Source organism: Perca fluviatilis, chromosome 19, assembly GCF_010015445.1.
Source record: "Perca fluviatilis chromosome 19, GENO_Pfluv_1.0, whole genome shotgun sequence".
Classification (NCBI taxonomy): domain Eukaryota; kingdom Metazoa; phylum Chordata; class Actinopteri; order Perciformes; family Percidae; genus Perca; species Perca fluviatilis.
In genome coordinates, this window is record NC_053130.1 from 26,724,874 (window position 1) to 26,796,962 (window position 72,089).

The 72,089-nt window shown below is 40.6% G+C and overlaps 4 protein-coding genes across 4 annotated transcripts in view; 2 read left to right on the top strand and 2 right to left on the bottom strand.

The window, feature by feature from the left end:
• Window positions 1-842: 842 nt before the first annotated feature.
• tmem254 (transmembrane protein 254) lies at window positions 843-10,901 on the top strand. Its single transcript, XM_039784776.1, has 4 exons — window positions 843-1,019; window positions 6,586-6,689; window positions 8,156-8,215; window positions 10,072-10,901. Exons 1-4 carry the CDS (start codon window positions 933-935, stop codon window positions 10,190-10,192), a joined length of 372 nt encoding a protein of 123 aa, XP_039640710.1. The 5' UTR covers window positions 843-932; the 3' UTR covers window positions 10,193-10,901.
• Window positions 10,902-14,678: 3,777 nt separating this feature from the next.
• LOC120547698 (L-threo-3-hydroxyaspartate ammonia-lyase) lies at window positions 14,679-28,496 on the bottom strand. Its single transcript, XM_039783256.1, has 11 exons — window positions 28,237-28,496; window positions 24,536-24,863; window positions 24,134-24,250; window positions 22,803-23,044; window positions 21,079-21,244; window positions 19,218-19,317; window positions 18,981-19,056; window positions 18,604-18,729; window positions 18,023-18,190; window positions 17,861-17,918; window positions 14,679-15,642 (listed from the first exon to the last, which is right to left on the bottom strand). The coding sequence occupies exons 1-11, from the start codon at window positions 28,350-28,352 to the stop codon at window positions 15,544-15,546; spliced, it is 1,596 nt and encodes a 531-aa protein (XP_039639190.1). The 5' UTR covers window positions 28,353-28,496; the 3' UTR covers window positions 14,679-15,543.
• A 4,963-nt stretch (window positions 28,497-33,459) lies between these two features.
• LOC120547700 (placenta-specific protein 9-like) lies at window positions 33,460-42,465 on the top strand. Its single transcript, XM_039783258.1, has 3 exons — window positions 33,460-33,771; window positions 40,997-41,094; window positions 41,528-42,465. Exons 1-3 carry the CDS (start codon window positions 33,708-33,710, stop codon window positions 41,711-41,713), a joined length of 348 nt encoding a protein of 115 aa, XP_039639192.1. The 5' UTR covers window positions 33,460-33,707; the 3' UTR covers window positions 41,714-42,465.
• LOC120547699 (serine/threonine-protein kinase 32C-like) overlaps window positions 42,086-72,089 on the bottom strand; it is a 98,021-nt gene continuing 68,017 nt past the window's right edge. Inside the window, exons 4-12 of the mRNA XM_039783257.1 lie at window positions 64,369-64,542; window positions 60,371-60,408; window positions 59,034-59,123; window positions 58,282-58,385; window positions 58,039-58,155; window positions 54,324-54,449; window positions 53,896-54,024; window positions 50,990-51,057; window positions 42,086-46,755 (exon numbers count right to left, since the gene is read on the bottom strand). Of these exons, the coding sequence (XP_039639191.1) occupies window positions 46,542-46,755; window positions 50,990-51,057; window positions 53,896-54,024; window positions 54,324-54,449; window positions 58,039-58,155; window positions 58,282-58,385; window positions 59,034-59,123; window positions 60,371-60,408; window positions 64,369-64,542 (1,060 nt within the window). The 3' untranslated portion in view covers window positions 42,086-46,541. The remainder of the gene's footprint in view (window positions 46,756-50,989; window positions 51,058-53,895; window positions 54,025-54,323; window positions 54,450-58,038; window positions 58,156-58,281; window positions 58,386-59,033; window positions 59,124-60,370; window positions 60,409-64,368; window positions 64,543-72,089) is intronic.

Below are 72,089 nucleotides of genomic sequence, written 5' to 3' on the forward strand. Positions count from 1 at the left end.
ATATAGTTATTAGAAATGTTAAGGTATAGTATAGTTTGTCATGTGGTAATATGTAGGCTACAGACTGTAGCTTACAGTATTCTGCATTATATAGTGGGCTACTAAGACAAAAAAAGTACAAGAATGTTTGGTTACACTTTACTTGAAGGTATCTACATAAGAGTGACATGACACTGTCACGAACGTGTCATAAACATTATAAACAAGTCATAAACATTTATGACATAACGCTTCTTTTAGTAAGTGTCATTTGGTTTTGTCATAACAAGTTAGGGTTAGGGTTAGGGTTAGGGTCCATGTGTCATGACTGTGTCATATGTTCATGACAGTGTCATGTCACTCGTATGTAGAGTAGATACCTTTAAGTAAAGTGTTAGCGAATGTTCACTAAAACCACTGCTCTATTAAATTTTTGAAAATGTACTGGTAATTAAAAAAATATTAATAATTGAATAATAATTGAATAGTCTACTTGAAATCTGATCTGTCACAGTATTAGCAATTTTTCGAATATCTTAACATCTCTTATATGTTTTATCTTTTTTCGTTCTTGTCTCAAAAGGACACTTTTACAAATTAGTCTGTGGTACAAATACAGATAACGTTACATCATAAACGATCGTCAAAGAAGCCACGAGGGGGAAACATTGCAGTAAAATATTGTTATTAATCTCTTACACGTGGCTTATAAGTTTTAAATTGATATAGCAATAAGAAAAATCCATAATGAGAATACCTTAAAACTTCAAATTAAAAAGTAAGTTTTTTTCTTTTTTTCATTATATATTTCCATTCATGTAACAACCACCACATAAAAAGAAATACGAGCACCCGGCCTGCCCTGCCTCCTGTCAGTTGTCTTCTCACCGCTGTTACCACACGGTCGTATTTGACGGCGGGACCAACGCAGAACAGCAGCAGCAGCAGCAGCTATGGCTAAAAGTGATGGATGCGATTACTTTAGAAGAACCAGCCTCTTTTGGATTGTCTCCGTGACACTGGGGGTTGGATATTTCACTGTAAGTTCATTACGCTATCAGCAATAACCTAAGTAAAACAGAATACAAGTGTTTGACATAATTTCTCTGTTCACAATGCCACCGTGTTGTGTTGCGTAAAATGTCCTCCGGGTCGTGTATTCTTCTGGAAATAAAAAAAGAAAAGAAAAGAAAAACACTAAAGTTACTGTCGTGAACACCGGGGAATTTCTGTTTAAAATATTTTTTCTTATACAGCCTATTAACACTTGCTATTTTGTAAAGATGTTATGTTGGCAAAAGTAGCCTTCGAGGTCATTGCCAAGTCAGTGTGTAATTGATAGTTAGCTAGCTATCGGGATTCATTCAGTCCTCTGTAAGAGCCACAGGTCAAACTTTTGTCCAAAGTCCGTTGGACAAGTTAGCTGTCCAACGTAACAGCTAACGGTAACTCGAGCTGATGTTTGCCCCGATACCATCCGTCGGTTGTCCTTTTTAAAGCAAGCAGTACGTGCCAAACTCCATTCAAAATGTGATAACGTTAGTTCAATGCTCCCTTATTCTCTGGCAAATGGGACAGTAAAGCTAACGGCTAGTTGATAGATATTGGGGTTTCTTTGTAGGCAGCTAATGTAGTAGTTCTTGGTCAATATGTTTGCCGAATTGACCAATAGACACAAAATATTAGTAAAATGTAAATTGTAAAAAGAGTTGTTCTCCGCTGTGCGTGGCAGAAATGTGGTATCATGCACCGACACGTAACCTTTTAAAAATGACTTCGATGTAACTTTCCATACAAATGGTCACATATCGCCGACATACTTTTACTACCACTTGCCACGTACACAGTAATGTAGACCGGGACCTTACTGTGTTAAGACAATGATAAATGTACAAGTAGGTTAGGTCGGTCTTTAGGTGTGTGTCTGATATAAAAACCACAACTGAACTGCAGCCTCTGGGCAGAGGGGCCCTTCCAACAATGTCCCTTTGTGTTTTCCATGCAGCAGTCATAGTCCATATGGACACATACGTGACATGTCACAGGTGGACAGAGGAGGACAAAACAGCATCCCACAATGCATAATGATGTCATTTAGATTTCACTGGGATTTGTAGTGAGTCTACGAGTTGGTTTTTTTGTACTATATTCATTTGGTATGCTCTGTTATTTCTTTTTCATGTTTGTTTTTCTTTTCTTTGTGATATAGACGTGTAATTTGGCAAAAATGAAGCTTAAGTGTGGCTATAAAACTCATGTCACACTTTTGGTATGATACACAAATAAATGCATATAATGGGAGAAAATGTTTAATAACAAGGTGCATTAAAGTTGTTTTTACTTAGTATCAAATATCCTATATTCAGTGATATAATTGGGATACATTATTATGATTGTGTAAATTGAGGAAAAAGTGATTGCTTTTGAAATCAATAACTGATCGAATGTTTGAACGGCAAAAAATGGGATGTAGTGTAAAAAAAGTAATTTCTTCCTAAACCCTATTCAAAATGTAATTTCTAAATGTAGAGGTTAACTGTTTTTAATCATATTTTTTAATATAAAAACCTGATTCTGACAGTAACAGAAAGAAGATATGGAGCCCCAATCAGAGCCTAAGACAAAACTAGAGGTTATACCATCACACTAACAAAAACATGGTGCAGAACGGATTTCCCTCCAGAACTGTGTCAAATTTAATTTCAGTGTCCCATCTCTCAACACAGCTGCACTTTGTTTACAGCTGTTACAGTAATGATTGCTGTAAAGAGCCATTCATGATGCCATTCTATAAATAGGAAACCTAATATCATACAGTTCAATAGTGTCAATGTATATCTGAAACCGCAACTCACTGCCTAACCCATGATAGTTAGTGTCAGCCAGCGCTGGACTTTCCAGTAAATGGACCAGAACACTAAGGGACCACAGCGTAAACTTTCTAAGGGATGCTTCTTTTGGTTAGCTGTATGCCAGATTATTGTACAGTCCTTACCGACACAACACAAACAGTCCTTTTGACTTAAATGGCATGTTTAAGGATCCCTTTCATTCTGAGTAATGTGTTTTGGGCTAAAGAAGTTATGAAAAGGTCATGTGTCAGATTATTAAATAAGTTAAAGTTGGGTCATTCCGTCTTAAATCAGATAATCTTCTTTTACTAATAACTTAATGTTCTACGAAACCAAAAAATAAATTCTGCAAAATACTTTTGCTGAATTGTGAGGATTGTGAGGAGTTTTTTTTGCCACTGGGAATTCTGTTATTGTCAACCCTAACGTCTTAGTAGTGACACAGACATGTTTGGAACAGATCCAAATGATTGAAAGGCACGCAGATGTTATATTTTTCATTACTGCCTATTGAAAATGGGGGGGGGAAAAGGGCAAAATGGATGGTTTTGGGGCCCCAGGCAGTCCCCAAAAGTACATACAAATGGACAGTATGCCTGATGTTGTGCTAAATTTCAAGGGTTCTAACATGAACAGAATCCAATACAAGGCAAGTATGGCAAGCCAAGGTTGAAATTTGCGGCCATTTTGAGATGCCAAAATTAATCTGTTGATTAGTAGGGGTCGAAACTAGGGATGGGCATGATTATTCGACAATCGATAATGATTATTAAGAATTTCGTCTAACGTTAATTTGTTATCGATTAAACTAATGCTGGTTGAGTTGCGTAGTGTGAGTCTTGAAGCGATTAAATGAATTTCACAGTGTGGCAGCAATTAAACATTTCACCACCTGGGGGCAATATTTGACTCCATACTCGGTTACCTGGCTGCGAGTTTCCGTTTTGATTTCAAAAGTAACCGTGAAGAGGATAAGTACAACACGGCCACGACTCAAATGATGTAGCCTACCGCTAAACAAAGTGCACTCGACCCTGGTTAATGTTGGTGGCGGCCGCGGTGCATCCCGCTCTCAGTCTCAACCTAGCATAAACTCGGCGTTAGCATGGAGGAGCTGGGATGCACAACAAGCAGCGAAAATTACCCAAGAGACCTGTAAGTTCATTGAGATGGATAATGGAACCAGCATATCACATTTCGTCACGACGTACCATCACCAGACTGGTAGAGACTCACTACGAAGAACGGAATAAGGTTTCCCGGGCGGGCCAAGTTAGCGCGGAGGTACCTGTGCAACGCGGCTGTTTTCGGCGGCTGGACTGACGGTCACCAGGTAGCGGTCACGTCTCACCCCAGATCATGTCAACATGCTTATCTTTCAGTAGACTGGTGCAGAAGTTGTATGTGAGTTAGCCTACTGGTTACGGTTTTATTAGGCTTTGTCCGTGCCTTGGATAGTTTTGAGTTACATTTTGACAAAACCTGTCAGATCTAATTATTATTATGTTTTTGGTTAAGTTATTATTTAACATGATTCTTTTTATTTATTATTTTGGAACAAACGAGGGTCTCCGTTTAAGAACGCCGGCTCGCAGCTGCACGTTCTGCTGCTTCAGACCACCGCAGTGCATTTATATCTATAATCTATATCTATAATCTATATCTATAACCTCCAGTTTAACTGCCACAAGTTGTTCTTCTTGTAATTAAGATCTCATGGAGGATAAACATGCCGTATTTTCATTGCATTTTTAATTTATAAAAAGTTAAATAAATAATGAATTTTAATATAACATTTTTTATGATTAATCGATAGTCGATCGTGAATTCTCCCGACGATCGACTAAGAAAATGTAATCGAATGCCCATCCCTAGTCGAAACTGACAAATTTCCCAGTGGCAAACTATGCTATTCCAAAATATATTTACAGATCTTTATTTTTTGGTGTCAGACAGCGTAAACATAGTTTAAACTAAATCTAAATTGTAAACAAAAACTTCTGATTTGACACGGAATGAACCAGCATGCTTTGAAAAGAAAAATTTTTCAGTTACTCTCAAAATATACAGTGCCTTGCGAAAGTATTCGGCCCCCTTGAACGTTTCGACCTTTTGCCACATTTCAGGCCTCAAACATAAAGATATAAAACTGTAATTTTTTGTGAAGAATCAACAACAAGTGGGTCCCAATTATGAAGTGGAACGAAATTCATTGGCTATTTCAAACTTTTTTAACAAATAAAAAACTGAAAAAGTGGGCGTGCAAAATTATTCAGCCCCTTTGCTTTCAGTGCAGCAAACTCTCTCCAGAAGTTCAGTGAGGATCTCTGAATGATCCAATGTTGACCTAAATGACTAATGATGATAAATAGAATCCAGCTGTGTGTAATCAAGTCTCCGTATAAATGCACCTGCTCTGTGATAGTCTCAGAGGTCCGTGTAAAGCGCAGAGAGAATCATGAAGAACAAGGAACACACCAGGCAGGTCCGAGATACTGTTGTGGAGAAGTTTAAAGCCGGATTTGGATACAAAAAGATTTCCCAAGCTTTAAACATCCCAAGGAGCACTGTGACAGCGATAATATTGAAATGGAAGGAGTATCAGACCACTACAAATCTGAAGACCGCGGCCGTCCCTCTAAACTTTCAGCTCATACAAGGAGAAGACTGATCAGAGATGCAGCCAAGAGGCCCATGATCACTCTGGATGAACTGCAGAGATCTACAGCTGAGGTGGGAGACTCTGTCCATAGGACAACAATCAGTCGTATACTGCGCAAATCTGGCCTTTATGGAAGAGTCAAGTAGAAAGCCGTAAAAGCCATCTTTAAAGATATCCATAAAAGGTGTCGTTTAAAGTTTGCCAAAAGCCACCTGGGAGACACACCAAACATGTGGAAGAAGGTGCTGTGGTCAGATGAAACCAAAATCGAACTTTTTGGCAACAATGCAAAAACGTTATGTTTGGCGTAAAAGCAACACAGCTCATCACCCTAAACACACCATCCCCACTGTCAAACATGGTGGTGGCAGCATCATGGTTTGGGCCTGCTTTTCTTCAGCGAGGACAGGGAAGATGGTTAAAATTGATGGGAAGATGGATGGAGCCAAATACAGGACCATTCTGAAAGAAAACCTGATGGAGTCTGCAAAGACCTGAGACTGGGGCGGAGATTTGTCTTCCAACAAGACAATGATCCAAAACCTAAAGCAAAATCTACAATGGAATGGTTCACAAATAAACATATCCAGGTGTTAGAATGGCCAAGTCAAAGTCCAGACCTGAATCCAATCGAGAATCTGTGGAAAGAACTGAAAACTGCTGTTCACAAACGCTCCATCCAACCTCACTGAGCTCGAGCTGTTTTGCAAGGAGGAATGGGCAAAAATGTCAGTCTCCGATGTGCAAAATGATAGAGACATACCCCAAGCGACTTACAGCTGTAATCCGCAAAAGGTGGCGCTACCAAAGTATTAACTTAAGGGGGCTGAATAATTTTGCACGCCCAATATTTCAGTTTTTTATTTGTTTAAAAGGTTTGAAATATCCAATAAATTTCGTTCCACTTCATGATTGTGTCCCACTTGTTGTTGATTCTTCACAAAAAATTACAGTTTTATATCTTTATGTTTGAGGCCTGAAATGTGGCAAAAGGTCGAAAAGTTCAAGGGGGCCGAATACTTTCGCAAGGCACTGTACAGCATGTGTACTTTGTATGGGATAATGTGGAACTACTCTATCTGTGTTTTTCAGTGCATCGTGTTTGCGCCAGAAAAAATCCCATTTGAGTCCTTTGGTCTGTTTGGCAGCTTCTGCAGACACCTTGTGGATAACTATGCTGGCATTATGTACACGGGGTAAGTGATTAGAAGGGAACACTGTGTCCCTGCGAGCATGACAAATATTCTTGTTGATTTCTTCCTTAAGCCGCCCACACATGATAGGCGGCAAAACCGCTTTGCGCCGGCCGTTCCATTGATTTCCTACGGCGAGGGCGTTGGCGCCCAACTAGTCGCTGCGCTACCCCTGTGCGTCGCACACCCCTCGGATTTGCCACTTTGCGCTGCGCTCAAAGTTCAAATTATTTCAGCTTTGACCTAGTTGCCGCTGACCCTTCAAGAGTGCAACCAATGAGATGACAGCATGTCGTTACCTAGCAACGGCAACTGGCTTCCTTTCCACCCTTGATGTCGAATACCTGCGCTGCGCCCTGCTCTCTGCGCTTTGCTCTGCGCCCTACCTAGCGGTGCGCAGAGAGCAAGTCTCTTATGTGTAGGCAGCTTTTAGAGTAGAGCTGTAATCGGGCCTTAAAAGTTAGGCCAGACAAGGCCCGAGCCCGACAGAATTCGGCCTGACAAGTACATTTTGCTTTTTAAAAAGCCCGAACCAATTTACAGCCGACATTATCCAAATGTGAGCACGCACACAGCTCTTTTGCCTTTTGTCAAGAATGAGTCATTTATACATTTTTTTACATCATTTATTCATGACTAACTATGGCTATCGGCCACTTGGAAGTTGGAACTAAGAAATAAAATAAGTCCTCCAGAGGCCAGCCTCCGTTTCACCTCCTCAGCATCCATTTTCACGCCAATCAAAACGCATCACCTGACCGCTCATTTACCGCGCAACCTGGAGCACAAGCCCGGCTCGAGCCCGTGTAAAATGCTAGAAATTAAGGCAAAGATCTTCAGCTCTGCTTTAGAGGAAACAGGACATACACTGAAATTGAATGACACCTTCAGCTTTGACAGTTCTCACATGCTCCAATAAATGTGCTGAGATTTTGCCTCATTAGAATGAAAGGAAAGCACCAGAGCTGCATCATTGCCAATCAAATGATGTGCAAAGTACCCTCACAGGGCTGAAATAAACTGTTTAATCAACTTAGTGTCCCCCCCTCCCCCCCTTTTATTTACAGATCGTTCCCACCCCTTCCACTGGTAGAGCACTCTGCTAATTAGTTGTTTAAGTCCCATGACTGCTGTAGCACCAGCAGAGTATTAAGACCGCATTTAAAAGATCATGTTTTGTTGTTGTTTCAGTCATGGGACCTACAAGACAGCCGTTAAGCCTGAGTGCACCATTTAGTGTTTGCTGGTTTGATATTTGTGAAGTGGTTAATCTGTTTCTTCAGCTCTCAGTGATGCAGTGGCAGCTGGGTGTTAACTCAACTTTGCATTAGGAAAAAACGTACACAAAAACATGAATTATATTTATTATATTATAATTCTCAGACACTGAATTTAGAAGGCTGTAATTATTTATCGAGAAAAGAGTATTTTACGTTTTATTAAGTATTAGACATTTCTTTCTGTTACAGGTGGTGGGCTGCCTTCGCTATCCATGTTTTTGAGGCTCTTGTTGCATTGAGGGTATGCGGGTAAGAATGACAAGAAACTGATTGTCCACTAGATGGTGATGTTATCCCATTTTTACAAACTTGTTTTCCCTCAACTTCTGTTTTGATTGACTTTATTGTCCATCTCCAGTGGAAACTTGTCTTTGGCTTCTCCCAAGTACATCAAAGGTTCATACAATGCACCATAAAAATGGCAATTCACATCCTCTCCAAATGTGTTTAAGAGCAATTTACCAAACAACCGTTGAACAAGCAGAACATAAACTTGAATATGAGAGCTAATCTCAGTTTTATCTCCAGAGTCGGGCTGTACCAGACTCTCCCGGTGATTTATTTAAATATTAATATCACTTTTTTTTAAACCAGTTTTGTTAATTGGGGTTTTTATTTGCTCAAGCATAATATCCATTTTGGTTAATCAAATTGTCAGAAATAACATGAAAATGCATAGATTTCTGTCAAATAAGGTAACAGACTCATTGCCATTACACGCGGACCCTCATGCTTACTCCCCTAATATTTTTATTTGTAATCTTTTGCATGTTTGTGTGTGGGAGTGCGTGTGTGTGTGTGTGTGTGTTATGTGTTTGTGTGTGTGTGTGTGTGTGTGTGTGTGTGTGTGTGTGTGTGTGTGCGTGTGTGTGTGTGTGTGTGTGTACGAGTAAAATGTTACGCACGGCGCTGTGCATAAACCTAGGCACATTTTACTAATGCGCTGTTAAATTAACAATGAAATGCTGCGTTATTGACTTTAGACCAGGTTTTTGTTGGTCAATGGCGCGATCACTTCCCGCTGCCTCAAGATAGCAATACGCCCGGAATGCACCTGAACACCCCTCCCTGTAAGACCAGCACGCCCATGGCCGCGCAGATGGGCGCAGGTGCATTTGCTATTTAAACGACGTGGTCGCTGGACGGTCTTAAAATAGCTAAGACACTTGTGTCAGGCTTTGCGCTGCGCCGGGTGTAACATAGGGCCCTATATGTCACTTATGGTGCTCACGGGTCCTTGAAATCCCTCAAAGTTTGTGAATATGAGGGAAAGAATCAAGGCCTTAAAATGAAAATAGACAAATAGACATGGGTCATTGAAAGTGCTTGAATTTATTTATTTTGTGTTTTTATTTTTTTTAATTAAGGTATTAGTAAATAGGCTATATACTGTTTTGCTGTGCTGTGTTAGAGAAGGCAAGAGACCACACAGTCGGCCATCACTGTAACAGTGTTCACACATTCCGGCCTCTCATTCCTTTTTAATTGTGTGTGAGCTCGTGTAAAGCCTGCTTATTCTCATTATGAAGATTCTCAGTAATTAACCATGATCCATGTCTCAAACTATGCCGCGTTGGGGCTTTTAAATTTGAGGGTAATGGGCCTGGAAAGTAATTGATAAGGCCTTGAATGTGATGTTTAAGAAGGTGTGGGAATCCGGGTCAATACAAATAAAAATAAAAAATCCAAAAGCTACCTTTTCTTACTTCATGCTTCATTTTGTCATCAGGGACATTATTATTTTTAACAATAGCCGTTTTTTTGAATGACATTTGCCCAATTTTCATTGTGTATTGTTATCATATACTGTAGAGAGGAAATATAACCCAACACTTACCATAAGACTCTTTTGAAACCAAACGTATATTATAAACACCTCAGATAAGCATAAATGACCAGTGTTCCTCACATTTTATTTAAGTAATGCTATTATTTTTTTTTTTCACTTATTGACCAATTTGTCTATTTGAGGTTTTTAAGGTTTTAGTGGCCACTGATTCTAAATGAAGGGCCTTGGGGATGAGCAACCACGGCTAGAATTTGGACACAATGAAACCGGTCCTAGCTGGATTTGAGTTCATCGTTTGTTCCCTGTGCCCCTGCAGCAACAAAGGCATCACCAGCCCGGCTGCTCGCTGCCTGTGGTTCGTCCAGACCTTTCTGTTTGGCTTCGCCTCCCTCGGCATGCTCCTCAAGTACGACCCCGAGCGTCCCAAACAGCACTGACGAAGCGCACAACAACAACACTGCATAAGCTGAATCCAGAAAAATCAATCGCTTCCTTTGTGCCTCTTCTTCTTTTTCTTCTTCTTCTTCTTCCACTGTCTTTGACTTTGATATGGAATCCTGCTGAGGGGCAAGTGGAGGAAGACATCTGAGCCTTTTCTGTTCTACTGGTTCTTTTAACATTAAAGTTTGGATGTGAAGACATATCTTTTATAGACGCACTTTTTTTTCTTACTTAGTTTACACTACTTTCTGTTTCCTATGATGGACATACATTTCCATTTCATTCTATAGATTTTCTATTCATAAACCATAGACGTTTTTATTGATAATGATATTAACACGTTAATAATTAACATGAATTAATTTTTTAAAGGACCAGAGTTCTCAGTATCAGTCTGCCTCGGTGCTGAATATTTAGTGCAATACAAGGGGACTCTTTTTAAATGAAATGATTTTGTACTCTAATGATGTTTACATTCAGCCTGGGTGGTGACTGTCGGATGGATATTTTCTCAGCTGCTGTGATGAAGACAGGTTGGCTGCAGATGGTACGCTGCCGTCGGCCCCAAAAGTTCCCCAGGATAAACATAAAGAGAGATTCTGTATGCTTTTCAAATTCACATTTGCCTTTCATATTCAAGTAAACTACAGACTGGAAGTTCTTAATGTTGATGCTGCAAAAATAAAGAGTGACTTACAAACTGCATTAAATGTGTTCCGATGCGTCATTTTTACTCCTCTTAAAATCTATATATTTCTATCTATATATTTGAATGAATTTTACTGAAGAATTCACTCAAAACACATGTAAAAAAACAAAATGAAGTCAAAAGCTAAACGCTAACGTCAGAATGCAAACAGTTCGTATGCTAACATGCTGATGTTCAGCAGGTATAATGTAGATACATAGATACTTTATTGATCCCCAAGGGGAAATTCAAGGTCCCAGTAGCTTAAAGACCCCACACACAACATACATCATAAACAGGATGATAAAATGACAAATCCAAATGAATAATATGGACAATAAAAGAAAAGATACTACATAAAAAAATCCACACGAATGTACTAAGGGATGTATAAGCATGAGACGCTTGCAGTGACAGGGCAGGGACCGACCCTCTGATTCAGTATGCATGGTAAGGTGCTCTATGAGAGTGGGTGTCATGGTGGTAGTGCAAATAAGTCCAATAGTGCATGGATAAAGTCTAGAGACCAGCATTAAAAATAGAAAATATAAGAGAATAATGTAGACATAGTAATATAAAAACTATAGCAGTGAAAGGATACAGTTTAAAAAACACAGCATTAAATATGGGCATTATAAGGGAATAAAGTAGACAGTAGAATAGACACAAATCATGTTTTCCATGTTCACTTCAATGTTTTAGTTTAGCATATTCGTATGCTAACGTTTGCAACTTAGCTCTGGAAACAAAGTACAGCTGAGGCAGTTTGTTATGTCATTAGTCTTGCAGGTATTTGGTTTAAATTAAAGAATTTGGTGGTGCCAGATTAAAAGTTAAGGCATCACCAAGGTGATTACAATTCACCCCGAGGGGAACATGAATAGGCTATGTGTACCTGATTCCATAGCAATCCATCCAGTAGTTAAAATACTTCAATCCAAACCACAAATGTCAACCACATGGTGGCACCGGCAGCATAGTCAGAGGATCACCTAAAGCACTGGTTCCTAACCTTTTCTCACACCCTTATCAAATGAACTCAGGTATACCTTCATGTGTTCCAATTTATCATATTCAACACCATTTTTACAATATTTGTTGATAGTAGGGCTGTGTATTGGCAAGAATCTGGTGATACAATGCATATCACGATACATGGGTCACGATTCAATATATTGCAATATATGTCGATTCTGTGCGTAAGGCGATATATTGGGATTTAAAAGAAATTTAAAATTTTAAGATCAATTATTTTATAATTTTTTCGTTTTAAACATTCAGAACAGACTAACACACTTGAACAAGAACAATCACCCACTCCAACCCCCCATTGGGATTTTTTTTTAAGTATAATTTTAGAAAAACTAATCTAAATATTTAAAAAAAAGACACGATGTTCATAAAAGTCAAAGAAGTTTACTTTAGGTAAACAATTGAGTACACAGAAAACAAACTGCCAGTTTGGGATTGTGTTTTTTTTTTTTCGATATCGATATTGCCTTTTTGAAAATTGATACAGTATTGCTAAATAAAAAATCGCGATACTCAAGTGTATCGATTTTTTCTTACACCCCTTGATACAATTTTATATTTTTGTTATACAATTAAACTTTCAATGTTTATGGTCAAGTCTGCATTTGTACTACTTGTGGCAATTTGCTAGGCATTTAGCTATTTAAACGATCAGTTACTTTTAGTTAGCTAACTATTTGAACTGTATATTATTTTTTACCTACTTTTAAGCATTTACAAATTAATTTTAGCTAACTGTTAAGACTTCTCTGCTGGTGATTCTTAGTTCCAGGTGATTATATACTAATGAAAACATGAATTGTGAATATTATATTAAATTTCTGCCAAATCCCTAAATCCTACACACTGGTCCTTTTAAAACCCTGAGTTCGACGATGTCAACGGTGACAACAAATGACACGTTTTACGTCACATTCGATATCTCCAGATAAATACAGTGCAGACATTTCCTTTTTTGTTTAGAAGAGATATGTGCCGTTTCAGCCGGGTCTTGCATGCAATCGTAGGCCTTTTAGAAATGTCTTCATCCAGCATGGAATTACAGTGTCTTTGTACAATAAATCCATAATGATAAATCCATAAATCACAGAAAGGTAATCTCCGATATCTCTACATCACTTCAAGGTAGCATCATTCTGTTTGTTTAGCATGAAGGCTAACATCTGAGCCTTTCCAAAGAGAGCTTTTGTGTGATTGTAAGGAATTCCGGCTTGGAACTTTGCACAATAATTCCAGAACGATAAATCCACAACTGAACGGTTATTTAGTCCTCTTTTTGTATGAAAAGGTATCAATTTACTGATGGCACAATTGGATGTAAGTTAGCACCTGACATAGTTACTTCCTGAATTCAGCAGAGTGTGTCGACCAATCAGATGCTGTCTTTCTGACTATCTTCTTCTTCTTTGGTGTTTTAAGGCAGCGGCAACTGCAATAGGGCATACGCTGCCACTTCCCTTACTGCTACCATAGATGGCTGCTACATGTACCTAAAATGAAACAATGAACCAAAAAAAGATACGAAATGATGTCAGGCGAAAGGCTCGCTCACAAAATAGATATCCCAAACCTTATACAAGCAGGAGGGCCTTGTATGTAGTGTAGTGTGTGTATTGCAGGCAGAACTGCAAGTCATTCAGGCAGCCCTGGATGTCTAAATGAGTATGATTGTGGCCTCCTAATGTCTCATACAGTAGCAGAAAGAAAATGCCTTGGAGATGGCACAGCTATGGCACAGGATAAAAGCGTATGGACTTTTATGGGAAGAAAAACCTACATTGTTTTATGTTTGTGTTAGGTGCAGTGTGTCCTCTGATTGCCAAGACGCAGAGAACAATTTTCAAAAGCCAAAGATCTTCCTCATTATTGTTATCTATGTGATTTCAATACGTTTCTGTGAGATTCAATTTCTGTTTAGTTTTTTTTATTTCTAGTCATATAACAATTTATACATTCATGTGACATCCCTGCAGCATACATATCCCGATAGCCCAGGTTGTTCTTGTTGCAACCGCATAACATAACCAATAACATTGGTGATTTTAGACCCTTTTTAGGGGGGCTCAAACTAAAAACTAAACAAAAATCAATTTTAGTGCTTCAAGTGAGAGTTTGCGAACTTGTCTGTTAGTGACAGAGGACAAACAATTACAGGTTCAAATGGTTTGAAACAGGTTTAATATCCTGTGTCGCTGTCGCAGATGCTACGCACCTGTAACCCAGTCAAGGAAAGGGTTAACAGAAACGTAGCGATGGCCATTTGGAGGTTATGGTGCCAGACTCCCGCCTTTGGCTGAGTCTCTATCTAATCTGTCAGAGGGAGAGCAGGAGTGCGGTTGTGAAGTTTAACGTCGGTAGTCCCCAGAGAAGAAGTTGGTAATTTCATGGCGCAGATTAGAACCCACATTGAAACGTAAGCAACTAAAATTGCTGAATGTTAGAACATTGTGTCAAATTTGTCGTTATTATTGTGACTTATAAAGTGTCAGGTTTAGTTCCATCATAGTGTCAAAAAACGTTATCCGACGTTGTTGTTCAGTAGCTAGTTTAGAGATTATCGGCTAATGAAATTACTGATTTAGCTTTTTTTTTTTTGCATGGCGCTGTATCCGTGTCACATTCTCATTAGGGACTGAGCCCCCCTAAAGGTCTGATCCTAGAATCGCCCCTGTTACACAAGGAATCCAGGCAAACCAAAGATTGGAAAAGAATGGCTTAGCCCTCAGAGCGTTAATGATATTAACACATCCAGCAGACACAAAGTAACATTAGCGTTTATTTGAAGTTGTGTTCAAGCAGACTGACAAACCTGTTGTCCGAATGAGGCTGAACCAGTAGCACAGGGTCATGATGTCCTCTGCTTACGGACATAAGAGCATTAGCCCGTCTTAAACAGCCCAGTCTCCACTAGAGCTGTCTCTAGCCATTAATCTGGCCATTGGGCAGCATAAAAACAATTTACTTCCACATCCTTCCTCACTTTTACACCAACCAATAAGAGAAAGAAGTAGAGAAGATTTGAAAATATGTGTACATTTTGTTTCTCCCAAACATCAGAAAACCATCAGAACAAGTCATAGAATTAGTCCATTTTTATTTGGAGATCACTTACTTGGATTTAACTCTAGCATCTCAGACAGTATAAATACAGAAATATATACAACAGTTTAAAAACAACTTGGATTGAAAAATACATATATTTTATGCTGGTGGTTTAGGGAGCTGTATAGTGTGTACTTACTTTAGAAAGAGAGCACTATAAGCCTGTACTGTATCTACAGTGCATGATTCCTTGTCTGTGATTAAACTATTAGAACTATATTAATCTTCTGAATGCAGTCTAACCACTTTACCGTAATGACGGGGTGCCATGATTAAAGAACAATAGCAGCATAAGTAATAGAAGTAATACATAATCATAACATAAGCTACATAATCTCAAGGCTTTTCTGTATACACTTAGGTTAGCTTGTCTTAATGAGATTCCTATAACATAGTTCATACCGTGTATATCATAGTAGTGTATGTTACAGGATGTGTGTGCACGTCATCTCACATTTTATGAATGTGTCATTTCGTCTTTTCTTTTCTAGTGTTAATTTAGTTTAGTTCATGTTGTTGTTGTGATCACCGGTCCAGCCAGCATATAGACGGGTAGCGCTCAGTCAGCGTCTTGCGCAGATGATTGCTCTGTGTCTTATCCCTGGTTTCCACCACACACTCCACCTGTCGAAACACACACACACACACACACACACACACACACACACAGTTAGCCCTTTGACATAACACACACTAGAATAAAAGAAGTGAGCGCGTCGCCGGTTAATTATGCAACACCTTTTGACACGGCTGGTGAATAAACAGTACGGTGTCAATTTGTCAGTGCGACTGCAGAGGCTATCCTGAAGAACCAGGACACAACGAGACAAGATACTCTTGTATCAAGACGGAACAATTTCTTCAAGAAGATTATTGAATTATGTTTCTTTTGCAGCGGAGTTCATCCATGTCCAGTGACAGCTTTTTTTTTCATTTGTTTATAAATACAATTTTACTATTTTACCTTATTTAAACGGTAAAATCGTTTAAATACGATTAAACCGTAATCGGTTTAAGATAGGAAAGAGGAGAGCGAAGGGGGCCGACACGCAGCAAAGGGCCACAGGTCAGATTCAAACCTGGGCCGCTGCCAAGGACTCAGCCTACATGGGGCGCACACTCTAATGGGTGAGCTAGAGGTCGCCCTGAGGTAAATACGATAGTGAGACTATGCAACTTTTGCTAAACAGCAGCCAATGCTAAAATGCTAATGCTAAAACTTCATGCGGCGGTCATATGGTGTCAAAATAATCAGAAAAATTAGTTTCCAACAGCACGTAAAGTCGGCGAGGATTTTGGTAAAAACGACTCGTCGAGTTGGCGTCATAACTGTCACATGGCGGGCGAAAGTAAATGTTGGGTTGATAGTCTTTTCTTTTTTTTTTATTAAATCACGTATTGAATATTAATCACAATTTGTATTATGGTATTAGGTTGAAACCATTAGTTGCTATCCACGTAGAGTGAACTACATTAGAAAAGTTATTTATTAGCATTAACCCCGATAACAGGTCAGTTAAGGCAATATTTTTGTGGTTTTAGGGGAATGTACTGGGACAAAATCACTAATATAAAGCTTCAAACTGGAAATAAATACTGGAAACAGCTGTCAACTTGTTGTTTAAATGCTCTGAGCTAGGGCTGCACGATATGACCTAAAATCAAAATCACGATTAATTGCACATTCTACCTCAATAACAAGAAATGAACGATAATTAATCACGTTCTAAATGTTTCCAGACGACGGACACTGCGTTTTTTTTGTTGCTCAGTTGACTTGGACTCGGTGTTTGAGTTATCCTCTATTATGCTTTCCATTTGGCTGACTGGTCCGGGCGAAGTCACGTGACTACACATGCGGTGGAATGTTTTTAAGGAGAAAGTAGGCCTATGAACAGGGATCAATTATCAAAATTATCGTCATGGGATAAATACGTCGATAACAGCTTCAGAATTTTGATGTCAATACATTTTCGATTAATCGTCCAGCCCTACTCTGAGCAATACAATACAACACTTGTTCTTTGAAGCGTCCATGTTTTTTCCACATTATGGGCCCTATTTTAACGATCTGAAACGCCAGTATCAAACGCAAGTAGCTTTGTGGGCGGATCTCGGGCGCTGTTGCTATTATACCGGCGGGATAAATGATTCTTGCTCCCAACGCAAATCTAAAATGGGTTGGTCTGAAGTAGCTACATTACTCATAGGTGTGGTTTGGGCGTAACGTGCAATAAACCAATCAGATCGTTTTCTCACATTCCCTTTAAAAGCAGGCACGCTTATTCCATGGCGGATTGCTATTATAATGGAGGATTTGCTAGGTGCACGTTCTTAATACCTCCATGGGTGCGCACGCCAGGAGCGGTTCACAGCCGAAGAGACCGACGTTTGCTATTGATTTTTCTATTTGACAAAATGTAAATAAAGAAATGTCACAAAAACATACTTTCCGATGTTTTGGGCTCACTCTCACTGAATCACGAGGTTATGAATGCATGGTGATATTTTTGCAATGTAGTCTCACATTAGACCGAGATGACCTCACTATAGGCAATGCAGCTCTTCTACCTCTCCTCTCAATTGTGATTTCCATTTGCTTGGCTGCCTGTTCTGCCAATTATCCCAGCCCTGGAATCGCCCCTGCCGCATACATATTCTACAAAAAACAGCATAGATATCTTTATATTTCACTTGATTTGTATTTTTGGCCCTCTGAGTCACACAATTTTGTCCTGCCAACTCAAAGCCATAAGTTCCAATGGAAATGACAGAAAAAGAAGAGTGGATTGAAGAGGAGGAGGGAAAAGAATGAGGTGAAGAAGAGAGATTAGTCGCCTACCTTTGCCTTGAAGAGGTCTGACTTGTCACTTTGTCTCCGATGGCAGACGTCCAACAACCTGGGAGGACAAAAAACAAAGAGAAAGCAAAGAATTAAGGGTAACATCAAGGGGACATTAAACATTAAAACAGAATGGACCTTAGCATGAAGTGTTGACCCTACCTGACGTCCTCTCTGGACAGGACGTCCAGCAGCTTAGCCATGTCTCCTGGCCATTCTCCCAGCTTCACAGAGAACTTACTGACCCGATCGTCCAGCACCAGGGCCCGGTCCACACACTGCCTCATCAGCTCCAGCTCCATGTTAGCGCTGCTCACCACTACAGCGACCCTACAGCAGACACACACATACACACACACACGCACACAGACACACACACACACACACACACACACAACCACACACAGAGGAAGTCTTGTTTAATCTGCAGCCAAAGGGATTAGCTCTGCTGACATTGCTGTATTGCCAACATGTCGGCTTCTCAGGCATGAAGAAAAATGTCTCAGCCCTCACAGTTAGGACTATATTTAATATGATACAAAGGCTTTTACATAATAAAAAAAAAGAAAAAAAACTACACACATGGTCCTTCTACTGTATAAACATGAAGAGGAGTGCTTTAGTTATGAGATATTCACCTATTAAAAGCAATACATGAATGCTGCTGTCTGTTCCTGACTTCTGTCACAGCATTTCCCAAAAGGGCTCAGTCAGGTTCAATAATACTAACAAGTCTGACCCACTTTTTGCCTTTCAGTTCCGGTAGCTGTCCAGCCAAGATGGCAGCCAGTCCCATGGCTCCCTCTGTGTCAACAGTGGAGCGTTCAAACTCCTGAAACCGCAGCATCGCCACCAGAGAGTTCTCCTCACTGTGTTAGCAGAGGCAAAGAAAGCAAAAAAAAAAGGGACAGCAGCCTTTCACATATCACAATTAGTAAACAAGAGAGCATTCCCACAGTCCGTTACTTTTTAAAATGAGGTTTGATGTGAGAAGATTTAGTCAAAATTTCAGCAGTCAAAAGATGGCTTATAACAGTGAAGCATAATCAGCATTTTATCAGGCCATATTTTTTACACACTAGATAGTAAAACCTTTCAAAGTGCTGTGGAGATGCGGTACCTGACAGTGATGACTTTATCTACAAATTTCTTTGCCAGCTGGAAGGTGTCAGCACCCAGGGAGCGCTCCATAAGATCTGAGAAGAGACAGAAGATCAACATACGATCAGTTACTGCTGGAGAGAAATCACGAAGCCATATGTGCAGATACTAATGACGTTCATGCAACGTTCATGTGACAGTTCTGTACTACATGTCTGGAACCAGAACCGACTAATAACTTTTGAACTGAGCTTACCTCCATAGAGTTTCTTATTGGGGTTGCTGTGCAGGTCTTTGATTGGACTGTCAGTTTTCAGAGATTGTAGCAGCAGAGGGAAACCTTCTGGTTCAACTCCCTGTTGGAGAAAGTCCATGTAGTTTCACCATACTACCACATTTATAAACAAGAGTCTACAGCCTCTGTGAGGCTTGTTTAGACACAACGGTGCTTTGAGCTAAATGCTAACAATTTCAATGCCAACACACTGATGTTTAGCAGGCACAGTATGTTTACCACGGTCACCATTTTGGTGTAACATGTTAGCATGCTAACATTTGCTAATAAGCACCAAACACCAAGTACAGCTGAGGCTTTTAGATTTGCAGGTATTTTGTCATAAACCAAAGTATTGGACAAAATTACATTTTGACCTGATGGTGGCACTAGATGAAAAAGTAAAGGATCACCAAAGTTATAAAAAATTATCCTGAGAGGGACATGAATGTCTGTACCTAATTTCATAGCAATCCATCAAACGGTTGTTAAAAGTCCAACGTGTGGGAATTTCTCCCAATCTAGCGTTGAGATCATATATCGCAATCAACTCTCTCGCACCACGCAGTTCAAAGTACGTATTACAGCTACGGTAGCCTTCACGCTTCAAAAAGCCGGTCTTTTGCTCTTTTCAATATCCTTTTTCTTTTTCGGGGCGAAGAAGAAGACTCCTGTTCCTGAAATTTGGATTTTGAATACGTGTGGTCCTCCATGTTTCCTTCTTCAAACTTGCCGGGGCCAGGAAGCTACGATACCCATTAGCAGCATTAGCAGCACCTGTGAGTTTATCATGGCGCGAAAGGCGGAGCAGCATGTCCTGTATGTCCCTTACCGGCTAACGTATTTCAAGATGGTGCATGAATATGGAGCGTCTGGCCCAGTTCATGCGAATGCAAATGTAAAATTTCAAGCCAAAAGGAATACTTGGAATTGATGGTGGAAGTTTGTGAACGGGCAACACAGATTTTGATAATGAACAACTAAACATGTTACACACTGGACCTTTAAGATATTTAAGTCCGGACCAAAGTGGTGAATCTACCGACCAACCAACAACAAAATGCCATCTATAGAGGCGCTAGTGTGGTTAAAAATTACGCCTATTCTCCCTAATCTACATGTTCTCTTTTATGATACAAGCAGAATCCAGGACATTAAATGCAAGACCTTTTTTCTTCATATTCACCTAGAACATGTAATGCAGACACGTTGCTACTCAGGCAGACTTCATTTCAAAATAAAATTGCTCATGCAAGCATTCTGCCCACTGTAATTACATGCGCTACATCTTCGATCACAGATGTAATATAAGACCGTCTTCAATACTATACATTAATAAAATGTGAAGAAATTGTATGATTACTGTATGAAAACAGGACCATCTCGGCAGGTAGCCTAATCAGCCTCTGTGTTGCATTTTATAATGTTCACAACTGGGATAAACATGACAGTGAACTTGACTGATTGCTTCCTCATACATAATAGGGCCATTTCTGTATGATTTCAAAAAAGCCTGTTGTGTTCCTCCAGTATAAACAGAGCTAAAGCTGCCAGAGTTTCAGCTGTGGGCAGATAGTGGAACAATGGAAACACTTTAAATACATTTATCTAGTTAGGACGGAAATCCAAATGGAATGGAAAAAAACAAAACACTAGAGAGATGTAGGAGGAGACTCATCTTTGCAATAAGAAGTAGCCTGAGGCTGTATGGGAAATGTGACCTCATTTTAAGAAACAGCACTAAACACCACTGGTGTGAGATAGAGGCAACTCATCCTATACGTTATAGGTGCTATGGTTAAACAGATATTTATAGAAATCTCATTTCTGAGCGATTACTTACTATGACGAGAACTCGTGAGTTGAGGTGTTTGATGGCTGCAGCTGTGCCAGCCAGTAGACCATACTGTCCAGCTGCAGGAACAACCACTGCATCCAGTTTGGACACTTGCTCATAGATCTCCATGCCAACTGTGCCCATACCTGCCAGATACGCTGCACTTTCATCTCTGAACATCAGAAAACAGAGAGAGAAGGAAAAAGAATGAATCAGGTGAAAATGATCAGCTGACTTCATAGGTGTCCTTTGTTATACCCTTCTCATCTTCACCTCTCCAGTTGATCTGCACTGTGCACAAAAATAGCAGACTTTGTTTCATCAGATAAAAGAAAATGTTTTCTTTATGTCAAAACCTGGCTCCTACATTACCCACAATGCAACTCAACTGCAGACAGTTCAGCCAGAGATTAGGGTGTGTTAGGGTAGGCTGCTCCTGCTAGCCACAAGCAGAGATGAAGAGCGGGCTGCACTTCTTTCTAACTCCAGCCTGCAAGATTTCTTTTCATTTTCAAACGCTGACTCGCGTGACATCATTTGAGGCTATGTATCTAATTTTGCCCAGCTCCCTCTGGAGACACAAAATGCTTGATACAACTTTGTTTTCCACATATGCTCTGGTACTCTCCAAGACCAGTTAACCAACTTGAATGTGTAATATGGGTGGAGTTCCCCTTCCCAAACACACAAAATGCCTTCCACTGACCACGGCCTGCAGTTTGCAGTAACTCTCCAGCTGTAACAACAGAACAGATATTCATCGCAGGAATTTTGATATGCGAGAAAAGGTCTAAACCTTGTGTGACCAACTTGTTTCAGGTCGTGGCCAGTGTGTCGGTCTCACAATAAAGTGTGTCTTTAATACTGCAAGTGTTGCTGGAGTTTTGACTCTACTTCCGCCACGCATCTCAAGGAAGTGTAACCTGACTCCGCCAGATGGATTTGCTCGGCATATCCATCTGGGAACTTTCCGTTGGAGAACTTTTGGGAAGGGGCAAAAATACTGCTTAGCTGATTGGATAAACCATCTGTCTATCAGCACCTATGTTGATGATAGACGGGCCAAATCAACCAATCAGATCAAACTCTTGCCGAAACCAGTCGGGAGAAGAGCAAAAACATCTTTTCCTCCGAGAAAAGCCTCCAGTGCCGTTTTTTTGCTCTTCTTTCAATGAAGGAATACTTCCTAATTCGGATAAAACTTGCGCGATCGCTACGCTCATCTCATCCGTGGAAGCTGCCATGTTGTCTAGACTAACAGTCGCTTCTCGTTGCGTCACACCTAAACCCGCCTCAAAACCAACTGGTTGGTCGGTCGTTTGGCGAACGGCTCCAAATCTTCTCCATCTCAAGATGCCAGACTGATCTGCGAGTGGAAAACTGGAGCTCGCGAGATCAGGACGGTCTCACGAGGCTAAAGGAAGTGAGCCTAGTCCAGAAACCCCCACTGCGATAAATCAACCAATGTGTTCCTGAGCAAGACACTTAACCTCTAGTTGCTCCAGAGGCGTGTGACCTCTGATATATAGCCATTGTAAGTCGCTTTGGATAAAAGCGTCAGCTAAATGACGTGTAATGTATGAAAATCACAGGTGTAATTAATAACATTAACAGCTATATATAGAGTCTGGTGCATACTGGCTCACTGGATTGGCTGGGAGCAGAGCCGTCGTTAGTTGAGAATGTCAACGCTACAGTGAAATGTTAGAGTAAGTGTGAGTGGGACTGACTCTTCCAGGTAGAGGTATCCGTTCTCTGTGGCCAGATGGCAGGCGTGGTCCTGGGAGTCGCGGCTGGTGCTGCCGTAGGAGATGACCATAGCGCCGTAGTCTCTGTAGATCCGGAGGCGAGGCGAGGAGCAGCATGACGGCATGATGACGAACACCGGGATCTTCAGCTCCACTGCATGGTGAGCCACGGCCATGGAGAAGTTACAGTCAGTAGCCACGATCACTCCCTTCCTCTGCTGCGCCTGGAGGGACGAAAACACACGCTGAGCATATATTCACATAATGAATATGTACACACAGCCAACACCAATAGATTTGGTGGAAGTCAATGAAGAATCCTCTACAGTGTATACTGAAATGTCAAAATCAGTCAAAATGCTCTTTTACTGGGGGTAATATGCGGGATTATTTCTTAGCAAATTGTCGTTTTTTTATATTTTTGGATTACAAAAACAAAGATATAACGTAAATTAGTGATCTTTAGAGGTACTGGTAGGTGGATTTTGGTACCTTTGATCAGAGCTAGGCTAGCTATTTTCCCCTGATTCAAGTCTTTATGCTAAATTACGCTAACCTTATATTTAATCAACAGATATGAGAATTGTATCAATATTCTCATCTAAGTCTCCACCAGAAAGGGAATGCGCATATTTCCAAAAATGGCAAACTATTTCTTTTAAAAGGCTGAAATATTTTGTATTATGCTGAAGCATAATACAAAATATTTCAGTGTGTAGGTTGATTTCTGGTTTTAAATGTGCTACATAAAGCATATATACTGTATACTGTACACAACAAAACCATCATCAACTTGAAAACTTGCAACCAAATGAGGTCTTCCATGTCGTATTGCCTCTTTCCTAAGCCAGCGTTTCTCAAAACCTAGAACACAATACCCATAATCCCTGATGCTTCCTGTCACAAAGAAGATCTCTGTCTTCTCAATCCATCACCCCTTGTCCTTGCCAGAAACTTAAAATAGCCTACACCTAAGAAACCCAGAAGCAAAGCTCCAAGTCATACTGCTGACAATGATTGAAATTCAAAAGGGAAATCAGACTCAAATTGCTCATAGACGTACAGTATACGCCTGAAAAGGAACACATTGCCAAGCCCCTGCCAATTAAAGCTGCACTCAGACTATTTTTAACCCTACATTTCAGTAATGGTCAGTTAACACGTGTTTCTGCACGAACACACACATACCGTAGTGAATCACCCTAGCTGTGACCTCACACACAGGAAGGGATCATCCTCTCTCTCTCTCTCTCTCTCTCTCTCTCTCTCTCTCTCTCTCTCTCTCTCTCTCTCTCTCTCTGTCTCTCTCTCACCTGTGTGAGGGAGGTGAGCAGGTACAGGACTCCTCTCTCCTTCACAGAGCCTGTGTAGTGCAGGTGTTCCTTCTTCAGGTAGATCTCCATCCCGTACTGTTTGGACAGTCTGGAGTACTGCACACACACAAAAGAAGCAGCATGTTACTGTAAGAGCAGCTCTATGTTTATCTTTATAAGTGATCTGATCTTTACAGTCGGTCAAAAACTATCACTTCAATTATTCTACCCTGTGGCCAAGGAAATGGCGAAATGAATTTAGCCTTGTTTGTTCATTCCTTTTAGTCCTTACTTTTACACTGTTTCTGGGTTGCTGAGACATTCAAACATTTTTGGACCCGTCACTTTCTTTCCCACCACATAGCTTCAAACTACGTAAGGTCATGCTCTGCTAGCGTATACCGTGCAGGGTGTCTTCTGTATCACTGTCTGGATCCTGAAGGCCGCTGCGCTGATGTCCTCAAAGCGGAGAAACTGCACAAGAGGCCTGTGGACGTTCCGGAACTCGCTGAGGCGTCTGGTTTTGGGGGGGTCCATGAGCTTGATCTCAGGACCCCCCACCACCTTGGTGTCATAGACCTTCACATCCCCATTGAGAAGCTCCTCCTCACCAAAGTCCTTCAGCCGCTCCGGTTCAATGAGGGTGGCTCTGCTGCCCACAGTGCCGTTACTGACGGGGCCACATTTGTAAGAGCCGCCAGGCTGACTGGGGCCCAGACGCAACTCATCTCTGGGAAAGAAGACAACAGACAGACGATACGTTTAAATTTCAAATCATTTGTGAAAACTGATCTGTAGTTTAGCAAAATGAATTAGGTGGATGCTAATTTGGGATTTACCCTACTCTACTTGATTAGAGTTTGTTTCAAAAGGCAACAACAACAGAAGTCTGACAAAATAATCGTAATGTAATCATCGTAATGAATTAGATCCAGACAAGTTTCAAGGACCGAAGAAACCAACTTTAGTTACTTACCCAGTTTGATCTATGTAGTCAATCATTTACAGCTAATAAACTTCCAGAAATGTTATTCTCACTCAGAGAAATCTGGTGGGTAAAAGTGTACTGTATGATAAAATATTTGCAGAAAAAAAACAACATTGAAACAGAAGTAGACCTTAGATAGGGCAGAGTGAAAGAGATCAAATCAACACAAGTTTATGTTTTTAAACTTTCAAATTCGAGTCTCACTTGGATATGAACCAGAATAGAAAGTAGTGATGTCTATGTGTGGCCTCCAGCAAACAATAGCAGTGAAAGTGAAAATCTTAGAAGACCACAGCAATCCCTTAAATCACCGCTTTCACCCACTGCCCTCAGGGCCAAGGTACAGAGTCCCATGTGCAAAAATCCTTTGTCTCTTGAAGCCTGCTTGCTACCTCAGCACACAACGCTTTATATGTATTTACTTCATCTTGAGTCATCCCCATCGAGTACATGGTTCTCCTAATGTAGCTTATATTGTGTGTAAATGTGTTTTGATGTGTCCTGGCTGGCTGTGATATGATGTTTTTTTATAGCAGATTTTGCACACAACCAAAGACACATTTCTGCCTGTTGCATGCAAAAAGTAGACAATTAACATTTTTTAATTATAGGTTCTAAACTCGTTCCTGAGAAAACGTTTTTTCGATGATAACGTCTAGTGTCATCAGTATACAGTGTTAGAGCTGCAAGAACGTTGATTTGTTGAACTTGCATACCCCCCGAACACATTGAGTCCAAAAAAAAAAAACATTAGACACTGAAACTGTAACTCAGAGCCACCAGTCCTATTAACATTTGAGCTTGGGTGTAAGTGACATTTTTGGATAATCCCTGAACTGATTCAATTGAAAATAAGCAGACCCTGGGATGAAGGTACCGTATGTGAATGTACCCCCACACACAAACCCCCGATTCCTCAGTCTAAGATGAATTGATTCACCTTTCATGCCAACCCAGCTTCCACTCACTGTGACGGATTACATCTAGAAGTCAATTAATGATTCATTGGCTCCTCTTTTTAGGGGACGCACAAACGATTAAAGTGTCAATTTAAGGCCGCATGCAGGACAGTTTGATTTATAACAGCTCAGGAAATGGCCATCAAATATAATCACTGAATGACTCGGAGTGCCTTGGTAGCCGAGTGGTTACAGCATATTCCATATTGGCTTAAGGGGTTCAAATCTGGCCTTGGGACCTTTGTTCCATGCCACACCCCTCTCTCTCTCTTCCCCATTCTTATTCGGTCCACTTTCAAATAGAGGTGCAAATGCCCAAAAAAAGAATTTGGTATATAGTTTATATATACATATATAGTATATCATTTAATTTCCTCCTAAATATACTGACTCTACTTTCATTTCTCAAATGACATTGCACATTATAAACACAATAATGGGATAACACCCTTTGCAGATTAACCCTGTCACTTAGCCACTAAAGCAGATTACAAATAGTTAATAGCTAAGTTTGAATAAGGTTGTGCAGCGGAGCCATGCCAGTTGTATCCAGATCGACAGTGTGAGCAAAAAGGTTGTGTCTCAGTGTTGTTTTTTTTAACCTGCCAGATGAGTGGGGTTTGCTGTGTCATGAGAGTCCAGGTAGAGCTGAGTAACTGAAGAAGAGTAACGTTGAAAAGAATCCAGTGATGAAAATGCTTCAGGGTGAGCTTTTAGTGTGTTAACATACCAAGAGGCCACCAGGTGGAGCTGTTCTCCCAAACAACCATCTGAATCTGCCCGCACTCTGCAGAGAACATCCCAGTCTATTTATATCACAATGATTTGTCATTAACAATACCGCAACCTTTCACCTCATCCCCAGGGTCCATTACTGCCCTCTGTCCCATTTGCCAGTCACTTTCAGTCTGTTAGTCAGGCGCAGTGGGCTCTTAAACCGTCCGAGGTTCCACCTGTGATTAGGGTGCTTCGGTTCACAAACAACATCAAAGAGGAAAAAGAGCAACGCGCCAGCTAGTATCAAGCCTCAAAAAGCCTCCACAAAAGAGATGGTAAAAATAGCTTCTTTAAATTCAAATTGGAACAAAAAAACTAAAAAGTGAGGACAAAGCAAAAGGGAAGGAGACATTTCAGCCCACCAGGCTTTCATCATTGCACTATCTCAGCTTCTTGATGTCCTTTTAACGATGAATGCCCTAACTGGCTGCTGAGTTGCCTTCTTTTCCTACTGGAACAATGTTCACTTGAGAGGAGAAAACGTCTCCAAGCACTATATGACCGTGATTGTTGATGTTGCATTGTTGTAAGTGCAATTCTGTATATTTCTGTCATACGGGCGAAGGCATGACAGCTTTCTTTGTCTGTTTTAAAAAAAAAAAATTTTAACCTACCAAGATACCACAATTGGATACTCCCAACAAAGTACTTGAAAGTTAGTATATTGTCCAAAATCATTCCAGTGTATTAAATCCTGACAATCATGGTATTCCATGTTGGCTAAAACCCTACTGTAGATGTCTTTTATATATTGCACAAAGCAGCGGCACAAGTATTGCACTAAAAGGATTCGTGATCAACCTACCTCTTTGATCCTATGCCACGTCTTTCTCTAAATCTATGACAATTACCTGGGGACGAAGAGGAGAATAAGGTCGACGACTGCGAAGGAGCAAGTCTACCAGGGTTTGGAAGGTTGGGAGCTGAGGAAGAGGAGGAAAGAGAAGATGGGAGATGGAAGAGGAGGAGGACATTTCTGCCTGTGACCTGGATGGAGCAGGAGAAGGTTTGGAGGCAACCATCTGAAGAGAAAGATGGTTGGAAGGGAGTTCGTAAAAGCTTGATTTGGGGATCGCAGCAGCCAAACATGGATTTGGAAGACAAGTGGGTGGTTGTGTTGATTTCCTTTTGCATCTTATTAAGGTGAGGAGGAAGTGGCAGAGGAAGAGATTGGAGATTTGAGGGTGTGCTTGTCGGGGTAGGATGCAAACAAAGTGGAAAAGGAGGAATGGAAGTAACTGGAGAAAGAGGCACTGAGGCTGTGGAGGTAGAAGTCATCTCTGTACCCTGGGCAGAGGGTAAATCTGTCGCTACGGGGCTGAGCTGGTTAGGGAAGGGGTGTGGGGGATCCAGGGGGGCTACATGTTGTAATTTCCCACCTCTGCCAGAAGGGGTCATTCTCCTCGCAGTCTTTAAGTGCAGGCCTGGGTGCGTACAAACGCTCAAGTCGCTCGCTTAAGTAGCTCGAGTAGAATAACTGGGCAGCAAAGTTCATCCTGATCGAAGCACTGTCCTCCTACAGTCCAACAAGTCTCTGTATCCGAAACCCTCTCCTCCTCCGGCTGCTGTGGTGTGTCCCTTGGATAAGAGGACACTGACTGGAGCTACACCCACGGTGCAACGTCCCCTGCCCCAGCCCCCTCCCTCTTTCCCTGTCCAGAGGCTATTTAAGAAGGGATTACCCAGGGACACATGCATGGTGGCTCTGCAGCATCTCTTCAATGGCCTGGCACCTCCCAACGCTCTATTCCTGGTCCCAGACCGGGATTACTACCCCATTCTATGACGTTGTGCTAATCAGACAGTCTAAGGAGATAGATGCAGACTTAGGGTTTATCTAGGGAGCAGTGATCTGGAGGCTCAACCACAGTGAAGAAACGACTCTGGATGGAGGATCAGAAATGAAAGAAAGTGGGGTGGTGGGTGCCTGCAAGTTTGTGTCCAGAGAATTACAGGATCCAATAATTGCATCTACAGAATTAGTGAAAAGGAGCCATAAATAACTCTCATATCTCCATTTTCCATATCTAGAATCCAGATGCACCTCACCTCAAACTGCTCTCTGAGATACATAAAGGGTATACCGTGGACGATTTTCTGTTGTAACTTGAAAGAAACTGAGGCAGGATGTTGCTGCAGAAAAGCAAGGCTTCCCTGAATATAGAGTACATGCAGTAAAACTGTAGAGAGAGGCTGCCATCCACACAGTTAACAGAGACTTTAGGGGAAGTGGAGTAAAGGTAAATTGTCTGCTGCCAGCACTCAGCAGGCAGTCAGGATACTATTCAGCTCTGATCGGATGTCCAACGTGTCCCTCAAATCTGAACTGAGGAGAGACAGTGATGCCAGCCACCCAGATCTGTCCCAGCAGATCTTACTGACTATCTATAAGATGATCTGAAATTAAATTAAAATAGCCAATACTTACAAATCGACATCCATTTTTTTATTGTTTGTTTTATTGGTAAGATGACACAATTTCAAGTCTAGTGGGCTCTGACTAGTCCACAGACGCTTCTAGTAAGCATAAATGCACATACTCTGTAGGGGCAGGGGCAAAAGTAAAAAAGGTCAGATTTGAGTGGTAGTACGTAAATTCTGCAAATGCCAGATTGCGAGCAGCCCCTCCTCTTTCACCGCATTGCACGGAGAAACAGAAGCCTACTTTTGAAACAAAGCAGTTTGCTTAAGTCCGTCACGAAAAGACGTCGTGAAGAGCAGGGTGGAAGAGCAGCTCAAGTCAGCCATCATTCTATCATCGACCCAGACATCTAGTCCTGCGCCAAGAAGTAACAACATGTACGTGGCTGCTAATTCCGCCCTTTCCCCGTCAGCAGCAGAATGTGATTTAGCACTTGATTCTTCAACTAAGACATCCACCCCTCCGTTTCAAAGCATAGGTACCTGCAGCCATGCACGCAGAAAAGCAGATTCAAATATTTTAAATATGAACCATATTTTACAAGGCCACACAGGGGTTACAGGGGTTACCCCTAAAGCTCACACCAGAGAGGCAGTTGGGCCAACCAGAGGGGCACATTTTGACACTTGTGAGTGTCCCATTAAAACAAAAATCCTATACACACTAAAGCTGCCAGTATGCTTCTTTAAATATGCTTGTTGGATGGTTGAATTGTGTCGTGAGGAGACACATAAATCAATCAGAAAATTGGATAATAGAAACTTTATGTGGCAGAAAAGATCTGCATGATTTCAAATAGAACTTTCTTTGTTTAGACATAAAGGGAGTGAAGTTAACCGGACAGCTGAAGTTATAATAGCGTAGAAAATGTAAAGTAATGGACCGTTGATGAGGATCATGGTTTTGTCAACGGAAGTTATAAATGCACAGACTATGGGGAAGAAAAGTAATACCCCATTTGAATATCTGAAAGATTAATCTTCATGATTTGGAAACTATGGTACCATTTGATGAAATGTCCACCATGCAGGCAGTAAAGATTTGGTACCAGTCTCGTCATCATACAGCGAGTAAGCTGACCACATGACAAAAGCTCAACAAAAACTTGGAGTAGTGCTTTCAGTCAAGCCGTCGATGGTTTCGGTAAGTACCGCAAATGTACAATAGGATTAGGAAACAGTCAATGGAAACCAAAGGTCAGCTAATGACTTGTCTTAAAAGCAAAGGGTGGAGCTTTGTTTCTTTTGATGGAGTCACAGACTTTACACACACACACAACCACACAACCACACACCTCAGCCAAATGAGATTTACAGTAGCTGCTTAAAAAGAGGCAGAAAGACGGTGGTTGCCAGGGGCCAGGCAGGTACCGAGAGCTGACAACAACAAGGTTTAGTGAGGGCCATGTCCAGGTGAAGATGACTGACTGGATGAAACGATGAAGTCGGTGAACGACTGGTCCAGTGGTGGAATGTAAACTAAGTGCATTTACCCAAGTAGGCTAACTGTACTTAGGTACAAATTTGAGGTACCTGTAGTTGAAAAAACTTTAATTTTAAATGAAACTATATACTAATATATGAGCAAACAAGTCCAGCTGGAATGATAAGCCGATTGATTAAACACTTAGTTGATTGACAGAACTGCTTTGATCGTTTCCTGTCTCTAACATGTGAGTACTTTTACTTTTAATTCTTTAAGTACATTTTCATTATGATACTTACATACTTTGACTTAAGTAAGATTTTCAATGCAGGACTTTTACTTGTAACAGAGTATGTTGTTGTGTGGTATTAGTAATTTTCGTAATTTAGTAATTCAATTCAATTCAATTTTATTTCTAATATCAAATCCTAACAAGAGTTATCTCAAGACACTTTACAGATAGAGTAGGTCTAGACCACACTCTAGAGTTTACAAAGACCCAATAATTCCAGTAATTACTTATGTAAAGGATCTCAATACTTCTTCCACCACTGCGAGGGTCTCCGTTGTCTCTTCATGCTGGTGAGGAAATTTGGTCACCATGACAACTGACAGGCATTACAATGAAAAGACAAAAACAACTCTTGACAGACGTATAGACAGCACAAAGAGGAGGAGTGGACAGAAATAAACAGAGAGAAGGTGACCCCGCCTCCAGCAGTCTGTCACACCACAGATCAGCATGGACGCCGGCCCACTGGACGCCATGATCCTGTGGCTGTGTGTTGGCGTAGACGCTCTGTGCTTCGCCGTGTGTCCACCAGCCGAATCAAGGGTCACCACGTCAACTCTGACATGCATTTACATTCAATATGGATTACAATACTCTTTCATTTCTACCACACATTCGCATGATATTTCTTTCACACATTGAAATATACAGTATGATCATTTCTATGTTCCAGAGTATAAAAATGTTATTATGCTCAGACTTAGGTCATGAAAACAACAGGAAACCATATTTGACAAATTGTGTGATTGTATTTTAAACTGTGAACAACTTTTTTCTTTAAGTTTTTTGATATCTCTAATGTCATATCTATTTTATGGCCCAAAAAGCAATAGCTGAAATGTTTGTAATGCTATGTAAATCACAAAAATGATCTAACATTAATACCCCACATTTAACACTTATATCTCAGTCGTATTGCTTTGCATGTGTTCTCATGTTTTGCATGTTTAAATTAGGACCTAACAATGTAGCACATTGGTGTTAAAATAAACAATATATATAAGTACATCTTTTTTTTATTATTGCTCTGCATGCTTATAAAACCACTTTAATTACCTTTTTAAACGGAAACGACCTTACATTTTTTAGGGTTACTCTGTCATGTCTGTTTGTCACAACTCCGCAACAGTTACTGTACAGCGTACTGCTCTTGATACATAAACTAACTAATGAATAAACCAGTAAATGTTTCCTGAATAATTCATAAAAATAAGCGTATTAGTGAACTAGCCGTCTGCATGTTGAGGTGATCCGCTGAGGAAAGCCTACCATCATCGTTTTTCTATTAAATGTTAAAAAACGTTGCCATGTTAGGAAAAACCTTCCTTCCTTGTGTGATGTTTAGTGTATCAAATTCATTCTGACAGTATGAAGTTATTCTTTTACTTTGTGTCGTGTGCTTTCAAATGGGGTTTTCTTTTGCCTAAGAGGACATATGAGTTTCCACTAAAACTATAAATCAGTAACCAAGAAGGTTGGTCATGTACGAGATACGTAGAGTCATTTATTTTCTTTTGTGTGTGTGTGTGTGTGTGTGTGTGTGTCCTGCGGCCTGTATCTCTTGGTTTTTATCTACTGACAGACAGAAATGTCTTCTGGCTCTGTTCTCTCAGCTCTCCTTTGATCCCTTCACTCACTTTTCCTCCAGTTTTGTTTTCTGCTGCTTAACCTGCCGATCTGCTTAAGAGGCCAGACGAGAGAGCAAAGCACGGGGCTGAAGACAGCCTGGCTTAATGAAGATAACCACGTTTACTACGTAACAGTCTTGGCTGTGTCGTGTTTGTGTGTGTGGGAAGGTGCGTGAGTCACGCAGATTGTGGGAGAGAGAGAGAGAAGAGAGAGAGAGAGAGAGAGAGAAGTCAGTTCAGTGAGAATAACAGGACCCAATCAATGCGATTATAAAGGGCATTCTCTGCTGGTGAATTGATTTTGATTTCTCTGACTGCCTGCTGAAGGGAAACAACTGACTGCGTTTCCCAGAAAGAGCTCAGCAGCATTTGTTATTCTCTTGATTTTATCGGGAGAAAATACGGTTTAAATAATTCAAACAGAAACAATTACTCTACTTCAATCTTACCTTGAGTGTAGCTGGAAATAAGTCAACTTTTGATGCGTCACAGCATTTCTTTACATTTAGCTGTAAGTCAAAAGAGGGTGTGTAAGACTCCAGAACTGGAATAGGAAAAAGAATATAACATTGAAATCCTTTTGAAAATCTGGAAAGGTGTAAGTCCCCTCATGTCATGTTTTCTTCTTAAACTATGTAAAGAAATACTGATCCTGTTTTTTTTTATTAACTTCAATGTGAACATTAAAATGCCAGGGACCCCAAATGTAACACAAAACTTCCACCGCACGATAAACTAAGTAAAGCCAGAGTTCCCCTCTTTAACAGCCAGTCAGTGTGTGGCTGAACTGAGATCAGAGTCCCCTCCCCAGCACATCCCTCCCGCCCCTTCCCAGATACTGAGCTTTTTGTTCGGCATCTTATGTTTTCATTAGGAAAAGTAGCGCAACCAAGTCACCGAGGGAAGGATAAGGGAGCAACGGAGTGAGCGCAGGGCAAAGAGGGAGAGGGGAAGAGTTGTGCAGGAGAAGAAATCTTTTTTTTTTCAGTCTGGTTCTGAATTAGAGGAGATTTTGGGAGATTTGTGCCTTTTCTCTCACACAGTCCCCACTCTTCGTCACCAGCTGCTCGCCAGATTTCAGCCATGACCTGTCCCTTCACCTCCTCAGTTGGACTCCTGTTCCTTCTGATTGGCTACGCTGCTGCAGGTAAGGGATGTAGCTGGGTGTAGTCGGAAGGAGGGAGGGTAAAAGGGGTCATAGGTCAGACAGGAAGACCCGGAGGACAAAACAGCTGGAAATCAGCTGAGCAGACTTGTGTTCAGTGTGTTGATTTACTAGAACAGAGGATTTATGGAGTGGAAATATATTACCTGATGCCGAAAGTGTCTATTCCATACATTATGTCTTTGTTGCAATACATTTTACATGTTTCACAGATGTAAGTGTGTGTAGACGATGGCTGGAACTGACATCATGGGTGTTCATGCACACACATGTGAGTCTGTGTGTGTGTGTGTGTGTGTGTGTGTGTGCTCAGGGGTTGCCAGCACATCTGTTACTAATATCACTGCAGCTCTGGCTACACTTAATCTAATATTGTGTCAGCGTAGTTTCAAACAATCACTCTTTCCTCCATCCATTTATGTCCATCTGCCGGCTTCTAACCAGCGCGTTAGACTTTGTTTAGCAGTGTTCCAGTGGAAATTCACAAAAATGTGGGCCAACCCTCCAGAGCCAAATCTGTGAGTTACGGCCTCAAGTGTGAATTACGCTGACTTCATACTGCAAAAATGGCCAACTGCAGGAAACACACAGCCAAATGAACACTCACTGTATGCACCAAGCAAGCGCACACACACACACACACACAAAGCATTTGGTCTTATATTTCATCTTAAAAGCTTAATTTAAAACATGAAAAGAAGTTAACTTGGGTGGAATAGTTCTTATTTAAATGATTCATTTGAGAATTAAAAAAACATTCTCACTGAAAACAGGATACAATCTTTTGTTCGTATGTTATTGTTTTGTCATGGGAGGGCATATGAATAGCGCGCCACTTTTAAGGACATTTGGCATGTCATGTAAAGACATTTGGAGCTTGTCGCTGGTCATTTAACGCCCCCGTTCTCCTGTGTTTGTTTGACCCACACGCCCCATCTCTCCTCCCTAAGCGGACTTTTCTCGCTCTTTATATTGTGTCACAATATAAGTCAGTAGAGAATAAATGGCGTGAATTGCATTTACAAAAAGCTAAACATGTGTTGTGATGTCACGGGAAATCCCTTCAGAAATGTACGTGTTATTTATATAAACCATTTGGTACCAGGCTGAAAGTGGTGAAAGCAGTTGAATTGTCAGTTGAATTCAGGGCCGGATTGGGACTCATTTTCAGCCCTGGATTTTCATGCCTTAGACCGGCCCACTTTACTTCACGAATGACTATATTAAAAAACTGTAATCAAAACCTTAGTATATAAGTCTGCAATATCGCCCTGTCCTCTACATCCTTGTAATTCGGTGTATTTTGTAAAATATCACTATTTCCAAGTGTTGCCTCACAATGTAGATTTATTAGAAAAGTTAACATCTTAACAACAACCCAATGATGTTGAACAATATCAGAATCTGTTTCTGTGCAAATAAGTAATCACAGATTAAATAAAGAACAAGATACATTGTATTGCACTTTCTAATGACACCATAATCTATTTTTTCCTTTGAATATTTCATACAACTTCCATAATGGGTCACAAGTAATATTTGGGCATAAAAAGTGATTTATATTGTAGCTAATCTGATCATGTTTGCTTGTTCACACACTGGGATACAACAGCTTACAGTAGATGTGCCATCCACACTGACAGCAGCTGTCCCTAATGCACACTACTGGCTCTGCTTCTGACACTAAATCACATTTTATAAATTGTCATAATTCTCAGCACAAATCTCTCCTTTTTACAAAGCTTTCTGATCAAGTCAAGTCAGTGTCATTATGGCAGTGCCGAATCATCTGGCATCATTAATTATCCCAGGGCATTTTTCATATAGAGCAGGTCAACACCACACTCTTATTAATTCTTATAATACTCAGTCAATGAGCAACCCTACCTGCCCAAACTGGAGTTCTGGGCTCATATAGCTGCTGCTTGGTAACCTTACTGGCTCTTCATTGTCACTGTTAGCAGCAAACTGGACTAGTGCTAAAATGTCAGTTGAATTGAAAGCGACGACAGCAGGTTGAAATTTCAGTTGAAGGTGACGCACTGACGATATTAAAAGTGTGCGCAATCTAAGCCAGGGGTTGATGCATAGACCGTATAAGTGAAGCCAAAACATCTGGATCGCCCCCCCCCCCATGTTAGCAGACAGGACATTGGCCAAATTAAAAAAATCAAATACATCTTTCCCAAATATGGTTTCTTTTATTTTATGTTGTAGTTATCACGCTGATGTTTGTTCAAGTGTTTTGAAGCATTTTCCTGATACGTTTGGTTTGTATTGGTCATTTGATGCTATAAAAATGGGGTGAAACGTCATGATTGACAGCTGTGACTGACTCACTATTGGTCGGACGGGCGATGGGCGGGACTTCAATACCGCGGCGCCATTGCCCGATCACTGCTGCGCTGGTTATTTTGTCTTCTCTTCTGTACAATGGGAGGAAGTGGAGATGCGTCATCCATCCTTTTTTTTTTTTTTTTACAGTCTATGTTCTAAGCAGTTGAAGTGACAGTTGGCATGTCAAATCTGACAGCAGTTAAAATGTCTGTTTAGTTAGAGATAAAGGCAGTTGAAATATCAGATGAGAGTAAAACAGAGTGAATGTGTCAGTGCATGCTCTGAAAGCAGTTGAAATGTCCTTTTGAAGTGTAAGCAGCCCGAGTCGAAGGTGAAGGCAGTCGAAACGTCAGTTAACGTAATGGGTGAAAGCATTTGAAGTGTCAGGGCACATTTGTTACTGCACACCACGTGCGGTTTTCTTTCACGTCACATATTCAAACAGGCTGGTGTGCAGCACACACATCCTAGAACAGGACTTTGTTCTTCACTGATCGAGCTGGTGAACGCGCCATAATGATTTCTACGGTTGTTGTGAAATAACACTCTGACCTGCACGGATTTCTCAATTTTGCACTTGGCTGAACTCCCTCTCTCCTGTTGAGAGAGGCATATCGGTTACACAACCCCACAGCTAAAACAGCTAGAGCACACACGCACACACACACACACACACACACACACACGGTCATTCACCTTTGTCCTCGGGTGGAGTCAGTGAGTTAGATCATCATATCTGTTTGCTGCTCCTGCGGTGTGTTTGGTTGGAGTGTGGGGGCTTATTGTATGATCTCTAAACCTCCTGGAAAAGTTCTGGCCGAGAAAACAGGTCTTTGTATGAGCTGCACAAAAGCGAAAGCCAACTCAAACAGGAACAAAATGCCTTATTCTCGCTGTTTGGAAACACAGACTGGTGATAACGTAACATCTCAGCCCCAGTCATTGTATCCGTTCATTCCATAGCCTACAACAGAGACACTTCTTCCTTTTCACAACAGCATTCGTCATGAACATCTGCATGCAGCTCGATGTTGCAAGCTCTGCCAAAGACCAGGATGTGCTGCGTACACACTGATCACACACTGACATAAACACACACTGACACCATGACAGAGGCACAGCTGTGGTTTGGGGGTCTTTTTGTGCTGATCGGTGAACCAGCAGCACATTCCGTTACAGCTCAAGATTGTGGTTGTTTTGAAATGCAACAATAAAAAAAAAGCAGCGCTGTTGTATGTTTTAACTCCAGATGTGTAGCACATCTTCACGTCTTTCTGTCAGACTGCTGATATCTCATCTGTCACCGTCAGGTCAGGTTTGCCAAATGGTAACGGCTCTTCGTGGACACCACCATGGCAGACATCTGCTTTGCCCGCTCAGTGAGAAAAATCTCCTTACTGTACCTTCCATCCATCCATCCATCCATCCAATCCATCCATCCATCCATCCATCCATTCATCGCTCTTTCTTGGCCCGCTTCCCTGCGTGTACTGAACCCTGGTTGTAATGGAGCTTGTAAAATGTTGCCATGGGATATATCTCTGTCAAATCAAGGCAGCCTACGGTGGCCGGGAAGTGCAATGCAACATTACAAAGAATGAAACACTTTTACATTTTGGAAAACAAATTTACATTTTGGAAAACAAAATAACATTTTAGAAAACAAATTTACATTTTGGAAAACAAAATAACATTTTAGAAAACAAATTTACATTTTAGAAAACAAATTTACATTTTGGAAAACAAAATAACATTTTAGAAAACAAATTTACATTTTGGAAAACAAAATAACATTTTCGAAAACAAATTTACATTTTAGAAAACAAATTTACATTTTGGAAAACAAAATAACATTTTAGAAAACAAATTTACATTTTCGAAAACAAATTAACAAGATGCAAAACACTTTTACCAGTCCCGAAACAAATTTACAAATGACAGATTCTTCACGGAAAGGGAATGTACCACATACCGGAAGTGATGAGGTTTTGTATACATGTCGCCTTGACTACGGCAGTTATGGATCGAATGCGTCAATAGAGCCGCCATCTTGGAACAGGGGAGGCACTCCCTTATATACTGTCTATGGGCCGTCCTTAATGCATCAGCGTCAATGTAGGCAAAGGTCTAACGGAAATAAAATCACTATAAATCGTCAAAATCTCATGCGATGTTCTAGTTTTTTTAAACAAAAAGACAAAGAGACTAATTAATGTGTTAATACAAAGAATATTTATTATAATCAGTTCACAGATATGAGTACAAACGGAAACTTCACCCTTCTGAACTAAGAGGTTCTGCTTCAAAGTGAAGTTTAAACAGACTGAAATGTCCAGGCTCACTCCCCCACTAATGATTCATTTATTTCTGCATGTATTTATTTATTTAACGAGACTTTAAGTCGTGTTTCGTCGTCCACAGTCCGAGTCCCGCCAGACTCCCTTTAGGAAACCTGTGATTTAAACTTCAGCAGGCTGTGACAGTCCGCTCCGTTCAGTCCTGGATCTGATTCTCCCGGGCTTCCCTTCCCTCCAGCGGGCCCAGCAATACGGCCTGGGTCTCCAGCTGCGTGGTGTCGGTTTTGGCTCCCAGGAATGGGCAGTGAGCTCCAGGTCCTGCAGCTGCAGACGGACTCAGCTGCCCCCCCGCTGTAGCTTCGATCCGGCCGCGGCTGTCGATACGTTCCCTGTTTTTCCAATGTTTCCGTCAGGTCCGCGTCATATAAAAACTCAAAACACCGACCACACGTAAAGTCACCATAAACTTCATTCACGCCATATACTCACTCACAACAACACAAATTGACTGCGCTCACCAACAACACCTCATCACTTCCGGTATGTGGTACATTCCCTTTCCGTGAAGAATCTGTCATTTGTAAATTTGTTTCGGGACTGGTAAAAGTGTTTTGCATCTTGTTAATTTGTTTTCTAAAATGTAAATTTGTTTTCTAAAATGTAAATTTGTTTTCTAAAATGTTATTTTGTTTTCCAAAATGTAAATTTGTTTTCTAAAACGTAAATTTGTTTTCGAAAATGTTATTTTGTTTTCCAAAATGTAAATTTGTTTTCAAACGTAAAATTTGTTTTCGAAAATGTTATTTTGTTTTCCAAAATGTAAATTTGTTTTCTAAAATGTTATTTTGTTTTCCAAAATGTAAATTTGTTTTCTAAAATGTTATTTTGTTTTCCAAAATGTAAATTTGTTTTCCAAAATGTAAATTTGTTTTCCAAAATGTAAATTTGTCTCGAGCTTTGTAAAAGTGTTTCATTCTTTGTAATGTTGCATTGCACTTCCCGGCCACCGTAGCAGCATGATGCTAAGGCACGGCTGTACACGGGAGGACAATGTGCACAATAAGACGTGGGATTCATTTCTGGCCGACTGTGCATGGCACAGCTTTTATTTAAGGAAGAAAAGACTTTAAGGGTCAGTGGTGGACTAAATGACTTGTTAGGGTGGACACTGTTTGCAGCGTGAGATCAGCAGCAAAACAATTCCCATATCTACACCCATATCAGCAAAAGATGATAAAAAAAGGATTTTGAAAGTCCCTTCATGAACGCTAACAGATACACTTTGTCTTCATCTTCTTTAGTTCATATGCCAGATGTGGATTTGGTGAAATTAACAGCTGTAGCTGCTAACAAAGCCACAGTCTGTTAGTTTGACAGACTGTGTGTTTCTGTTCTAAAAATAAAGGGTGCACATGTGAAGCTCTGTTTTCCAATGAGGACAGCGAAACAGAGAGGACAGACAGGCAGGAAATGAGTTTATTTAACCCAGAAAGCTTAAACGTTGAGAAATCGTTCTCCTTGTGCTCAAACAAGTGACCAAAATGAAGGCTGTCAACAAGAAAATTTGATTTTAACTTCAAGAAAAGCAAAGAAAAACCATTTCCATCGGGGTTTTTTTTTTTATGGAATAAGCTCCTAACTCTAGCTTTCCGGGATAAAATGTGAAAGCATATCCTTGTTTGGTCATTGGCAAGCGGCCACGGTGTGAGAGGAATGATATTGACAAAAAAAGAGGCAACCTCACACCGCCTTAGTATCATTAAAGTTAGATAACAACACACATTAGCTGTCTGTGTACACTGCAAATGTTTCATCTAAATAACAGCGACAGCACCGCTGCCAGCATTCAGTCAATGAATGAGGTTCACTTATTTATAAAGTAGAAATGCTATCAACGGGAGCTCGGCCCGCAGCCACTAAGAAGGTGCTAGAAAATGGAAGCGGAGTCCTGCCAGACGATGCAGGCTTCCCCTCAAATATGTCGGCTTCAAAGAGAAACAGATAATTGGGAACACAACTTTGAGGATTGGTGGGGGGAAACGGCTGGAACAATGCGTGTGGCCCTCCCCACGCTGCAGGAGTCAGTTCACACCAAGAGCATTATGGTTTCCTGACTCATTTCAGACTCTGCATGAGAAAGGCAGATTATTTGAGTTGAAAACAAACAAGGGAGAACAGCTAGGCTGGCTCCATGCAACGCTACCAAAATCAAGCATATTACTGGAATTGTCAAACTATTCTTTTAAACTCCGAAATTAGTTTTATTATTGTATTGCTCCTCTAGTGGGCAACCTGTTTTTTTTGTTTTTTTTTATGTGTGAAATCTGTTTTTGGTTGAAATGCGTGCTGTTTTCCAGAAAAAGGTTCAGCATCTTGCACTCTCTTATAAATGAATCGTTCTCCTAATTTGTGTTCCTAATACCTCTTTAAATGTGGAGGTAAAGTGAAAGGCTCCTTTTGAAATCAGCGTTAAAGCATATGATCAATAGCGTTTGTGCTTTTCTATGGTTTGCTATAAGAAGCTCACATTATGCACTGTAAATCACTCAGGTATGCATCTTTTCCATTTGCAGGACCTGGACCTGAAACTGAACTGCGGCCTCGAGCGGTGCGTTCAAGTGCCTGTCAAGAGCACACAAACCTTCACAACCGCCTGGATGTAGTGGAGAAGGTGCTGTTTCCAAACCAAGCTTAAATTCAGCACTGAGTTGTTTGAAACCGGTTTCCGGGGTGTTTTTACCCCTGGTCTTGTCATCTTCATTATGAAATGTCAGCTTTCTCTCCATCTAAGGCAGCCAAAACAAATCCTCGGCATTTCCTTTCAAGGATAAGCTGTTGACAAAGCCGTGGCTCACTGCCACATCCAAAGTCACTTACTGTGCAAAAAAAAATGATTTCTCAACTTTCCCCCCAAAGCTCTGATAAATTAGTTCACATTCATCTGACAAACCCCACGCTTACTTTGACCCTACCTTACTAACTGTTTTATTCATATGAATAAGTGACTGTATTATTCATGGGTGATGGCTCTATTATTCATACTACAACTTATTAATGTATTATTCATATGTCAACTGCACAACTATGTCTTCTGCCCCCTGCAGAAAGTGGAGGACACGGTTGAGAAGTTGGAGGTTGAGCTGGCTGCTCTTCTGGATGCCATTGAAGCCCCAGAGTGGCGCCCCCTGTTGGACAACACAGGGAAGACAGCCGTGGACATCCTGGAAGACCCTGGGCAGTTAAACCAACCAGGAAACGGGGGTGGAACAGCGATTCAAGAACCCTTTTGAACATAGACTTCGAAGGATCCAATCCTTGTCCATGATTTAAACACAAGAAAGTAAACTGTCTGTATGCATAAACTGTATCTGTAGCAAAATTAAGTTTGTATCCTAAAAGAGGAGGCACAAGAAGGCCAAGCTTGTCTGCATTATTTACTCTTCCTAATCCTGTGACAGACTTATCTCTTTCCCAGTCACAGCTTCAGTCCTAGATTCTTTCCCCTGCAGTCAACAGTGGTACGGCTCATGTTGACAATGCTATTCAAAGAGATGAATTCACTTTGGACGCCTCTGCTCAGTCACTTCGTACCCCTGCTCTTCATCGCCCTCCTCTGTCTGCAGACAAACTGTTGGAAATGACAAAGACACTGAGACACAAAATTACTGGAAGGAGATTTATTTCTTTATCAAAGCAGTTAAAGCAGCATTTTTTTTTTCAAACACACGGAGCAGTTTCAGTTGGTACAGAAACAAGGCTTTTCACTGATTCTCCGTCAAAATTCCTGCAGCACAAGAACATTATGCAAAATAGGATCAAGAGGAGGAAAAGAGTGGCAAAAATAACATTTTATTCTTATCGATTTCTTTTTCTCAACAGGGCACTGAGATTCAAACTGTATCCACAGAGTTAAGACATCTACAGTATGGTACGCCTCGAGAGCATCCATCACAAAACGGCTGAATAGGAGACATGCTGTTGCTGGTCATACACTAGCACAATGCCTTTTTTTTTTGGAAACACCTAACAGCATCCAGAACATTAGCACATAAAGAAACATGTCAGGAGGGTTTGCAAGCACGGTCCAATTAGAAATGATCACTGATATCAAGGAACAAATGCCAAAACTGGAGATTAGTAATGCAACTTAGAGAAAGGCTACAGTACACTTAAATGGACTGTCAAAATCAGTTATCCATTTACAAATGATTAACTTACTGTATAATTACACATCCACTTCAGGTCTATGTTGATTCTGATGGTGTGTCGACTGATTTAATGAGTCTTAGAAATAACTGAGCTTTCTTTTTCCACAAATGAGACATTCAGTGTTTTAATAATGCAGCAAATTCTGTGTTGGGGTAAAGTAAAAACCTGCCCCAGTTCCAAATAAACTTCCTTTGCTGCACAGTCAATAACGCAACACTTAACCCACAACGGAGCATCACTACATAACTGCTGACCTCATTCCACTCATCCAGCAAAGGTATGAGCCTGTATACTTGAACAAAGCATTAAGACAACCTACAGGATGCCAAAAGGTACTGCATATCATCTAAAAATATCATGCCGTCCATATAACAGTGGGATTATATGATTTTGTACAGTTTAAAGTTCACAAAACTCACTGTCCAGAAACAGTCACGCAGGCCAGTTATACTCTGATTTGGACTGTGTCTATAAATCAGGTGAGCTATTACCAAAAGCTTGTGCATGCACAAATCAGCCAGTAGGGCTCAAGCTCCAGGCTTTGGCAAAAACCGGCTTATAATTGTAAGGGTACATGCAAAATAAGCGCAGGGCTCGAGACTATTAAATTCATCATATATTTTGGCAGACTTGGAAGATGCCACTTTATATCCCTTTAAAGAAGCTTCTTAATCTAATCATAATGTCTAGTGTTTAAAGAAATTCTTCAACATTTTGGGAAATATGCTTATTTGCTTTCTTTCTGAGAGTGACATGAGAAGATGGAGACCACTCTCATGTTCTGTGCATTAAGTATGAAGCTGTGGCTAGGAGGCAATTAGCCTAGCTTAGCATAAAGACTGGAAGCAGAGCAGCCGCTTCAAACTACAAGACCAGGGGCCACATGGCCGACAGAGGAAGCCAAGCTAGCACGTTTGCTAGCAAGCTAATCTGCTGTTCCATTGTCCGTCGGAACTATTACTACCACTACTAAGCAAATTAATTTACAGAAAAACTAATTGGTGACATTACTCGTTACTTAGCCAAGGTAAAGGTTAAAGGTGCCTTCAAACGACTCAAAACTGACCATTAGCTGCTAGCTTAATGTTAGCCCCGGTGTCTGCCCGCAGGACTGGTGATTCCTGAATGTGAATTTTGCTAACATTAGCAAGCCAGCTAAGAACACACAACATGTTACTAAGAAAACTTTGGAATATACACATACACATTTCCCCTCTTGGTTGAGGCTAACTTCCTCACCACCACCCCTCCCTGTACCAAGCTAACGTACTGGTCTGTCAACTGAACGTAGAGAGACCAAACTGAGATGAACCCTCCATTATCAAACAACCGCAGGACAGCGAACAAGCCCATGCCTTTATTGTTAAATTGTTATTACAATGCTACAATGTAGCTACGATCACAATGTAGATCACAATTTGCTGTGTATTTGTTAATACTATATCATGAGTTTTTATTAAAAATGTATAATGGTGACACTATGCTGCTGTAAAATGATTATTTAAAAGTCTGTTGTCATTTTATTTAAATAAGAATGTATTAGAGCTCTGCTTTTTTATTATAAGTTTTTTTGGCCAGTCTTTTACTGGGCACCCCTCATATTTAAGACACCAGAACAGGAATACAGAAGTTACAAGGTAACTTAGGCTACTGAAGGCACTCTTAACTGTAGTTTTTTACACAATACAAGGTTTCACACTACGTGTAACCCAGCTAGTAAGAACTCTCTGTAAATGTAACTTCGGCTGCATCCGTCTTTCATGTGACCAGCGCCTTGCACTCCCTCGAGAGTCTCCTGAAACTGCCTGGCTCTCTTCAAAGTTTAGTATCCACCTACAACACCTCTAAAGCTCACACATAAAGACAAGACAATGTATCTTATTTTAAATCTGTACACAAAATGTATAATTTGTGGTTTTAGAGCACACTACTTTTGCCATCCATCCAGGACTTCTGTGCAGCATTTCTGGAAATTCACAGCTGTTGTTCGCCTAATAGAGCATACAACTTCCACCTCAAATGAATTTGAAATGGGTCATTTTTAACATTACTGTGTGTGTATGGATTAAACAAACAAATAATAGTGAGCTTTAGTGTGTCCTGGAACAGGGATTTTTTTGGACAGAGCCAGGCTGGCTGCTTTTCCCTGTTTCAAGTCTTTATGCTAAGCTACGCTAATCGTCTCTCAGGTTCGTACTTAACGCACAGACATCAGAGTGGCATCAGTCTTCTTGTAAAGATAGCCAATAGGCGTATTTCCCCAAATGTATAACTATTACTTTAAGGCCCCCCTCTTACCTGAAATAGATACTTTATACATAATCACAATATGATTGTATAAATGATAGTATTTTCACTTGCAGAAGGAACATTGACTTCATGTTATACTGGGAAAAAAGAGACGCACACATTTAAAGTTCCTTAGAAATGGTTATGCAAATGGTAGAAAAGCTTTGGCATTTTTTGCCCACAAGTTGTGCCTGCACACTTGGAAAGAAGAGTAGAACGAAGCAGTATGAAGCTCCACACAGCTCTTTCTTTAGTTTATATGTCGAGTTCGCAGTCCCACATAAAACTGTGGTGAGTTGAATTACCTACACTGTATGCTATTTACATGGTTTTCATTCTATTAGGCCTTAGGTGAACCTTTGCTACATGTTCCCAGGTGTTCAGACTGAGATTAATGGTACCACCTTAAAAGTACCAATATCACTAGGACAGTCTTAGACTAGCTCATCTATACAGTTTGAAGTACCAACAGGGCACAGCTAAACATTTAAGTACAGCCCTGAAACAAGCTCTACAGGGAGATGATCTTCATACTAACCAAGCACTTAAAGAGATGATGATGTCTAGTCAAGTAAACAGAGCTTTCTAACAGATTCTTAAAAGATGTGATTGTTGGTGATTGGCATTTACAGTATTACCCAGAGCAGTTTCTGAATGCTTTCTGAGTCAGAGCATGGTGCAGGGCTAAAACACTACATCTTGGTAACCATTAAGGACACGGTGACAAGCAAAAGCCTTTCATTCTGATTGCTGTACTGATTTCCCATAAAGTGCAGTACCTTATCATCCTAAAAAAAAAAAAAAAAAGCTCAGAGAAAGAATAGTAGTCTAACACTTAAATAGGAAAATCAAACTAACATTTGGACCTATAATGCATCCATGGCTACAGCGTGATTAACGATTACTGATTATCATTAACAGGTACCACTTTAAACAGGTTACCAACATGAAACCAGCCACACTTTCTTGGGGGACGGAAAACAGCCATGAACACTTGCGGAAAATGTGTCTCGCAAAGGTGTTGCAACAGGAGGAAGGTGCTCCAGGAGAAACTATTGTTCTAAATTAGGGCACACGTTATGAAAGAGGCTGGGTGGGAGAGTGAACTGAAGACACAGGCAATAACTTAAACTGAGTGCCTGCGTGTGCTAAATAATTCAGTCGTCCCCATCAGATTTTGAACAGGAAGGCTGAGAGGGAAGGCGTCTCCACCGAAACCAACAACCCCCCAAAAAACGCGGACTGCTATTGCTCGGGATGTCATCATGCTCGTGGAGCTTTCTGCTCATGAACAACACCTCCTAGTAAGGGATACCTTATATAGTCATGCTATACTGTAACATTGCATAGAAGTTAGATCTTACTCTAGGGCAGATGGGTACAGTAGGCGGGGACTGTCTGGAAATCTGCTTCATTCATGCCCTACCGGAAGAATGCTACAGAAGGAAAAAAGGAGGGGAAATGGTGGGAGCCATTTTGGGTCCTGCTCTGCGTCAGTCTGTGCGTTTCCTCCGCTCCTGGCTACAACAGAGGAGAGAAGTGAGGGTGTATTTATTGGCATGGCACAAACACTGCAGCAGCCAGAGAGACTTGCGATCGTCACTGTCAGGCGATGTGGCGCTAGCAGCTCCCAGGGGAGGAGCAGACCGAGCCGCACATGCTCCGTTTGGAGGAGGACTCAGGCTCCGGCTCCGGATCTGGTTCTGGCTCTGGTGCATCGTCGTCGGTGGCCCCGCCTTCAGCCTCTCCGTCCCCGGCCTCTCCGTCCCCGTCTCCACTGGCATCATCGCCGCCGGCCTCCTCTGGCTGACCTTCCTCCGGACGCCTTTTCAACCTGGGACAGATAAAGAAACACACACAGAAACACATTTATAATCATACAACCTGCATTAATACGTATATGCATATATACACCATATGGAAACCTCTTATGGCAAGTTTAATTTCCATGTTTTCCATTCTTTGTGTCTGTGACCAGCCGGGCAATGCATTCTGGTAGTGTTGCGGCAACTTTCGAGCAGCGGGGAGTCGAGTTGCCCGCTCAACATTTGCAAAACGCTGAGGTCCTGGCTTCTTTATGCGAATCAGGGGCATCCAGCTCGACTCGCCACCTCTCGAAAATTCACAAAAATCTTTAAAAACTGACCACTGTCGATCTTAAAGGTTCCATGGGATGAAAATTTCACTTTATGATGTTTTTTAACATTAATATGCTTATGAGGTCATAAGGAGCAAGGTTACCTCCCCTTTCTTTGCTTTGCCCGTCCAGAGAATTTGGCCCGCCCATGAGAGAGAGAGATATCATGGCTTTCAAACGAGCAAAGTGGCAGTTGGTCAAGGCCACACCCCCACCCTCCACCTTGCCCCCCACCCCCATCTCTCTTCCTCAGACACAGAAATGGTACATACTAAGGAAAGCTCATTGTGGGACTGGCTCTAGTGGCTGTAATTCTGCACCAAGGCTGAATTTCAGGAAAGAGACTTCAGATACAGTATTAGGGGACCACTAAGGCCTATATAAAAGAGACTTCAGATACAGTATTAGGGGACCACTAAGGTCTATATAAAAGAGACTTCAGATACAGTATTAGGGGACCACTAAGACCTATAAAAGAGACTTCAGATACATTATTAGGGGACCACTAAGGCCTATATAAAAGAGACTTCAGATACAGTATTAGGGGACCACTAAGGTCTATATAAAAGAGACTTCAGATACATTATTAGGGGACCACTAAGGCCTATATAAAAGAGACTTCAGATACAGTATTAGGGGACCACTAAGGCCTATATAAAAGAGACTTCAGATACATTATTAGGGGACCACTAAGGCCTATATAAAAGAGACTTCAGATACAGTATTAGGGGACCACTAATGCCTATATAAAAGAGACTTCAGATACAGTATTAGGGGACCACTAAGGCCTATATAAAAGAGACTTCAGATACAGTATTAGGGGACCACTAAGGCCTATATAAAAGAGACTTCAGATACAGTATTAGGGGACCACTAAGGCCTATATAAAATAGACTTCAGATACAGTATTAGGGGACCACTAAGGCCTATATAAAAGAGACTTCAGATACAGTATTAGGGGACCACTAAGGCCTATATAAAAGAGACTTCAGATACATTATTAGGGGACCACTAAGGCCTATATAAAAGAGACTTCAGATACAGTATTAGGGGACCACTAATGCCTATATAAAAGAGACTTCAGATACAGTATTAGGGGACCACTAAGGCCTATATAAAAGAGACTTCAGATACAGTATTAGGGGACCACTAAGGCCTATATAAAAGAGACTTCAGATACAGTATTAGGGGACCACTAAGGCCTATATAAAAGAGACTTCAGATACAGTATTAGGGGACCACTAAGGTCTATATAAAAGCATCCAAAGAGCAACATGTCATGGGACCTTTAAATGAAGACTCAAGACTCAGCAACTGCACAGCCTATTTCTCACTCACACATTTCGGCGAACGATTACCGAAACTAACTCTTACTTTATTTTAAAATAAGAGAAAGTTTCCAAACAACCGCCATGTTGGTCTGTTTTGAAATCTGGGAGCAGATAGCTCCACGAGTGAAGCGTTCGTCATATCAGGTGCAGCAATTGGGTTGTAGGAGGGTGCAGCCTGTTTTATTTTCTTGTCAGTGGTCATTGAAGAGAAACTGATTACTTCTAGTGGCAAGCGCCACCAAGCACCCAATGCTTGGAAGTAGGGTGATCCCTGCCGTCAAAAACGCCATATAGACACGTACCATTAATCTAATTCTTATTTAAACACCTTCTGGAAGAACAGGCTTCCCTGTGAGCCCATTTGGTCCTCAGAAAAGTAGAAAAATGAAACACACATGCAGAACAGCTAGTAGCTGAATGTAATGAGAGTCCTTGAGTCTATTATATAGTACTCGTCTCTGCTGTGCATAATTCTAGATCTTATGACCTCCATTATAAATAGAAGTAGATTGCCATTAACTAGAGCAAAAGGATATAATAAGACATTTGCCAAACAGAAGGATTTCAGTGACACAGCAGTGGCAGGACCCGGTCAATAATAGATGAGGCAATAATTCAGAGCAGTGATGAACAAATATTCCTCCCTTTACATTGCTAAGAGGACACATAGTTAATGATATATGGACCTTATAGTGTATATTTATGATATACTGTGTGTTTTTTACTGACATTTACAAAATATTAGATGCAAAATATTTAGCCACAGCAGGGTGGGCTCTTAAAACAATTTTGCACAGCAGTGATGCTTTAGGGTACTTTTAGTGTTAGCTCCACATTCACTCATGCTTAGGTTCCAGTCATGGTTTAAATGCAGGTGGCAGTAAGGGAGATATTTCCTTCAAACTGTTCACTACAATAAAAATTATTATGTGTGAACCTTTGTAGTGAAAACTACAGTTTATTTTCATAGATCTGACCATTTGTTCTAGCAGGTATGATAACATTTTACTTCCAAAAGTAATTGCCGAGGTTTGGGAACACAGTGACAAAGTCAACAAAGTTTGATAGGACAAGAAACAATGATTGGTCGGATGATCACACAGGCTGTAATCAAACCCCCAGGTTAGCCAAATTTATTTGGAAGAGTAAACAATGCAAACGGTAATATTATTACCTACACTGTTTGATGCCAACATCTACTTTTTAATTCCTGGTTCAAGTAATTCAAAGCAAGTTTTGAGTTTGTACAGCAGTGTGCTCACACTGTAAAACCAACAAAATAAAGTAAACTTTAAAAAGTCATTTCGAATCCTTGACGCTTGAGTGGACCTGTTGTACACTATTCATCAACAATGCGATGCAGAAAGGAAATAGAGGATCTTCTTACAGCTGTGAAAAAAGATGTCTAATTGCAGATGTGATCGATGGTAGGGAACCAGCTCCAGGAACATCTCCGAAAAGAAAAAAATGATTACAATATTTGAAAAAAGTTTGCTGTCACTGTGAAGTTTAATTGGCTGATTTGATTGCCTTTGTATGGTCTGCGTATTATGCCGTTTCCTATTAGTATTAAAAAGTATCATATGTTGTATACTTGTATACTAACTGCAACAAAAAATTTACTATAGCGATTAGTATATACTGTATATAAATAGTATGCCGTATGGATTTATTGGGACACAGCAATAGTTTCCCTGTGCAAGCAAGGATAATTAGCTACATTATCTCCAAAATAAAGTTCAAGCCAAATCTGGCAAACCTGCTGGTTTGTTTAGAACATATACGCTTGTCTGAACAGTTGCGTTTCCTTCTTGTTTCATCTTATCTGAGATTATGGGATCGCAGCACTCACTTTGTTTAGTACAATGTTAGCATACCTGATGAAACAAAGGGCCACAGCTACAAAAAACCCAACCTTTTTACCTAGTTTTCCTTTAAAGGGGAACTATGCCCATTTTAAAAGTCCATACATGTTCTTCCTATAGTCTAAAACAGTCTGAAATATTAGTTAACATGAACAAATCTCTTCCAAATCCAAAAACTAGAGTGCCAAAAATCTACCTTGTATATGGTGTAAAGTGTGGAAGCGCTGTATAGACAATGAATTGGGAAAGATTATAAATTATATATGACACTGAGAGCACCCAGGGGAATGTTCTGAATATATGGGTACATATTCTGTTTCACACTAAGAACGCTACAATAGAATAAAGCTCATTTGGGTAAAAAAAGAAAAGAAAAGCCAGTCTCCTATTCATTGTCTATGGAGCAGCTCCAGACTTTATACCGAATGGTATTTGAGACTTACTTCTCTGGTTTCTGGCTTTTAGAGACAAATATACACAAATATTGACTGAACCTTCCTAGGCCATGGGAGTGACATATTGGAATTCTTTATTTGGGTGGTGTTACCTTACAATTGAGGGTAAAAGTAGCAAAAACTAAGACATTTATTTCGTTTTAAAAAGGAAAATTGGTGCAATTCCCTTTAAAAATTGCACTTTGCTTTTCATGTCGGTGCATCACTGTTGAATGACGGAACAGAAAACTCTGCTTTTAGCTCGTGTTATAGATGGTCTGCTGCTTTTGTGTTCTCTTACTTCTCACGGTTGAAGATCATGAACTCTTGTTGCACCACGTCAAGGCACTCCTGTAGGTAGTCATTCTCCTGCAGGCAATCAACAGACACATCATGGTCATCTTCCACATCAACATCCACCTCGTTACCATCACTACGAACTGCAGATAAAACTTTACGTCCGCTTGAATCGGTCAACTGCATGACATCTGAGGGGAAAATATCTTTTTCCTCATTTCCTTTTTATCCTTCGTTGCTCTTTTTAAACAAGTCATGAATTGTTTGTGAGCCTTCCTCAAATTGGATGTTTGGCCCGAGACAAAAATAGAAGCTCATATTTCCGAAAGCACTTGAGGCCATGACAACAGCGGTGAAGGCTTCATAATTTAATAATGTTGGTAATAGCAGAGTATGGGCACACACGAGCAAACACACTCACACACGTACAGACACCAAGTCTCATAACCCTGCAATTGTTAGAGATACACACTCCTTGCACACACTGATCAGCGCGGATAACACATGGTGACACACACACACACACACACACACACACACACACACACACACACACACACACACACACACACACACACACACACACACACACACACACACACGACTGACGTTAATGACACTAATGTCATGTTGACTGACTGATGGGAACAGGCTGTTTCTCATGAATACAGAGAGAATATCTCCTCTCTGTGGTAAATAATGTCTCAATCAAACCTAACAAGCAGAAGAGACAAAGAGAGTCCAGTGCAGTATATTATTCTGGTCTCAGTATACACAGTGCACATCAGGACAGGCCCAGGCTCTATCATGTTTTCATTTTGTTAACCATTTCTACACAAATCTGTAATTTACGGGCATCTTTAATAGTTTGTTTTAGAACATTTATACTGGTACTGAAATATTTGTCCCCCTGGTTTTGGAGTCTATAAAAAAAAAAGAAGTACATGTTAAGACTAAAGCTAATTTTGTTCGATTAGGCTATAAAATATCAGAAGCGAGGTTTGAAATCTTTGGAAACACGCTTATTTGCTGAGAGTTAGATGAGAAGATAGATACGGCTCTTGCGTCTTTATGGTAATGTAGCAGCCAGTCATCTTAGCTTAGCATAACTGAAAACAGTGGGAAACAGCTAGCCTGGCTTTGTCCAAAGGTAACACCTACCAGCACATCTAAAGCTCACCTACAAGGTATCTTGTATCTTAATCCTATCTATTTTTCTTAAAGATTATTTTGTATCCCTTTATTTGATAATATTAGCGGAGAGGAAATGTGGGGAAACAGAGCAGGGAAATGACATGCAGCAAACGGTCCGGCCAGTCAGAAATTGAACCGTGGACTCATGTGGTACGCGCCCTAACCACTCGGCTATCGGGTCGCCCCAATGAGTATGTTGCTATTTTTTTTTTAAATAACAATTTACAATTAATCAACAAGTCATTGAAGGCAACCAGCGGAGACTCCAGGAACTTACTGCTCCCAGCCAAGACATAGTCTGACACATAACCCCTTGTAAAAGGGTGAATCATCATTTCTAAACTTTGTTTTCTGTAAGGCGTTAACAAACGTCTTTTTATGCCAAGCTAAGCTAACAGGCTGCGAAAAAGTGTATTTCCCAAAAAACTAATTCTTAAATTTCAAAATCCTTTTGTTTTAATATAATAAGTTTGGCTTTAATAATAACAATGGTAATATTTGTATTTTCCCCCTGTTCAGGAGGATAGAGGATGTTTGGAGCAAATTATACAGTATGACAGTAAAGGAGAAACTATTGCCTTTTGGGATTATTTATGATCTCATAAGATGCAACTAATTAAGCGCACTTACATGCTTTTACAGTAAGTCTCTCTTTATTTTCCCTAGCACAATTAGTTATTCATTTTGTCTGCTGGGCTGAGATAATTCACAACAGCTGAGGAAAGAAAAGATGCTGGAGTTTGGCTCACTTTCAATCTAAAAATACGCAGCTTTGACGGCAACTGACAGACCGGAGACCGAGGTAAACCTGAGCAGCATTGTTATCCAAGACCGGCCCTGCCTCTTCAGTTGTACAATATCTATCTATGAGTAACAGCCCTATGCGGCAGGTTATAATTTGCTCAGACACAAGTGCGTGTGCTGCTGGTGTCCTCTTCATAAATATTAGCTTTTAGCACCTACATACTGAAAATAACATTAACCTGATCTGCACAAGGCTGCAAATATCAAATTAACAGGGAAACAGCAAATCATAGCATTGTGTAATGGCAACTAGGCCTTTTAAATGTAACAAAAGCTAAAAAATAGCACTTTCTGTCATCAAAGGGAGTACCAGCATTTTACCAGATGCAGTGACATCTTGAATTCCACCTTCATCCTGGCAGTCCTTAAATCCTCCTCCTCAACAGAGCATAATGCTATAATGCTGGGGTTTATGCATTTCACTATTTTATCTCTTGTATCTAAAACAAAAATATTAAGGATGGTGGATATTATTAGCTAATCTGAGGAGTTCTCTCTCTTTTTAAATATTCTTTAAAGAGACACACATGCATGTACACATAGGGCGCTCATATAGTTTTATATAAGGTGTTCCTAGAATAGCCTCTACCTTGTTTACATCTTGTTTTTGTATTGACTGTCTGATTCAATTCAAATAATTTTCTCGGTTCTTTGTTTGCAATATTTATTCGGCCCAACACAGACTACCTGTCTCCATCTTGGTAAAGAATGCTGGATTGTGAAAACATCAAATCAAGTCTGATATGATTTATTTTAAAATTCTAAATTTAAATTAAGTGTTGTCAATAAAGCAAACCAAACCAGAAACCAAAAAGGTGTTGAGCTCAGAGGCATTACAGGTAGGCACTGTTATTATATCCAGACAACTTGAGTATAACCAGCCGCTCTGTGCAGAGGCACGACGTCACTCACAGACTGTGAATCCTTGCTGTTGTCTCGAGACCGATTCTTGGCCAGCCTCTTCTTCTTCTTGTGAAGGGGACGTGACTCCAGGATCATCTCTTCCAGCTCAAAGGTGGGGTCGCAGTGGAGCCGCCCTTTCTGTAGGAGGGTGATGCACATGAGATACACTTACACTCATGGTCATAAGTCAGCTGCAATTACACAGAGCACACAAATGCATTGTGCACACTGAACTAACACAAATGAACGCACTCCTATGCATGCACTAATGTACTTTAAGTCTTTGTGTACAAACACTATAGTGAAATACTGTAACATGAGGACGCAACATTTAGTTTTGTTTGCATGATTTAGTTGCTACACATACTCATTACAATCAGCAAACATGAAGGAGTGCTGGTGTGTGCTTCTAAGTGTTTGTGTGTGTTCACACTAACATTAGGAACAAATCCAGCCTCCATCTTCTTCTCGTACACGGCGTCCCAGTTGAAGTCAGCGAGGTAGGGAGATGTCTGCATGTCAGACAGGCTGGAGAAACGATGCTCTGGATTCACTGTCAGTAGCTGGAAGGACAGGACAAACACACACACACACACGCAGCAATGTCACCTACATCATGTCACCTTCCGAGTTGTAATATCACCTTCACAACTTCTTTCCTCACTCACAGCCAGACTTTTCTCCCTGGGAGCTGAAATAAACTTGACAAATTGCGGGTGAAAAACTGAAATCAATTTGTTTCTTTTCTTTTTATTGTGCAGTTTCCAAGAGCAGTTCACAAAACAAGATGTGGGGTAGGTGAAATGAACATAACAAGGAGCCAAAAATATTCTGTTAAATGTGTAATCCTTCCTGGCCTCCTATCTAGACTATCTTCACATAAAAAACTTCCACATTTGATATTTAAGATTTTTAAATCAGACTTTGTGCTATTACTGCCATATTTTCATTAGGAATTGGAGATATATTTTTTATAGACAATTCTTTTCATTGTTTTTTATTTGACTTTTTTTTTAGCATGGTCATAACATGAAGCCCCAAGTGTTCAAAATTCAATAAATTAAAAAAAAACATTATAAATTACTCAACTATTGCAAGGCTGCTGTTGTAATTCAACCCAGTACACACATTAAGTAACCTTCGCTTTTATTTAGCTTAGCATAACTATTTACGCTACCTACCTAGCCTGCTAACTAGCTAGGCGGGGTTGTGAGCTTGGATTGGATGGAATCAGCATTAAAGTAAACAGCCAGTGTTAGCTGTGTTAGCTAGCTCCTGTTGGCTAGAAGGGCATCAGAGTCTTAAGAGTTGTGTCTTTCTCCGAGCAACATCCTCAGAATAAAAATTCTGCCAAGATAACCAGTATGCTACTGCTTCCAACACTTATCTCTTCTCTTTGATGCTGAGAAATAAGCCATGTCCGCAACTCTGCCTAGCTAGTTAGCTGACTAGGTAGGTAGCATGTGCAGCCTTAAGCTAACTCTTAAAGCTCCTATGACCTGCTGCTTTTTGGATGCTTTTATATAGGCCTCAGTGGTCCCCTAATACTGTATCTGAAGTGTCTTTCCCGAAATTCAGCCTTGGTGCAGAATTACAGCCACTAGAGCCAGTCCCACAATGAGCTTTCCTTAGGATGTGCCATTTCTGTGTCTGTAGCTTTAAATGCTATTGAAGAGGAGAGAGGGGGCAGCAAGGTGGAGGGTGGGGGTGTGTCCTTGACCAACTGCCATGCTTCGCTCGTTTGCAAGCCATGATGTCTCTCTCTCTCTCTCATGGGAGGGCCAAATTCTCTGGGCGGGCAAAGCAGAGAAAGGGGAGGTAAACTTGCTCCTTATGACCTCATAAAGAGAAGATTCCAGATCGGCCCATCTGAGCTTTCGTTTTATCAAAGGCAGAGCAGGATACCCAGGGCTCGGTTTAGACCTATCGCCATTTCTAGCCACTGGGGGACCATAGCCAGGCTAGGGGAAGTCACATTAATGTTAATAAACCTCATAAAGTGACATTTTCATGCTATGGGACCTTTAAAAGCCAAAGGTTTACTTATTGCATCTGTTTACTGTGTTTATTTACTGCAGCAGCTAGTTGGCCGATTCAAAATGTCGCTCTAGCTAACAGGAGCTAACTGGCTAAATTTCGTAGCAGTTGATGGGCTTGCAAGCTTAGAGGGACACTATCATAACATATTTATTATCTTATACAATTGTAAAATGTGATTATTTATTCCACAAATACTTGTTTATTTAATATCTGTCTATCCAAACAGGAATACCAGATAAATTCAACCCTTACTGATGTAACGTTAGTAACCAACCTGCTAATAAAATCAGTCACTGGTCAGGTTTGAATTAAAATCGTTTCACCGATCAAGACAGATGAACGCCACAAATGAGTGGAGTCACTTAGTCCAGGGAGGAAATAAAAACTGGTTGTGTTTTTAAAGGAATACCATCTGTTTCATGTTTCTCCTTAGGGTAAACACTGGAAACAATAATGGGATGTGGCTTTTGTTGTCATGTTAACTCTCTCCCTGTGCTTTATTTTCTTCCTTTGGTCACAGGTTGATTCAGTTTTCTCCTGCAGGGCCAGTTACATCCGTCTCGGTGGAGTCCAGACATGGTAATTGATCAGCAGCAGAGCGGAAGAGACCAACGCTCTGTCCAGGTTACTCAGACACAGAACACATGCATGCACTTGGGCACTTACACTCTACCAAAAAAAGAATCCTTCTTAACAATCTACATTTCTTTTGTACTCACTCTGAAATTAAATGATTAAAAAATAAGGTAGACTATTATTACAGAGAAAATGTGTCTGATTCAAGAGAAAGCAGATTTATTTCCATTTGACGCAAAGGGAATTATCTCATCCAACTGGCAGATTTTCACTTGTAGGAAAAGATCGTTTTGAGTGTTAATATGAGGTTAAACTACTAATGATGAATATTATCAGCATCAATACACTGGTTGACACACACAGACACACTGCCTCTATTCTCACCCACTTGCTCCGTTTCTGTGCTTCCATCCCTCAGATTCCCATCTGTCGTTTTTCTCCTCCTTTTCCCTAAGGGTCTCGGCTCATCCTCCCTCCCCCCACCTACAGTACCTGCATTTTTTTCCCTCAATATGTACCCCAATATCACCTCTATATCCCTGCTCTTCTTCCCTCCCGCTCCTTTCCAGGGAAGACCATCTGTGTCCAGGCAGATGGGCCAGGGTTCAATTTACTTATAAAAAATGTAACCTCAATAGATTAGGATATACTGCAATGTGCATCTACAATCCTTCATTATTTCATGACTTTACTTTTTTATATACATTTACAGTATATTCAGGTTTCACCAACCCACATTTATAACTCTAAAAAACATGATTATTTTCATTACCAATTGATTTGAGGATTATTTTCTTGATTGATTAAACGTCTTGTATTTAAAAATATCACAAAGTAAAAAAAAAATTTAAATCTTCATCACAACTTCCTAAAGTCCAAGGTGATGTCTTCAAGTTGCTTGTCTTGTCCGACTGACAGTTAAAATCCAAAGACAGATAATTTACTATAAGATAAGTATGGGATTTTTGTTTAAAAAAAAAAAAAATCATTGCAATAGTTGCAATGATTTAGCTGATTAATTGATCAGTTGATTCGACTGATCAATTAATCAGCTAAATTGTTTCAGTGCTTTTTTTCAAAACAAAATTATAAATGTGATTTGGAGTAAAATAATTCCACTTTAGTCACCTAATGACATGCACATTTGTCAAAATATCAAAATTTTCAAACCTACCGCACAATACCACAGATCAAGAAGATACAGGACACAAAAACAGTAACAGTAACTCAAAAGAAGTCAACGCATCCGCACTGTCATAAAAAAAAATCATGAGTAAGAAAGAAGTGACCGACAAGTTAAATGTTCAGGGACATCGCCTTTTGTGTTCATTACATCTAAGCAGTTCTTCCTTATCTAAGAAACATCTACAACTTGTAATGGCAACGTAAAAAATCAAAACCTTTTCCATTGCCCTAATTTCCTTTTAGTTATCTCTCAGTGGAATTTCTTTTTCCAGGTTTTAAATTCTGACGTAAATCCAACTTTTTAAATGAAAAGAGCTGAAAGTAAATGATACCCCACTGTGTCTGGCTCACCTTCCTCAAGAGGGAAACCAGGTCCTTGGGCCAGGCCGGGCTGTACTGGACACTGACTGTACTGAAGAGCTGCATCAGGGACTCCACAGAGTTACTGGCATGGATGTCATAGGGCCTCTGGTATGGAAACAGGATGACAAAAGGAGGGAAAATAGACAAATGAGAAAGAGGAGGGGATCAATGGAGGCAAGTTTAATCTTGCAAATTAATAACATAAAAACTCAATTTCCCATTGTGCCTTACCCATCCACGCAGCACTTCGAAGATTGTCACCCCTAGTGACCACCAGTCTACTTCATAGGCGTAGCCAGTCCCTCCACTTACAAAGGACTGGAAGATCTCTGGGGCTGAAAGCAAAAACACAGATGCACTTCTGGAGCAAAAAAAGCTTTTCAAACCACTGCCTGTACATGTGGTAAAAAAGCAAGTGTTCCTTTGCAAAATGTCAACAGAAACGGTTAATTTTCCCTCAGCTGTGCAGAGTAATCACAAGACAAGATGGGAAATTTTTTTGCCTCAGCTTTCACAAATAAGCACGAGATCTGTAATTCCTATCATTTAATTCACACAAGTGCCTCTTTAGTGATGATGAGCGAGTAAAAATATGTTCAATCAGCAGAGTCTAGCACCTTTAAGCAGCAGTATCTAATTGGAACACAGTGTATCTACTGTAAGCTTGTCTCATACTTAAAATTAACTAGTCACATCTTACTGAAGTCTTTATCTACAATGTCAGAAGGAGTTTGTGCAAATCAACTACAGTAAACTCTCTCTTCTAAAGGTGCATTTGAGCATTTCAGACTACAGTTTATGGTCACAGAAGCCATTCTTTTTTATCAGCCTATTTATTTTAAATGTAACATAATTCTCCTATGCCAAAATACAACAAACTTTTTCTTATAACCTTCTTTTTGTCCATTAAGGATATTTATTTGCACAAAACATGATGATGTGGTTGACAAGAAGGTTGTGATGCAGCTGCAGAGCAAATTTACCCATGTAGGGCTTGGTTCCAGCTAAGGCTGTGGCTCTCTCTCCATCCTTTATTATCGTTGCTATGTTGAAGTCCGTCAGGTGGGCGTGACCTGGGAAGAAGCAACCAAATCCATCCAAACTTTGGGATTTAAAAAAATATATATGTCTCTGATCACATGCAAAGGAAACATTTCAATGTGTAAAAAGAAAATGAAATTAATGACCACAACAGCTGACAATTCAGTGGTTTTGTGTGTCAGACACCCGTCGCTGACTCCTCTGACCTTTTTACCTCTGGGACTGCAGGATCATTTTTGTGTCCTATTTGTGTCATGATGATATGCTCAATCGCACTGCTGCCTGTATCTGTGCACTTAAAAGGTTTTGGCTGTTATGTAATTTCCACTTTTCCCTGATCACAAAGACACTTTATACACTTACAGGTAAATATCAGAACTTAAACTGAAAGGATGCTTTAGACGAGCGCAAATGCATTATGGAAACATTTATATACAACCTTTATTTGATCTAATTTAGATCAAGATCTCTTTTGCAAGAAAATTGGATTACAGCAGAATAAATTAGAAAGGAGACAGACAGCCAGACACACAAAAGCAAATTCATCCAGATCAGAAACAATAACAGATCCAAAATTGCAAGTTTAATTTAATCCAATGGGATGAGGAGTACTGTGTAATTCATTCCATTTATATTGGGTAAAAAACTGGAAGGCTCCCAAGTTCAGTATTTACTGGACAGGTACCAGTTCTGGGATCTGCTCTGATGAACAGTAGTTTTAAACTGAAGAATAGACGTGAATACTGAGGCAGCTTTAGTATGAGAAATTTATAAACTAAAATGATACAGTGATGGCGATTGGGAAATGACACAGTGGTAAACTGCATCAAGTTGTTTTACGGTGCAATGCATATTGACTACCTGTCTTGTAGTAAATTGTGGGTTCTTCAGAATAAAACACATGTCTCATCAGCATTTAGTACAAGTTTTAGGATGTCTAAAGAACGTTAAAAGCACACTATAATCTAGACATGGACTGAGGTGGAGAAGAGCCATGTGCATACAAGATTGTTTCATCTGCATAAAAAAAGTCTCTGTTGGAGTAATACAAATTGTTATGTTTATGATTGTGAATAATAATGGACCGAGCACAGAACCTTGTGGTACCCCTTAGTTGGTGGGGTTGATGTTGAGACTATAAGTAGAGTACAGATTGGCTGTGTTCTATCAGACAAGTATTCATTAAACCAGTTCTAAGAAATATATTTGACAGTTTATTTTCCCTTCCAATCCAAGTAGGCTAAAATAAATGATTATAGCAAACAGTTCACATCCTTACCTTGCTCATCCAACAGGATATTGTCTGGCTTGACATCTCTAAAGGAGACAATAAACAGACACACATATCAAAAAAGATTTGCCATATAAATAACATTAATACAGAAAAACAACCTAATTTTATGCATTTCCACGGTCATAGAAATCACAAACATGAGTCAGATTTCCATCCAAATGCAGCACAAATTGCAACCAAATTAATATACATTTCCATTCACTGCTGTAATGATGTACTGATGTACTGATGATTAGTAGTTGGTCGAATCAAGATACATACACATACAGTCAGGTGCTAGAACAAGAAAGAGCAACAAGATTACATAATTGAAAGTGTGCCAGTCAAACCTCAAAATGGTGAATGGAAAACATTGTAGAAAACGCAATGGAAATCAGTCCATGTAGATTTGTTTTTAATTGTTGCTATTTTTCATCTCTTCAGCGAACATTTAAGTTGCATGCTTCATGTACGTCATGATTTATTCACTAAGTCAGTTTCCATTTCTGTTTTCCATTCCATTTTTCATTTGCTGCATTTTGTTTTTATCAATATATCAACTTTTCCACCTCAGCCAAGCATAAAAATCTAGGTTGTGATAATTTAAACTTGTTTTGTTGTATAATTCTCAGTTAAATCATAAGCACACACTGTAACAGTGCCTCAAGTCCTAACGTTTGTAGTCAGCTAGGAAAGACTGGGATTAGATGTGTACACAGTATGTGTGGATGTGAAAGTCTGCAGGTGTTGGCTGATGCATGCGTGAATTACTGTACATGTTGGTGCAACATCTTAAGTGTGTGTGTGTGTGTGTGTGTGTCAGTGAGAGAACGACAAGGAGAACATTTAAATTTCCTGCATTTCAAACATTGCCAGAGTGCATGAGAACACAACCATCACCGATTCCCCTGGAGGCTCTCACAGGTTTGCCTGCACATGCTTATTACACTGGCCACCCCTGCAATGGACGAACACATCCAGGCACACACTCACACCCATGCACACACTTACACATCTTGACATTTCCCAGTCCCTCTAAGCCCTCCGCAGGCAATTAACAGAGCACACACAGCTTATTTAATTATACTGCACGTCATGCTGTTTTGGAGAATACACACGTTCCACAGAGAGCATCTACACTTCCCATAGGACGCATTTGCTCACAGTGGCAATGCAACGCTAAACTGATGCTAAAATCATCTGCCAAAATTCTTAGAGGGGAGTGGTGGAGGCAGTGGTAGGGCGTTCTGATCCAGCAGTACAAGGCTGGAGGGAAATGCTTACATGTTCACAGGAGGAATCCTGATACGAGTGCCAGCTACAGAACCGTGCCATTTTGTTTGATGTAGAAAATTCACTTAACGTTTCATTCATTTTGCAGCAAGCACAGAAACACCAATCCAACATGGAAAGTGAATTGCTATTTTGTAGAGGAACAAACCTCCTGTTTGAGCAGCTTCAACATGTAAAGTGTATGATGAAGACAAATGAAGCACCCTGGTGGTCTGCGCAGAGAGGAAACAGAAGAGAGCAGAGGAGAAAGGAAAAGAGACTCTCCACTTTTACTTCTCTTCTTAGGAACAATTTTACCTCATTGGGCATGGCAGCAGCTGACTGTTGCTAGGAGACCAGAGACCCTTCTTCCTTCAGTTGGTGCAACAAAATAATTGTATAGTATTCCCCTGTCAAAAACTTACAGGGTGGAACCAAATTGTAGAGCTGGGGACGGCGATGGATACCCAAGAATTGGATTACGGCTCTGAGAGCAGACACAATTGTGTCAAAGGCAAAAAAAAAAAAAAAAAGCACAGATATAAGCAGCATCTGTCACCTACCTACAGTACTACTAATGCAAGTTCTGCGATCTGAAGTCTTTGCTAACTAGACTTGGAAAAATAACCATCTGTTGTGTAGTCCAGGGATCTTCAACAGGGGGTCCAGGACCCCTAGGGGGGTCCTCAGAGTCACTGCAGGGGGGCCTCCAAATTATTGTTAATATTTGAAAGTTTTTTCAAAAGTTAAAATATAAATCCCCATTGATGATAGGCTTACTGGCCTATAGGTAAAGTAGTCACTAAGGTAGCCATCTACAGATACAGTTCATACTAAAGATTCACTGTGCCACATGATTTATAAAATGCTAACAATTATTATTTTAATAGCTTAGTATTCTATGCACTAAAAAAGGTATAAAGGCTTTAGGCCGCCCTATACTTTATTATGTAAATACATTTTTTACAATATATGTAGTAGGGGGGTCCCTGCTTTGTCTGTCTTTCAGTCAAGGGGTCCTTGGTTTAAAAAAACGTTGAAGAACCCTGGTGTAGTCAATTGTTGGGAGATTGACTGACTCTTTGAAAAAGCATCACACACGCTTGTGTTGTTACATAATTCATATGGAACTGGTGAGAATTATGATACACACTATGTGAACCTTTATAGTAACACATGCAGGTGCACACACACAGTAAGTGTATTTTCCAAAATGTCTTTCAACAATTATGCCATGCTTCTTCATGTATTTACAATTTCTTTGTTTGACTATTTATGTTTTATTCTGTAAAACACAAAAAGTATTTTTTTTTGTTTTGTTAATGTGCTAAATATACACAGAAAACATACACACCCACCCATACACACAAATGCCAACAGTGTATGTAACAGTGCACTTTTGTTTGAAGGAAGGAAGGAATGTAGCCCAAATGAGGTTTTGAACAAGGTTCAAACTGTTTTTCAACCATCTGTGGTACTAAATCTGCAGTCTGCAGGGATCCGGCTACTGGACTGCACAGATGCATACTGCTGCACTCAGCATATTTGGACAAAAAGCTGTGGACAGTGAGTCCCACCCTGGTTAAAGATGATGGATGGTAACAATTACAAGAACAAACATTAGAGCTGTCTTTAGATATGGAAAGTAACAGATTGGGTGATACCTGCAGCACGCTCAAAACTGAAAAAAGCATTCATCCATAAGGCTCATTTTGCTTGTGTGGTATATATATATATTTTAATACTTTCATTTTATCTCTACGTTTATGTTACATTATGTTACATCTAACTCACTCATTTGATTTTGGACTTCCAAAAATAAAAACACGACCAACCCTTTCTACTGTCCTTTATAGGGAGCTGTAGGGCACTATGCACTCCTGTGGAAGAATAATGTTGTGTCATCTGAGTCGATGTGGTCCTGACCGGTAAGGTCAAAGTGGAAGCAGGCAAGAATTGTCAACAAGACATGATAATATATATACATACACACTGAGGCACTTGAATCCTGTTTACAGCCTAAAGAACTGCATATAAAGCTAGTTAGAAAGCCACTGTGACTTTGTGGTTTTGATACACTAAGAGTGCTTAAACAAAGGAAAAGCTTACTGCAGTGTTCCCTCTGGAATACAGAGGAGATAATGCACTTGCACAAGTCATGCTGTAAAGTGTAAAGAAAAGACACTGGACTTTCACTTGGTGTTTGAGTTCCAGTCTGAAGAGAAAACCATTACATCCATAAATCACCAAGAATAATGCTGCAAGCTGGAGAAGCAGAACACAATGAAGAAAACCTCTTGAATACTAAAACCCGTAGACACAACCTTGAGTTGATCTTCAGAGTTCTTTCAATGTTGGAAAAATTCTATGCTTTAAACTGAAACAGAGGTTGATTAAACAAAACATAATGGCCTCACATTGGCGCTTTGGGTGTATCTGGAAAGTGTGGCTAGTATTGAGGATATATACACTTTAATGGGTGTTTTGGGGTGTTAGTCTGGTCCCACATTGGGGGTGTCATTGTATTCAATGTGTAAGTCATTTTATTCAGTGTAAAACTTGAACACCAAGGACCTAATAATATCCATGTTAAAATGACTTTTGTCTACGCAACAGATCAATGTGACAGAATAGTTGGCATTCATGACAAATTACAGGTAAATATTAAAGCTGCATTAATCAATATTTTTAATTTAACAATGGATTTGGAAACGAAAAAAATAAATGTGTACCTATGGATGATGTGCTGGTTCTGCAGGTAGTCCAGCGCCAGGGTCATCTCACAGAGGTAGAGTTTGACAGCGTCCTCGCTGAACTGGACGCTCTGCTGCAGGTGGTAGCGCAGATCTCCTCCCAGCAGGAGGTCCACCACCATAAACATGTCCTCCTCATCCTGGAATGAGTACCTGAGACCAGGGAGAGGACACGGTGCTCACTCACTGTCCAGTGTGGAAAGAAAACACATACTACACAAACAAAGAGCAAAGACTGAGCACACAGACACGTACAGTATATGGGCTTGTGTGCTCTTGCAAGCAGTACACAAAGTACATTACATGTGCAACAGTTACACGGTACGCATATGCAGACACACATGCAATTTTTATAGAAACCTACACAAGGACAAAGACTTAAAGACCGTAAATATGAGCAACCTTGGAGAAAAAATGCCATATTTATGAATCTGTCTCTTGTCTTGTACCTCAAAAAATACCTTTAAATCAGCAACCTTGATTTAAATGCGTATGTATATATGTCAATGTATGCTTGAGTTGATTTATGTATGAATGTGCGCTTCCTGGCAGGCTCTGAATATGCACATTGGACAGTAATTGAAACCCTCATCATTATCCGAATAACATACCATCTCTTTGAAGGAAATGCAAAAAGCGAGGAAGAGGCTGTCGAGTTAAAGCTTGAAAACAGCCCAGCTTTGCATGATGTGACTCAATTGAAGGCTGCTCGTGGTCCGCTGAACATTTTTGTCAATCAGGCTTACTAATCATGCACATCAAATTAAAACACGGCCTCTCTGGGATCTGGGTGGGGATTTTTAACACGCCACAATTTCTGCCCCAGACGCTGAACAAAACATTTAGCCACATGGGTGAACAGAACCTAATTTCTCATCTAAGAAAAAGGCAGAATCATAGCTTAATAATATCCCCATGTCAATGTACAGAGGAGGCGGGAAACCAAACTGAGCCTTTGTGGTTTCTTCCATCAAACTCGGTTTAATGCGGTTGCTACTGAGCCAATTCTTTATTTTCCCATTAAAGCTCTGATACAGTCTCGATATTACTTCTTTTTATAGCTGCAGGTTCCCCCTGCATCTTCAGGCTTGGCCCTGAACACTCGGGGACATTCTGATTGGTCCTATTCAGGTGCAATTTACTGCCACTCTCTATGTGAGTTTTCTGCAGAGGGAAAATCATTCCATCTCTCCCAAAAGATTGGTGGTTCTGCCACTGAAGAAAAAAACCCATTTGCAGTACTGTTGGGTCTTTCTCTTCTCCTCAAACACTGCGTAGATTAATAAAATGATGAAATGGGCTAGACTTTTATGTGATGGTATAGATAATGGGCAGAAAGCACACTCTACTGACTCAGTGAACACACAAAAACAACACATATAGCTTTGTATTACCATCAAAAAACTTTTTCGAACAAGACTCCCACATTTGCTCATTCTCAGACACCCTGTCCCCACTGTGACAAGATAGTCTTGTTGCATGCACTCAATAGGAAATGACACCTACATCAGACATAGTAAACCAACCTGCCCCGACCCTTCAAAGATCAGCCTCACTGTTAAAACACGGAGCAGCCTCAGCAGATGGCCGGCCCCGGGATGTTGTTGCCGTTGGCAGGGATTCCTCACTGTCACCTTTTTATCACCTCATTGTCACGGTCTGATTCCCAGTATCTAGTTGACAGATGATTTTCCTCTGAGGCAGCACTCGCTATCTAAGTCTTCCACAAAACACTCTTCCCAATCCACTGCCGAAATATCTTGGCTCCTAAGAGAAAGACTCAGCCGCTCAGGCTAGTTGTCATTCCCTTTCCCGCTTTTGCTGAGGTGACAAGGAGATGTCAGATATGGGCCGACAACTGGAGCATATGAAAGCGCCGACGCTGACGAGCCTTGTCAACTCCTCGCCAAGGATGGGAAGGAAAGGGAACACAAACTATTTTCTTCCCAAATTGTTTTTGGGAACACAGATAAACACAATGTAACAATTGTCAATTGTCAAAGGTCCAATTCGACAGTCCTTAAAATCCAATAAAAGGCTCTTCTGCTGTCTGGGAGTGGAAAGGAATACTCGAACAATAAAGCAAGGGGGAAGTGACAAGTACAATATTAGTTCAAGGACACAAAATTTTACTTAAAGATTATTTTAGGACATCCATCGATCCTCATCTGTTTTCTGGCACTTATTCAGGTCTTGGTCACGATGGCAGCAGGTTAAAAGGGTTCAGTATGTTTCAGACAATTACGTTAAAAAAAAGTATGCCCACTTCATGTAGCGATTGCCCAGATATGTAAAAGTATACAGGGTCTGATCGTATCTGTCAAGCTCCCTTTTTTTTTTCTTCAAGCAACTACTTTCACAACCTTTCATGGGTACAACCAAGCCCAACACCATGAATGCTTTTGAGGAGAGAAAGTCCGTGTCCTTATCCCCATTTGAAGGGTTCATTGCGCCTCATCTCTCTCTATGACGGCAAGCTTTTCACCCCATCCTTCTTTTGCCTTTCGTCGAGGTCAGACAATAAAGTTGTACAAACTAGTAACTTTCTAGCATACTCTTGCCTTAAGCAAAGTAGTCCACGCTTCCTGCTCTCTTGCCACTTCCTCCAGCATGTTCCTCGGGGATACCAAGGTGTTCCTAGGCCAGATAAGATATACAATGTGTCCAGCATGCCAGGGTCCACCCTTGGGTCTCCTCCCAGATGGACATGCCCGGAATACCTTTACAAGGAAGGTGTCAAGGAAGAATTCTAATCAGATGCCAGAACCACCTCAACTGGCTCATTTTATTACGAAGGAATGACAGTTCCACTCTCTTTCCAGATATCCAGGCTCCTCATCCTGCCCCTTAAGGTTAGAAAAAATAATTCCAGACACTGGTATTTAAGGAAATATCTACTTGAAGTGAATAGTATGCATTGGTGATGACATACTGTAGAAAGAGAGAGATGAAATGTGACAGGTTGTGATCTACATTCAAGCTGATGATTTTGTCAGCATTTGGCAGAGACTATGGATGCTAATTTCAGATTTTTTTTATGACCGATAGCAGACCCTCGTTAACCGATCATTAACCTTTAAAACCTACAAGCAGAGTCTCAGTTCACCCGTCCAGTAAGCTTGGGCATAATTTTGCTTTCCGTGGACAGCTGCAGACTTGTATCTTTGCATTTCCAGAAATCATATGCGTCTACATCAATCATGGAAAAAGAAGAGATCACATTATGGCTACTTCTGTAACACGTTTAACGGATGCAGAATGTAGCTCTGTATCTCCTGAAGAGTCATTCAATGTAGAACATGTCGGGGAGATCTTGAACTAGCTAAAGTTAGCTAGTACTAGGTAAGTTGCAGGCTGTAAACCCAAAACAATGAGTGAAAGAAGATTTTAGGAAGAAGAGACAATAGCATGTCCAGCAATCATCTGTGTCTGCATCAATCGATCTTGAACTAGCCAAAGTTTACTTAGTACTAAGTAACATACATCTTTCTGGTTTTGCTTGTTAGTTTCTCTCTACCATATGATGCAAGATGTAGCCTTGAGTAGAAGTTAGTCCAATTATTCACACTCCTTTTAGTTCTATGTTTGTTTCCACCAACTCCTGAGGGAAATATTTGGCTCTTTAGCTGCTAAATGCTCCATTTGTTCACTAGCTAGTTGCTAACTTTCTCTGTCCTCTGTTTGGTGCTGAGCAGATAGCATACAGTGGGTTGATAAAAGCAGTGAAACTGAACCTGAAAACAGTAAAGTTGTAGGCTGTAAACCTAAAACAATGAGCTGAAGGAATATTTTATACTGTAGAGCTGATGGGAACTGCAGAATCAAGTGATTTTTTTTCTGTGTCACTAAGAAACACCTTTCACATAAAACCTAGTAATTTCAGCTATTGTCAATATTTAACTATTTTGTTAAATACTAACTATGGCACAGAGCTTTACACAAAATGTTTTACCACTAATCTAATTTTTTGTGCCCTCGGCTGCTCCTCATACTGAAAAATTTGCACAATGTATTGAGTGGTGCTTTAAAGTGAGCACAGAGGAGTTGCGGGTCAAACCATTGAGTGTGAGTATATGCCTGGCAGTAATCTTGCGTCAAGGGAGAGCTGTTACTGTCCAAAACCAGGAGGAGGCCATGTGGAAAGGCCAGGACAGGACTAGGCTGCGACAGTCCCAGCCACTAAGAGAGGAAGGTTAGCCGGCTGGAAGGAGTACAAGGAACAGGCTGAAATAATCAGGCCACAATGACAAATGAGCCCAGGGAGGCAGGGAGGAGAAAGGAAAAGCGAGAGAGGAGGACAGTTTTGAGGCAAAAGCGAAAGAGAAACAAGAGTATGTGATTCTGTTGGCTCGAGTTGGTCTGCAAAGTTTAAATGGCCTACATAAAGTTGATGATCGAGACGGGCTGGCTGGAATTGGCTGCATGACTCAATCACAAGACACTCGCAGGCTCCTCTGAGGATTCCAGCTACAATGGCGTGAGTGAACGCTGCTTCTTCTCTTAGCGGCCATTACCCAGTCGCCTTAAGACACAACACCTCCACTGGCCTGCTTTCATAAGGTTGCACTCTCAAAGCCATGTCCTACAAAAAAGTTCTTCTTTAACAGTAGCAGTTCCACTTAAAGTCCGTCAAGGCTGCATATCCAGGGCAAAATGTTCTGTGGATAAACAATGCTATATTAGAGAAGCAGACTCCCGTGCTTTTGGAAATGATCCCATATTTCACCTTTTATGAGGATGATTTAAGACTAAGCCCCCTCACAGGGCTTGTTATAACTGCTGACCGGGGGTATAGAGGCTAATTTGTTCCACAGTCTCCTAAGGCCTTGTTCCATGCAGGCCTGAAATCAATATTCCTAATGGAGGCTGAGCAGGACACGGCACATCCATCCTCAACCCTCCTCTTGCTCGTTTTCTGTCTCTGATGAAGGGATGGACAGTAAGAGGAAAGTCATATACCACTCCTTCCGATGACTCACCACTATTTTGGTTATGAAACCTTTAAAATCCTTTAAGACGATCCCAAGGGAATGTGTTCAGAGCTCTAACTCTTTGACAACAGCCGCCGCAGCAACCCTAGCTACCCTTGCCGATCTGCGACTCCATTCTCAACACCGATCCATTTGGTCATGATTCACTGCTGCATCTCTGGGTCCTCAGGGAGAATGGGTGACGCTGTTTGAGAGTGATCTGTTGTGATGTAACGCTTAAGGCGAAGCAGTGCTTTTATAATCATGTACTATACTCTGTCGACCAGGGGATCAAATTCATTGCTACGCCCCCCAATGCTGGTTATTCTCTGCTTCTGGGTCGGGAGACATGACCCCTGCACTTTGAGGTTTCAAACATATGCGAGGGAAAGATGAAGTCAGCGTCTTCTCATGCGTCACAAATCCTTACAAGGATTTTTGTGGCTTTGATGCGTACAGTAGATGATAGTTAATTTTTCCTCCTCCGAAGTAATCCATTCAGTGTACCCTCGACTCCTACACGTCATATCTTTGCAGCGAGGGAATGGTTGCACCAATTATTGTGGGCTGTAAACTTGACATCTGCCCAGCTTAAGGCAGCCTTTACCCCGCTGATGGGATTCAGTGTGGGCTTTCACAAGGTTGCATCCTAATGAATTTCCTCTAAAGCTACGGACGGAGCTGTTCAAAAGCACAGCGGAATTCAGGTTGTCTCAATGAAATCAAAATCAGGAAAGAAAGTATGTCTTTGTGTGTTAGAGCTGCAGAAAAACCTTACAAATTCTCTGCACATCTTTTTTTTTTGACAAAACAAATCAATACCAATAACTTAGCGCTGTCTTGTGCACACCTCTCTACTCGATGCCCTCCTCTTTGATTGCAGGAATCATTACTTCCTTTGACAGCGGTTTGGAGGGTTTTCCCGCATTCTCTCTTCAAGTGTCTCTTTGGCTCCATCCTGGCACTGCATCAATTAAAAAAATACTCCTATGAAGCTTTATCAAAGCTGTCATTTCTCGTGACTGGCATCTTTTTTTATTTTTTTTTTAGGAAGAATAGGCAGATCCCAAAAACCCCCAGCTGGACTATCGCACATCCATTAATAATGTACTTTAGTGCATAATTGAAAAGCGACAGAAATCGCAACATTTGACAAGCCTATGGATACTGGCAACTGTCTGATCTAGAGGGAATTGGTTAAACAACATACCCACGCGGTGAACCAATTAGGCTCCCGGGTGTTATACAGTACAGTAAGGGAGACGATGGGAAGATGAAGTGGCGTTCTCATCAGTCCTATCTCATTACCTGCCCGGCTGAGATGCCGTCTGCGATGCATACAGGTGCAGAACATAACAATGTTGTCGTGCACAGATGCTCAGAGAGTGTCTGCATAAACTGGGGCAGAAATAACAAACTTACCATCGACTCAAGCTATAAATTGATTTCCTTTATGTCTCACTGTGTTCTCCTCTCTCCAGCTTAAGGAGGAAAAGTAACAGCTTTCCTTCAATTATACATTTCTGTGCACTGAGAAAGCTAAACACAGGAAAGCTTCAGTCTCAGAAGATGATCTCAAGAGCAGTCCTGTATGAATCCATTTACTTGATGAGGATGGAACCAATCCAAACTGTAATTTCAGTCAACTTCTGACTGTAGGATTGTACAATGAGGGTACCATGAAGGGTATTATAAATACACATTGTCACTCTCTCTGGTGGCTTTGTGTGGGACCAGTCTGGTGATACTGTTACTAACATCAACATAAACACAGCTGCTCAAGTTCAGGGCCTGTGTGTGCTGCACCGACAGATTCATATAATAACAGCTGCATTCAGACACTATCGCACAGCTGTTTTTACATGCCGTCCCTCTCTTGTCGCACAATGTGACGGCAGTGATAACAGCCTGTTAAGGATGATGTGCCTTTGCTCCCTGCAACCCTCACTATGAAGCTTTGTGTGTTATGCAGATTTGACAGCTACCCTATGCTTTTTAAGAGGGCCAGCCAAATTCAAACAGGCAAGCTCTGAGCAAGATGAGGGAGGGGAGCGGCACACTACTGTTAAGAAAAGCCGTCTGAAGGCCCTTTGAAGGGTCCGTTCATCCCCATTCAAACTAACTAGACAGAAAACTAGAGTTGCTTGCAAGTATAAGGGGGTCCGAGCACATTGCATAATTCAGAAACATATGATATTATTGACTCTAAGCGACTGAGGAGCCAAGAGCAATGCTCAATAAGGCAGCAAAGCTCATGTAGTTTTAAGTTAAGTTTGTACCAATCTTAATGTACCTATAGCCTTGCAGAAAGCTTTGGTACATACACAGTTCCAAACAATTGAAGTGAATGGAATTCTGCTGGTGGTGATCAAAGCATTACATTTTTTTGTTAAAAGTGTCCCTGTCACTTCATATTATATATTTCGGTCCTCACAATGATCGGTTATCACAGGAAGTACTTTCCACCAAAAGGTACTGCCACTATAAACTATAGTTTGTGGATTACCGAGAGTAACTAAGACTAACTGCTGGTGGATTTTTCCTATTGTCATTTTAATTTGTATTGGAGTGGAAGTAGAAATATCATATCCTTGGCAAATGAAAAACAAATCCTCTGCATGTATCGATATCACTAGAGGTGCATTAGCGTGAACTGAACCTTTAATGTTTATGGCATCTACTTGTGGATGTAAATGACAGTATGTGGATTATCCAGAGCAACTAAGACTG

Excerpts from the sequence above, each read along its gene's own strand:
- tmem254 (XM_039784776.1), top strand. The coding sequence starts at position 933 with ATGGCTAAAAGTGATGGATGCGATTACTTTAGAAGAACCAGCCTCTTT. Across the intron at positions 6,690-8,155 it reads GCTGGCATTATGTACACGGG|GTGGTGGGCTGCCTTCGCTA; the intron begins GTAAGTGATTAG and ends TTTCTGTTACAG. Across the intron at positions 8,216-10,071 it reads GTTGCATTGAGGGTATGCGG|CAACAAAGGCATCACCAGCC; the intron begins GTAAGAATGACA and ends GTGCCCCTGCAG.
- LOC120547700 (XM_039783258.1), top strand. The coding sequence starts at position 33,708 with ATGACCTGTCCCTTCACCTCCTCAGTTGGACTCCTGTTCCTTCTGATT. Across the intron at positions 33,772-40,996 it reads GATTGGCTACGCTGCTGCAG|GACCTGGACCTGAAACTGAA; the intron begins GTAAGGGATGTA and ends TTCCATTTGCAG. Across the intron at positions 41,095-41,527 it reads GCCTGGATGTAGTGGAGAAG|AAAGTGGAGGACACGGTTGA; the intron begins GTGCTGTTTCCA and ends TGCCCCCTGCAG.
- LOC120547698 (XM_039783256.1), bottom strand. The coding sequence starts at position 28,352 with ATGAACTTTGCTGCCCAGTTATTCTACTCGAGCTACTTAAGCGAGCGA. Across the intron at positions 21,245-22,802 it reads GGATACCTCTACCTGGAAGA|AGATGAAAGTGCAGCGTATC; the intron begins GTCAGTCCCACT and ends TCTGATGTTCAG. Across the intron at positions 15,643-17,860 it reads CAGACCTCTTCAAGGCAAAG|GTGGAGTGTGTGGTGGAAAC; the intron begins GTAGGCGACTAA and ends GTGTTTCGACAG.